Here is a 72,089-nt window from a genome sequence, read left to right as displayed (position 1 = left end):
TTAGATAATTCCTTACGAAGAGTTTCAAAAGCATCAAAAAAATCAACAGAAACAATAGTGTCATTTTTATTCAAAACATCACAGGCATCAATAAAATCAGCAAAAGCATGAGCAGAAACATGATCAGAAAGGCACTTCAAATTATCCATGACAACAGGGGTCAAGGATCAGCTCTTAGATCAAAAGATCTAAAACAGAAGAGTTACCCGCTCTGATACCACTTGTTGGAAATTTAGACCCCTTAAACCAAACAGATTAACCTAGTTAATTAGCCAAGTGATTAACTTAGTCAATTTATGCAAATTTAGGTTATCACAATCACACAATCATATCAAGAACATAAAGTAACAGAAATAAAAATAACACAATGATATGATTATCCAGGAAACCACACGGTAAAAACCTGGGGAGGATTTGACCTAGCTATCCTTAAGGTAAACTTGAATCCACTATCTTGAAAGAATTAAAGTTCATACAAAAGGACTTACAAGCTCCCCGCTTGACTTCCTAATGCTACCCACCAGTAGAACTTACTGACACGACCATGTGCAAGCTCCGAGTCCACGGACTCCTTCATTCTTGGACTCTTTGTTAGGGTACTTTTTTTTACTCATAATTTTATTTGAGTACCATCTATTTATTTTTAAAATACACATATCCTATTCTATTTAAAGCCCAAGAATACTTATGCTTAGCAATATTTGAAAAACTCACGATTCAAATCCATGATAGAACAATTTTATCAATGGAATATTTGAAGCCCAATCTTTATTGTCAACATCAAAGCCCAATTTTCATTGGCAACATCAAAGCCCAATTCTCATTGGCAAATTTAAAAGCCCATTCTTCATTGGCAATATCAAAAGCCTAATCTTTATTGGCATTATTTTATAAAAAAAAAAACCCGAGATTATTAACACTTGGCAAAGAGAAAAGTATCATGGCATAATTATTGCTTAAGTATTACTATGGCAAAAAAAACCATGACAACTGTTTTATAAAAGCTCATAAGGAGTTATCTTGAAGAATTGTTCTCACATTATAACCCATGAAACACATGGTCATCGCTTGCATCACAACATCCATAAAATATATCTTCAATGCTCATGGAAAATACTCGATCCCACAAACTTATCATTTAAATTATGATGCGACTATTAGAAGCCATTAACGTTATTTAATGGAATCCATCATAGTAAAAGTTATTTTCAGAGGATGCACACAACTCGACCCAAAGGAACCAGCCCAAGTGAACAAGCCCAATCTAAGAGATCCCAGCAAGAGGCAGAGGACTGAAAGTAGACAAAATAGCCCTTGTTCATCCTTGACCGAAGTACAACAAGAGAACCAAGTCCTTAAGAATAAACTAGAGGTTGTTCCATCGGCTTTTGGTCACTCTTTACCTGACGTGAACAATACCCGAGGCTTGTAACATCAGCTAAAGTCTAAAGGGTGATGGGACTCCATCATCTTTTTCAAGACTGCACCTCCAGCGGAAGGGGAGCTGAAACCAAATTATTCAAATTCCAACAAATTGATGCTATAAATGTTACAAACGTTCAAGACATGATTCATGTGCCAAGCCCATGAATCCTAAAGGGGAAAAAATTGGGAACATGTGGTTTGGAGGGCATAAAGGAACTTCCAGCAGAACCCCCTGAAGTAGGCTTAGAACTTGACACCGGGCTTAGAGTGTTGAATCTTACTTTTTGGGGGTCTAAATCTCAGTTGCAGCTTTAGGATTTGCTCTTGATACATGCACCAATCACATTGATTAAGTTCAGCCCCAAAAATCCTAACATTTAATGCAAAATCCCATAATTACCCAAAGAAGCAAAGCAACCCATAAAGAAAATCTTCTACTTCTGATCAAAAAATCCCAGAAAGATTAACCATGGTTCTCCACCTCTGATTAACCCTACGTTTTTTTGGACTCATGTTAACCAATGCTCCTCTAAACTCCATTATAAAAGCATGAGCATCTCAGTCCACAAAGACAGCAACTACTCCTCTGAAACTCTTGATTTATTTGCCATTTTACTTGTATTTTAGCTCTCTTTAAGTTCACTACTCATCCCTCTTAGCTCACATTCATCCAACCTCAGACATTTTTTCCTCTCCTTTACACAATCACAGCTCATAAATGCCTCCCACTACTCATAAACAACCCACTACTCATAAAAAGCCTTAACCTCAGAGTTAATCTCATCCCACATACTCAAAACAGCCCATATTGTCTCATTCATGCCTTATGAACACACACTTATCAAAATCTTAGTTTAATACTTGCTGCATTGAGTTGGGGATCTTTCTCTCCCTTCATTCCATCCTTTTTTTCCTCTTTTATTTGTAACTACGAAGCCTTTAATCTTTGTTTAGTATTATTATGATGAAGGCCATAATGTTTTGGAAATTATGGAATCCCCCCCCCCCCACTTTTCTATCACACGTTGAATTCGTTATATGTGAAGGTGAAGTATTTTTCACCTTTTAAGTTTCTTACCTAGATAACTATTTTAATTATGATCCCTATAGTTGTCACCACTAATCTTTTTTTTTTAATACAAATATTACAATAATTACTAAAAATTGATCCATTGAAAGATAAAAATTCATATAAGTTCAAACTTTAAAATATAGAATATACAAAGAAATCCTAAAATTAAACATTGTTTAAAACTTAAACAACTAAAATGATGACAAGATCTATATTAGCCTTCTTCTGAGTCACTTTCTAAGCTATTTTTGACTTTCATGTTATTGTATGATTTGTCCTTTTCATCTCTGTTAGTACCATCTGTGGTAATTGAATCTATGTTAGATTCTATATTAGATTGTCGTGGTATGCCCATCAATTGCAACTTTTGTGCGAGCAGTTGTTACCATTGATATACTACAAACATGAAAATGTCAATTTTTTGGTATTTCTTCATGCAAATTGATATTTTTAATGGCTTCAATTCAAGGCAACCATTTAGCTTTCTAGAACTAATACTTCCACCATTTATTACTTCATGCGATGTGATGTCCAACTAATATGTTTCCTCTTGGGTCTTTTTCAAACCTCATAATTATTTGATGAAAAGAAGGTAGTACTTCTTAACGGAATATTGTACTAGATAACTTTTTTTTTTTTGATGTGTTGTACTAGATAACTAGATATCCATTTTCTCTTTTGTATTGATACATTCTTTTCTATTTGTCGGCCATAATAGATTCTTATCTCATGCATCATGTACAGATCATGAGAATAAGATGGTATTGCAAATTGGAACACAAGTTTGGAACTTAACTAACCCACTAATTCTACTTATTTTATACGAAGATCTGGCTGTGTTCTTTATTTGGCCATGCAAAGTAAAACCAAAGACTGTGTTTTTTGAATATAATAATAAACTTAAGCATGCTAGATTATTTGCTTATTGTGTCATGGGGGGTTTAGCTAAGCACAATATACAATAAAGCTGATGCAAGTTGTTTTTTTTATTGCTCCAATTAGGTAACTGAGTATTACGTTTAGTGGTTTAGTGGGCCTGTTAATTGGGATGAGTTCTTAAATCGCATCAGATTGTTTCTATACAATTTGGTATCTAAAAAGGACAAAATGATTGATTAAAACTTAACATCGTAGTGCTGAATGATAGAATGATCTTCAATATAGTAATGTTGATTTGAGCTTAATTAGTTCAAATAGCCGTCATTTAAAAAAACTTGGATGATGATTTGAATCCATAGGAATTCAATTATGTGTACTGAAGGAAACAATATTACCATCCCAACTGTTTACCCCTTTATTCCTCACTACCAAAAACAAAAAACTAGATTTAGGCGGCAACTGTGGGTCCAAAAAAAAATGCATAAGAGACCTACAATTTGTGAGTGGCCATTCCATAGAGAGGACTTATAAGGTATTCACTACTAAAATAGCGTCATGATCATTATCATATACCTTCTTTTCACATATCTAAGTGTAATATTGTTTTTGTAGGTTCTAGTTAACTCAATTGGTAAAATCTTTAATGGTTGAATAAGAAATTTAGATTTCAATCTCCACCTACACTAAAAACTGATTGATGTCTTGGTATAATAATAAAGAGTTATCATCAAGAGTGAACGCCATAAATTAAAACTCTCTAAAAAAATGATATTATTCTATAACTTGCATGTACAACAATGTCATGATTAACTGTACCAAATAAGTGAATCTAAAACCGCCCCATAAACACCATGCTGTATAAAATGATGGAATTCCCTAACCTATCATTTTTTAAAGCATTATAAAGTGCAAGCTTTAATATTTTCTTAATTAGAACAATTTGGACAGTGTAATTCTATGTGATTAACCTATTCAACATATATAATAAATTTCAATACTGCTAGATCCCTTTTAAAAAGGGCATTGACATATATTATATAAACAAATGTTGTCATGTAATTAGCACGTTATGATAAGTGCTTGTTTTATGAGATTTAAATCATATAATCCTATTTGCTTAATTTGATTACTTAAATTTCTTCCACTTTAGCCAAATCAACATATTTATAATTATGGCATACAACTCCTTTTAAAAAGGGCAGTGGGATGTTAATGTTTCCCTATAAGTAATATGATATGATAAGTGCATGTTTAATGAGATGCACTTTTAGCAACTAACAAAGTTTGCTAAATTTAATTGCCTTTTTTATGTAAGTGTCAATAAATTTATGCATATTATAGGTATTTTCAGCTCCATTCACTCTGTAAATAACTAAAACGCACTAAATCATGCATAATACAAAAAGCTATCGTGAAATTGTTGGGTATAATTCTTCACAAAAAAAATAGTGAAGCACTTTTAATTTAGACCTTAAAACCATTTGAAAAGAGACTAGCTAGCTTTTTAAGGGTGGTCCTATACTCCTATAGACAAGAAATCATGCTGCCTTTATGAAAGTAATCTTTTACTAATTCTTTTGTTTTTTATAATATCTTTTAGTTTTACTAATTATTTTTTATTCTTTTTTTTTTAAGTAATTCATTTTGATTGTTGGCCACGATATTCGTATATTGTAATTGAAGGGACCGAAAGAGAGCCTTTTTGCGCTTAATAAAGAAATGCAAAAAAGATAGAGTTATTTGGGAATATTAAACCCAACTCAACTTTACACTATGCAGGCATTAATGAATCAAAGAATTATATAATTTGAGGTGTTCCTGATTAGAGGTTCAGGTTGGGTATTATTTAAACCAGATTCAACTTTAGCTTGGATTTAAAGGACTTCTTTCACAAAATTTTAATAAAATATAAAGGTAAAATTTGAAAAGTTGAGGGTGACCCCAGGGCCCAAACCTCTATGTATTTTGTCCCTTTTGAGTCTCTCTCTCTCTCTCTCCCTCTCTGAATGGTTTAAAATTAGTAGATTTATCCCCCGTAATGGAGAGGATTATATAAAGTTCTCATTCTAATTTTAAGAGAGTCAAATAAATTTTTTATTTAAAACAGTTCATTTTTTAAGTAGAAAGGAAAAAACAAAGTCTTTGGAAATAATTCCAATGTCATTGTTACATGAAAAAAAGAAAAAGAAAAAAAAAGAAACACTAGTTTAGTATTTGTAATATGAGTTTAGAGAATATGTTATTACTGTAAACTTAATTTTTTGAGAGAAAGTTTCAACTTATAGCGTCCGCTCTTGATAATAGCTCTTTATCATTAGATCAAGACACCAATCAATTTTTGGTGTAGGCGGAGATTAAACTCCAGATCTTTTATTTAACCATCAGAGACTTTACCAATTGAGCTAACTGGAACCTACTATTGTAAACATAATTTATTGTGAAAACTTGATACGGTATCAGTCATTATCAAGTAAATAATCTCATCCCATTAATTTCAATGGTGCCTTGTAAATTTGGGGAGATTAGTTCAATTTCTCATTAGAAAAATCAAACAGTCCAATCATTTTTATCATTGAACCTAGATCTGTTGCAACTACATAAAGTCATAAACAACAACAACCAAGTCTTGGTCTCAAAATTTATATTTATAACCACATGTCAAACATCTTCGCATGCTTGATCATTAAACTTGTGTATTCTAAATATATATTAATAACAAGAATTAAGAAGTAATTGTGCAAGTGCTATATATCATATGCTATATCATATGCTTGGGTTCGATGTTTCTTATCATATGCACTGTTAAGGACTAATAGACATTCAGCTTGATGTTGACATTTAGGCATGATAAGGTTCAAGAAAACTTTGAAATTTGAGTTCAACCTCATGAGAAACATTGGTTGCAATCCCATTTCAGACTCTAGCTTGTCTTGCATGCTTCTTCCAGCACCATACATTGGCTTATTCCTTGTTTCTACATATAATTGGTACAATGTGGAGCCACTCTCAGCATATAGCCTTGGACCCTATACATAACAAACCCATTATCTAAGATTTCAGCCAAAATAATAATAATAACAGCAATAAGAAGTAAGAGGTAATTATAGATGGTCCCTCCAAACCTTTTTTTTTTTTACAGAACATATATATCAACATTACATACACATGAGATTCATATAGAGGAGAACTTCACACTCTAACCCTAGTTCTTTTTTTCAGGCAAATTAAATTTTTGATCCTTCAAATATAGGGTATGTACAATATTGGTTCCTAAATTATAAAAGATCTAATCCAGTTTTTTAAACTAAAAAGAAAATGGTCATTGTCTCTTTTTTTGAAAATTTCTTATTTGAATTTTTAATACCTTAAAATATACAATAATTACGGTATACGTCCGGCATATACATCATTTGTCTCACAACATATGGACATGACATATTATTAGGATACACATATTGTGAAATAGAATATACATATGTCAAATGCATAAGTAACCTTCTCTAAAATATATTATTTGGAATAATAATAATATTAATTGATTTAGAAAATGACATTTTTCTTCATGTTTAGTTGCTTTCACAAAAATTGAAACAAAAGCCATCAAAAATTAAATATTGTGAATTCACTAAAATGAATCTTATCAATTTAAATTTTCTATATATATATATATATATATATGTATGTATGTATGTATGTATGTATTAATTATAAAATACATTTATTTTATTATATTAATTATTTTAAGCAGTGTATTAGTTATTTAAATATAATAAAATTTTAAAGTCATTTTTCTAAGATTTATATAAGAAATGATTAATTCAAAATATTGTATTCTTAAAGTTAATGTCATATTATATAAGAAATGATTAATTTTAAAGTCATATTATTTTTTCAACAACTGAAACAAAGTACAATAAAGAAAAATAATTAAATTTAATGGCATACGTACAATCAAGAATGTTAAAAAAACTAATTAAAGGATATTTACATATTTATTTTATCAAAACAATATTTGCATTCTTAAGTAGGCGTAAGATATGCCTATATATGTCAATCACTATATCATGCAATTTCAAAATTTGTAAACACATATAATATGATCAAATCATTACACTACTTTTTATTATCTTTCTTTAAAATAGAACATTAAATATTACAACTTTTTTTAAGTGAAACTATTGAAATATTAGAGGAAGCTAATAACAAATGCATTACATATTATGCAAAAACTTGACTAGTACTTACAAGCTTGTTGATATGAAAACTGCAGAAGATGGATGAGAGGCTATTGCAAAAGGTGTGGCATCCAAATTCTAAGGTCAAATGAGTTGTAAAATGAGGGATGTGAGCGATCTTGGTTAATCCTCACTGATTTTATTTTTCATTTTTTTTTTCTCTAAAGGGGATAATTTGCAATTTTCAACTTTTGTAAAGACGTGAGATAGTGCATCCTATTAGGTAATGATGTTAGATTTAAACACAAGCGAATTTGAAAATGTTTAAGTGAGGTGAGGTTGCTAATCGATTCTAGGATAGCCATCAAATTAAGAAGGTTTATAATTGTTATTAAGGACCTAAGTCAACTTACCCCATTAGGAAGTGATGAGAAATTAGTGAATCCAACAACTTCAAGCTCTTCAAGTGAGGTGAGGTTGCTAATGGACTTGGGGAAAGTCATTAAATTGGGAATCCCTATAATTTTCGATGATCGTAAAGATCTGAGACAATTGATTCCCCTAGAAAATGATGCCAAATTAGGAATGTTTGAGCATTGAAGTTGTTCTGAGCTTGCTAATATAGAGTAATAACACGTTGAAGACCCATAGGGAGAGACTACAAATAAAGAATCATTTGAAACTCAAAGAATGAAGGCAATTAAGGCATCTCCATTTAATGTCATCATCGTCGTCCATGTCTTTATCATCATCTATTTCATTTAACGAATTGAACTCCTTGCAATGTCCAGTCTTGAGCTCCACAAGGGAGGTGAGATATGGCACAACTCTAAATAGAGGTGTTAGTCTAGGGCAATTCCTAATCTATAAACTTTTAAGAGAATTTAGATTTAATGCCCGCTCATCTAGTAGAGACACTAAATCTTCTATATATTGCAAAGTCATAGAATTTAATTTGGAGAGAGGAGAGAAAGAGGAAGTGGAGGAAGAGGGAAGTGAAGACACCATTGCCATTACTTGCTGCAAAGCTTCAAGCTAACCTCCAGATATAGTTGTCCTTTGGGATACAGAAACAGAGGCATGAACGTTAAATTTATGCAATAATAATGAATATCTAGAGAAGAAAAGCTAGAAAATGAAGGCAGTGAATAGTGATGTTGATTTTGTTGTAGATCTAGATTTGATGTGGATGTTGTTGCATCAATATCCCCTATCCACTTCCCCTATCCTTTCAGATTTTGGCATAATCAAATTTTGAGTGACTTTAGCGTATGGAATAATGGTGTTGACATTGTGGATAATACAGGGACGTCCTCACTTATATCACTATCTAACATGGACTCTAGATCGTCCATGTGATCAAGAGATAAACATTCTAAATGTGATTAAGAGATAAACATTCCAATATAATTAGTACTTGCAATTTGAGTTTAGAGAATATGTTACGACCATGAACACAATTTATTGTGAAAACTTGATAGATATTCATTATTAAGTAAATAATTCCATCCCATTAATTTCTATGGTGCCATCCTCCATTCAAGTAAATAGAACCATATCTTTTAGTCCTTGTAAATTTGGGCAGATTAATTCAATTTTTTATCAGACAAATCAAGCAGTCCACTCATTTTCATCATTTGTATCTTTGAACCTAGCTAGATGTAGGTGTTGCAAGTACATTTATATGTATAATCAACAACAACCTAGTCTTGGTTTCAAAATTTATATTTATAATCACATGCCAAACATCTTCGCTTGCTTGATCATTATCTATACTTGTGTATTCCAAACACATATTACTAGCAAGGATTAAGAAGTAATTGTGCAAGTGCTATTACATGCTTGGGTTCGATGTTTCTTATCATATGCACGGTTAAGGACTAATAGACATTCAGTTTGATGATGAAATTTAGGCCTGATAAGGTTCAAGACAACTCTGAAATTTGAGTTCAGCCTCAGGCACATTAGTGGCAATCCCATTCCAGACTCTAGCTTGTCTTGCATGCTTCTTCCAGCACCATACATTGGCTTATTCCTCGTTTCTGCATATAAGTGGTACAATGTGGAGCCACTCTCAGCATATAGCTTTGGACCCTATACATAACAAACCCATTATCTAGGATAATCACAAAGCCTTCTTTTTTTTTTTTTTTTTTTTTTTTTTTACAGAACACACACAAGTTTTTTTTTTTTTTTTTTTTTTTTTTTTTTTTACAGAACACACACAAGTTCCAATATTACATACGCATAAGATGCATATAGATGAGAACTTTGCACTCCAACCTTGGTGTTTCTTTTTTTTTTTTTTTTTAGGCAAATTAAAATTTTGATCCTTCAAATATATGGTATGTATAATTTTGGTTCCTTAATTTTTAAATGTTCTAATCCAATTTTTAATATTTTTTTTTAAAAATGGCCTTTGCCTATTTTTTTGTCAATTTCTTATTTGCAACTTTAATATCTTTAAATATACAATAATTATCTTATTCATTTAACATATACAATAATTATCATATGTATCACAGTATATGAAACGTATCATTATAATATACATGTGAAATAGAAATTACATATGTCAAATGCATAAGTTACCTTTTTTAAAAATATGGGGTTAGTTTAGTTTTGGTCCTTAGCACTACAAAAAAGACAAAGGAAATAAATCGTTACAGTTTTAAAATATGAGAGACTAAAATGGAACTTTTGGCCAATGCTTCGTAATTCAATACAGAGTTTTTTTTTTCTTGTGATGCACCAAAGCCCATTTAGGCCCATGGATTACCAAAATTTCTGATCCAAGTTCACAATAAGTACCTAACTTTTAGGTCCAAGAAAGGTTAGCTTTCCACAACAATATATTTTTACCGCATACTAACAATTAATATTATCTTTCCACAAAAATTATCATTCCAATAAATATTAGTTTCAAGTTGTATGTACAATATAATATTTATATATATAATGTAACTTTTTGTTAATGTTACACTCTTCCATATCTATTTTTTATTTACAAAATCTCTGATAAAATTGTTCCAAATTCCAAAATAATTATTTTTCATTCAAAAATTAGTTGCCATGTTCAAGAAACAAAGAGTTCAACCCATGTAGATAAGAAAATTCATGATGTATTGGATTACTTACATATGACATTGCAAAAGTGAGGCGACCAAATGACATTTCCATTATTGGAGGATTAATGTAAAGGCCAAAGAGCTTGGACTTGTTATCACTTATCAATCACTATATTGATGGTACAATTGTAGGTGAGTATCTTAGTCGTAACACCTGAGGCATCCACTCCTTCCCCTAGCACAAATTGGCTGATTCCTGCAATCTGCAACACATTTATTACACATAAGAAAGAAGTGAATAGAAATAGTAGCTTCAACATATGTCTCTTTGACTCTAGATTAGCTTTATTATTATTATTATTATTATTATTTAAGTTAAAAAAAAAAAAAAAGGACACGACAGTAAAGAAAATAACAAATGGTATGATTTTGAATAAAATCTAATGAAAGGAAAAGAATGCATATGATTATTCTGACTAATTTGTTAAAGGTCTCTAGTTAACTCCAAAAATTAAAATAAAGACTTTGGTGTTCTTGTTACTGTATTTAACTTATTTACATATGTAAAACTTTTTTATACCGTCAACTCTCTCTCCCTCTCTTTTATTTTTTATTTTACATATTGCCCATTACTAGACAAATAAGTAAATCAAAATGAACACCTAGCCTGTCACTGCTTATGCAAAGTAATGATTTTAACTTTTAGGCACATGGACTGCTTCGTGCTGTGGAACTTGGGCATTTTTATGTTTCTTTTTGGGCTATTGCAACTTTAGTCAGTTCAATCATGGGACTGGGCGTGTCAAAGAGATCGAAGTAAATCATCTTGATTAAACAATGAACAACACACCCCAGGAAACCGAGAACCCAGTGACTACCTATCTGAGGGATAATTCAAGAAAAAATTCTTATGCTGAAGCAACTTTGGATGCTGTCATGCACAAGACGGAGCTTGAAGACGCAGAAACTGATGAAGTTGACAAGGAGGTAGAATCTGAATCAGAGAGGACTGGAAAGACAGGAGAAAATGAGGAGCAGCCCAGGGAAGAGGACCAAATGAATGAAGAGGAGTGGGAAATACATGTGTCAGCAGACCTGAAACGGAAAATGTCAGGACCGTGGCAAACTAGCATTATTCTGAAACTTATGGGTAAACAGCTCGGATATCGCACTTTGCAAACCAGGTTAGCCGGTATATGGCACCCAGCAGGTAACACACATTTAATTGAAATCGGATATGGATACTTTAATTATTATGAAATTTGATGCCCTAAAGGATTATCATCATGCGCTCATGGTTGGCCCATGGTTCGTGGGTGAACAATACCACTATGTTCAAGCATGGGAGGCAGACTTCCATCCCAGTACAGCCAAAGTTACGACTACGGCTGTCTGGATAAGATTGGAACAATTGCCCATTGAGTATGGGTATTGCTACTAATAATATGGCAGAATTGGGAGCGGTGTGTCCGGGTCTCATGTTGACGTGGAATTTGGGTTTCAAATTTATCCAACTAGAGCTTGATCCTGTGATAATATTATCCTGGTTAACTACTTCAATGGACAATTTCCCTCCTGATGTATTTCCTTTAATCTGTGATTGCAAGAGCCTTATGGAGCGAGCATGGGTGATATAAGTGCGCCATGTCTACCATGAGGCCAATGAATGCGCAAATGTGTTAGTGAAAAGGAGAAACCACTAGTGGCAACTTTTGACCATCTATGATTAGGAACAGACCCAGGAAGGGGCCTAAAGGGACCCAGGAAGGCCTAAAGGGACCCAGGAAGGGGCCTAAAGGGGCCCAGGGCCCCCTGGGTCCAAAAAAAAAAAATTAGTAGCTTAAATTTTTCAAAAATATATGTATATATATATATATATATAAGCTGGGGTAAGCTTAGCCCCCCTTACTTTTTAGCTCAGGCCCCTCATGAATTTTAAGCCCAGCCAGCCAGCGCAGGAGACAAGAGCCCATGACCCATGTAAAAAAAAAAAAAAAAACTCAGAGAGCCCATGACCCATGTAAATCAAAAAACAGAAAAAAGAAAACTCAGCAATAAACCTAACGGGGAACTGAGGAAGGAAAAAAAAAAAAAAAAAAGGAAACAGAGAGATAGTGAGGCGCGAGACAGAGAGATAGAGAGGCGAGATAGGGAGATAGTGAGCCACTGAGCCCAGACGCCGACGCAACGTGACACCATCATCATTAGCAGTCATCAAGCCAACGCAACGCGAGACTCTCACCTAGTAAGGCAGTACCCACGCCAACGCGAGCGCGCCATCATCACGCGAGCCCTCAGTTGTCGCCGCCGTCGGTTGCTCGAGCCTTCACACTGTTTGTGAATCAACTATTTTAATAGGTATTTAATCTATGATCCTTTCCTTCAAGAATCAAAACCTAATAAAATGTTTGTGAATCAACTGTTTCAACAATCTGTGCTTGTGGAGTGTTTGTATTTTTACTGATGAGTGATGAGTGATGAACTGATTATCGATGTTGGTGATTGGGAATTGAATCTGTGCTGTGGCCTGTGGTGTTTTTTTTTTTTTTTTTTTTTTTTTTTGTTGTTGGCTTTTTGGCTTTGTGACTAGAGAGAGAGTAGAGTTTGTAGAGATTACTCAGATTAGGATTAGAGAATATTTGTTTGACTGTTTGTTTGTGCTTTGTTGACTGGTAGTTGGACCAAAAAAAAAGAGAAAAGTTAAGAAAAGTTTTTATTAGTTGTGCTATGGAGAATAAATTTAGAGTGTCGGTAGTGCCGTAGTGGGATTGGGTTAGATGATTGTATTAAGGAACAATAGAGTAGATAATTTTGAAAATTTGAAAGAGCGTCGAGTTTCCTTTTCATAGATGATTATATTAAGAAACAATAGTTTTCGTGTCTTTTGTTTTTGTTGGTAGATGATTGTATCTTAATATATTAAGAAACAATGATTTTTTGGGTATTTGTCTTGGTTGATAGTTTATTAATACTATATGAATGTGTATTTGAAAAAAAAAAATTTCACTTATCTTCGCCCCCCACCCCCCCCAACTTGAAATTCTGGGTCCGTTCCTGTCTATGACACTTGTCCCAATTTTTTATACCACTATTTTGTAAGGGATATGACAAGCCTAGGGATTGGTAGGGTATGTCCTGTCAAGCCAAATATAGCTGCATCTATATAAACTTTGTTATGTTTAAATAAGACTTTCCCGTTTCTACCAAAAAAAAATCATGGGACTAGGCCAGCCTTTTTATTTTTTGGTCATGATTTCCAGTCATACATCAATGTTTCAATTTTAACTGTTAGGCCACCTTTTCTCCCCCAGAAAAGAAAAGAAAAGCAGAGGCTACCTTTGGGCCAATCTGCAGTCTAAAGTTTGGGTTCCTAAAATTCCTTTATAACCTTATGTACTTTATTGTCTAAAATACTATGAGACAAGTTGTATAGTATGGGCCTAACAATGTAGAGAATTCTGTACCTATAATTTCGGACCTTGACAGGAGACATTTTGGGTCTTCCTAAGTTTTCTGTCCATTAGATTAGCTCTTTACAGTTTACATTGACTAATGCTTTTTTTTTTTTTTTTTTTGTTTTTTTTTTTTTTTTTTTTTGTCTTTATATGTATAATTATATGTACATTGTTGCCTAATGCTTTCCTGCATGTAACAGACGATATCAACCAATTACAAATCTTTTGTGTAATTTTTTATATTCCACTTTATACTTAATTAATTACAGTTTGTTACATATTTTTTTTTAAAAATAACCAAAGTTAAAAATGAGAAGAAAAAAAGAAAAAGAAAACAGACACATTAAAACGTAAAGCAAACTTGGTATCAACCTAGTAAGATCAAGATAATTCATAACAAGGAAAGAGCTAGTCCTAGTGTGTGACACACTCATTGAATCATGAAGCACATTTATATTATTGTTTGGCTCCAAACATATTTAATTTTTTTTTTCAACTTATTACGTAGTGATTTATAAGTCTATTTATTCTATTATTTAAACAAGTTATATGACTATACATAGACGATCTCTTTAATCGCTACACTATGGGTTGAAACAAAATAACTCCAACATGTTTGGAGCTAAACTTTTTCGACTGCATGGTTTTTTTTTTTTTTTTTTTAACAATCTCTATCTGCTTACATAAGCAATGTGCAATAATGTATTCATCCAAGGAAAAAGAAAGTAGCATGCGGCAGTGAGGGCATTTCCAATAGCCTCTCTAAAACTATGTTTGGAGAGTGTCGGGGACGTTTTTGCGACAAGGACCGAAAATGCGAAAACGGCCCAAATCTCCCCTTGAGTTCCTTTGAAGTGTTTATTTGTGGAGAATCAAGCTCAAAATTCACAATGTATAGAAAAAAAAAGGCTAATGGTGTTTTGACAAGAGAGAATCAAAATGCTAATAACAAAAGTGTAGAAAAAGCATAAAAAATAACAGGTCTGAAACTTTGACCTATAGTCACTGAGAAGAGGAAATTGAGAGAGGTTGTGAGAAAGAGAGGGAAGGTTCCCTTATAACCATATTTCCACCCCTAGGGTTTGTGAGAATGGCTCCTGGCTCAATGAGTTTTGGCTCTTAAGTTTCAGCTCTATGGGGAAAACGTAGTTCAACAGGTTTGAAAATTCGACCCACAGTCACCGAGAAGAGAAAATTGAGAGAGGTTGTGAGGAAGAGAGGGAAGGTTCCCTTGTACCCATATTTCCACCCCTAAGGTTCAGAATTGTGAGATTGTTGACTGGCTGAATGAGTTTTTGTTCTGAAGTTTCAAGTATGTGGGTAGAACGTGATTGGTTGATTTTGAATCTAATTGGGGCCTTTTGTATTGAACTATGGGTGCTCTAAGTGACTAGTTTTTGGTCAATAGAAGAGGCTTTGAACCCCAAGGTCTTAATCAAAGAGGTTATGGTCAAATTTGCTTTAATTGGGTAAGAGAGTTGGCTTGCTTTTTACATGATTTTAGAAATAAAGTGGCTGACTCCATTAGTTATTCTTTCCTTGTCATTATAGGCTTTCGACAGTTACATTTGGCTACAATAGGCTAGCTAATTAGTTTAGGGTCAGCTGTATTTTTTGGGTGGAAAAGAAAAGATGGTAGCAAAATTAGGTTAGGGTAGAAACTTTGGGCCACAGTCACCCAAAGCATAAAAGCTTTTTTGAGGTGGAAATTTTGGATACAAGATCTCCTCCATGAGCCTGAAGTACTAACAGTGTCTCTTGTCCACTTGGTAGCACGCATGGGCTGGGCTCATGCAAAAGGTCCAAAAGGAACCAATCCATACCCTCCAAACCACACTTTCTCAATTTCCCCATAAGTTGCATGGGCTTGGGCCATACTTAAAGAATAAAATATAATATAATATATGAATTGAGCCCACAAGGAAGTCAGGCTTGTTTGAATCGAGTTTATATGAAATGTGTCGCAAAAATAGGTATCAACAGAGAGCAAACCCACAAAAATTAGCTCTAACAACCTTTCCAAATTGTAAAAAATAGAGTAGATAAGCTACATTACTCTCCACACATGAAGAGTTACTATTGCTCTTCAAATGAATTTTTATGACTAAATATTCAACCTCTCTCTCTCTCTCTTTCTGTGAACATTAAGAATAAAGAATGAAAATAATATTAAAGAAATAATGAAAAAATAATATTTAAATGTAATAGAGAATGGCAAAAAAGTCTGTTAGAAAATATATTTGAAAAAGTAGGTAGGTAAAATGAATATCATGATGGGAATTTACAGAAAATTTCTAGATCTGTGAGATGCAATAATAAAGAAAAAATATAGGCTAAAGAAAAAAATCACACACAAGACAATATTTACATGATTTGGCAATTTACCTACGTCCATAGAGTTGCAAAGATTTTATTATTCTCAGGAAAAAATATAAGATGTGGCAGTACAGTTTTCTCTCAGAAAAATAACATGAAACCCTAATTTCCAAAATAACAGTTTTTATATCATGCGCACAAGATTCACAATAGGCTACAAAATAGGCTAAAAAATTTTCCGCACATTTCTAAAGAAGAAAAATCAATAAAATGAAACCAATGAAAAGTGATGTTGATGTTGTAGACTATCTAGTGTTGATGTGGGTATTGTTGCATCAATATCCCCTATCCTCTTCTACCATCCTTTTAGATTTTGGCAAAATCAAATTATGAGTGACTTTAGCGATTGAAAGCATAGCGTTGACATTGTGGATGATACAAGAACGTAATCACTTATATCACTACCTAAATATGTACTCTAGATCCTCCATGTGATTAAGACATAAACATTCCAACACTAATTAGTACTTGTAATTTGAGTTTAGAGAATATGTTACTACCATAAATACAATTTATTATGAAAACTTGATATGGTGACATTCATTATCAAGTAAATAATTCCATCCCATTAATTTCAATGGTACCATCCTCCATTCAAGTAAATAGAACTATATCTTTTAGTCCTTGTAAATTTGAGGAGATTAGTTCAGTTTTTCATTAGACAAATCAAACAATTTAATCATTTTCATCGTTCTTATCATTGAACCTAGATGTAGGTGTTGCAAATACATTTATATGTATACTCAACAATAACCAAGTCTTGGTTTCAAAATTTAGATTTATAATCATATGCCAAACATCTTCGCTTGCTTGATCACTATCTATACTTGTGCATTCCAAACACGTATTAATAACAAGGATTAAGAAGTAATTGTGCAAGTGCTATTATATGCTTGGGTTCGATGTTTCTTATCATATGCACGATTAAGGACTAATAGGCATTCAGCTTGATGATGAAATTTAGGCCTGATAAGGTTCAAAACAACTCGGAAATTTGAGTTCAACCTCATTCGAAATATTAGTGGTAATCCCATTCCAGACTCTAGCTTGTCTTGCATGTTTCTTCCGGCACCATACATTGGCTTATTCTTCGTTTCTACATATAAGTGGTACAATGTGGAGCCACTCTCAGCATATAGCTTTGGACCCTATACATAACAAACCCATTATCAAAGATTTCGGCCAAAATAAATAATAACAGCAATAAAAAGTAAGAGGTAATCACAGCAATATTACATGTATAAAAGTACCAATATTACATACGCATATGATGCATATAGATGAGAGCTTTGCACACTAACCCTGGTTTTTTCATGTAAATTAAAATTTGATCCTTCAAATATAGAGTATGTACAATTTTGGTTCCTTAATTTTAAATGTTCTAATCCAGTTTTTTAAATTTAAAAAAAAAAAAATGTTCTTTTGTTTTTGGCAATTTCTTATTTGCAATTTTAATACCTTAAAATATATAATAATTATCTTATGCATCCGACATGTACATCATCTCTCTCACAACATATAAACCTGACATATTATTGAAATATAAATATTGTGAAATAGAAGACACATTTGTGATATGGCGAATGCATAAGTTAACTTTTCTAAAATATTTGGTTTAGTCTTGGTCCCTTAAATATAGAGTGACTTAGAACTACAAAAAAGAATAAGGAAATAAATCGTTACATTTGTAAAATGTGAGGGACTAAAATCGGACTCTTGGCCAATGCTTCCTAATTCCATGAAGAGATTTTTTTCCTTGTGATGCACCTAAAGCCCATTTTGGCCCATGGATTTCCAAAATTTCTGATCCAAGTTCACAATGAGCACCAAACTTTTAGGTCCAAGAAAGGTTAGCTTTCCACAAAAGTTAATATTCCAATAAATATTAGTTTCAAGTTGTATATACAATATAATGTGTTTATATATATATATATATATATAATGTAACTTTTTGTTAATGTTACACTCTTCCATATCATTTTTTAATTTACAAATATCTGATAAAATTGTTCCAAATTCCAAAATAAATATTGTTCATTCAAAACTTAGTTGCCATGTTCAAGAAACAAAGAGTTCAACTCACGTAGATAAGAAAATTCATGATGTCTTGGATTTACTTACATATGACATTGCGAAAGTGAGGCGACCAAATGACATTTCCATTATTGGAGGATTAATGTGAAGGCCAAAGAGCTTGGACTTGTTATCAATCATTAAATTGATGGTACAATTGTAGGTGAGTATCTTAGTTGTAACACCTGAGGCATCCACTCCTTCGCCTAGCACAAATTGGCTAATTCCTGCAATCTGCAACATGTATTTATTACACATAAGAAAGAAGTGAATATAAATTGGACCTTAACATATGCATGTCTCATTAAGTTAAGATTAGCTCTTTTTATTATTTTATTTCTTTTAAGTTAAAAAATAAATAAATAAAGACAGACATGTCAATAAAGAAAATTAAAAAAAGTATGATTTTGAATAAAATAAAATGAAGAAAAAGAATGCATATGACCAATTCTAACTAATTTGTTGAGAATCTCTAATTAACTCCAAATTTTGGAATAAAGACTTTGATGTTTTTATTACTATGTGTTGAATATTAGCTCTGATACCATGTTGAATATTAGCTTTGATACCATGTTAAATGGAGAATATTATCAAACGCAATGTGTTATACCATGTTGTGTATGTTAGAGTGGATGCGGAAGAGGAAGCATAGAATAGGAACATCAAGAACACGAGGGTTACATGGTTCAGCCTTGACGGCCTACATCCACGGAGGAATCCCTTAAGGGCTGCATCTTTATTGTGTAGGAGTGTAGTACAATAACCTGTGTTATAATGAACCTTAACATGAGTATATATAGGCGACTAAACCCTAGACTACTAGTACAAGTAGGACTAGGCTTGGGCCTATTACATTGGGCTAATATCTGTCTAATATATATCTCTAACACCCTCCCTCAAACTCAAGGCGGAAGCTCGATGAAAGTTTAAGGTTGGATAAGCATGAGAAGATCACTTGGAGATGCCTTGAAGAATGCCTTTGAAGAAACCACAATGAAGAATGTGCCAATTGACCAATTTTGGAGTTTCAAATGAAGAAACGGAGTCCAAAATCGGAATCTACGCAAAAAACTGAGCAAGATAGGCCCTTTCGAAAATTTTGACTTTTGGTCAAAGGTCAACGCAAAAAGTCAAAGTCAAAGAAAGTCAAAGTCAACGGTCAGAGCTCATTGGTCAGATCCGGGTGGTCCGGGTCGGGTCGGTCCGGGTCAACAGTCAGCAAGGTGACGTGGGCTGACGAGGCAACACTGCTGACGTGGCGAGTTGCGTGGCTGATGACATAATTAGGGCTGACGTGGATCTAGCTGACGTGGCATTTGCTGACGTCATACCGTGACGTCAGATGACATCAGCAGGACTGCTTCGGCGCGTGGAAGGCGCGTGTCAGCGTATACCGGCGCGTGGTGGCGAGACAGAAACCCTGGCGGCGCGTGTAAGCGCGTGTGACTTCAGATGAGGACCGGAATTTCAGGTTTCGTAGATCGGCGGACGAGGAGGCCGTAGGGGCGGCGCGTGTACTAAGAAGACGATCTGAAATTCAGGAATCTGAGGTGGCGCGTGGGAGAGTTTTGGAGCTGTTGGCGGCGCGTGGCGGCGCGTGTAGCTTCTTTTGGTGGCCGAATTCCTGGTTTTGGTCGCGGGAGGTCGTGGATCACGTCTGTGGTGTTGGTTTCATCAGGCGAGGCTTGGATTAGCATAGATCTGAGAAGTTGAGTCACGGCTTTGCTTGAGTTTGTAGACCTTGAACACAGCACTGAGCCACTGTGGCTGCAAGATGCCATGGAGTCTAGATTCAGCAGAGAAGCATGTGTGACTTTTGATGGTGATGTGCACATTAAAATCTTCTTTGCTTGTTAGAGATTTTGTTTGATGCCAAGAATGGAGTTTGGCTCTGATACCATGTTGAATATTAGCTCTGATACCATGTTAAATGGAGAATATTATCAAACGCAATGTGTTATACCATGTTGTGTATGTTAGAGTGGATGCGGAAGAGGAAGCATAGAATAAGAACATCAAGAACACGAGGGTTACGTGGTTCAGCCTTGACGGCCTACATCCACGGAGGAATCCCTTAAGGGCTACATCTTTATTGTGTAGGAGTGTAGTACAATAACCTGTGTTATAATGTACCCTAACATGAGTATATATAGGCGACTAAACCCTAGACTACTAGTACAAGTAGGACTAGGCTTGGGCCTATTACATTGGGCTAATATCTGTCTAATATATATCTCTAACACTATGTTTGACTTGTCTATTTATGTAAAACTTTTTAAATCGTCAACTTTCTCTCTCTTTTTTATTTTTATTATTATTTTATTTTACATAATGCTCAACTAGACAAATAAAGTAAATGGAAATGAACACCTTAGGCAAAGTAATGATCTTAGGCACATGGACTGCTTTGTGCTGTGGAACTTGAACATTTTTATGTTTCTCTTGGGGCTATTGCAACTTTAGTCAATTCAATCATTGGACTAGGCCAAACCTTTTTTTATTTTTTGGTCATGATTCTGGTCATACATCAATGTTTCAATTTCAACTGTACAGTCCACCTTTTCTCCACAAAAAGAAAAATGAAAAATGAAAAAGGCAGAGGCTAACTTTGGGCCAATCTGCAGCCTCAACCCTCAGAACAAGCTACCCATCCAGTCTAAAGTTTGGGTTCCTAAAAATTCCTTTATGAGCCTATACTTTTTTGTCTAACAATAATGAGACAAGTAATGTAGTATGGGCCTAACAATGTAGAGAATTCTGTACCTATAATTTCGGCCCTTGATAGGAGACATTTTGGGTCTTCCCAAGTCTTCTGTCCATTAGGTTAGCTCTTTACATTGACTAATGCTTTTTTTTTTTTTTTTGGTCTTCATATGGATGATTATATGTACACTGTTGCCTAAAGCTTTCTTGCATGTAACAAACGATATCAACCCATTACAAATCTTCTATCCCAGTTTTTACACTCCATTTTATATATACTTCATTAGTTACAATTTGTCCATATATTCCAACCAAAGTTTAAAATGAAAAAAATAAAAATAAAAAACAAATAAACAAACCAGACACATAATATACCACACTTTTTTATTTATTTTTGGTTTAGAAACAATATATCACAATTGATATAGCATAAAATGAAGGGAAAACATAAAGCAACTCAGTATCAACCAACCTAGTAAAATCAAGAAAATTCATAATAAAGAAAGAGCTAGAGCTAGTGTGTGACACACTCTTTGAATCGTGAAGCACAATTATTTTATATAGAAACAAAGTTTGTCTCCAAACTTATTCAGAGTTATTTTTTCCAACTCATTATATAGTGATTTATAAGTCTATTTATTATATTATTTAACCAAATCACATAACTACAAATAACGATCTCTTTAATCACTATAATCCTGGGTTCGAACAAAATAGGCCCAACATGTTTGGAGCTAAACTTTTTTAATTGCATTGCTTTTTTTTTTTTTTTTTTTTTTTTCATCAATCTCTATCTGCTTACATAAGCAATGTACCTTAATGTATTCATCCAAGGAAAAAAAAAAAAGAAAAAGTAGCATGTGGCAGTTATGCATATGCTCAAGGTCCCTTAAGTTGAAACTGTAAGAGGAGATCCGACAACCCATCCTTTAGTCAAATCGTTTCAATAATCTCAATAAAGTTTCATTCCCTTTGTCTATATAATATATATTTACTAAAAGTTTATTCCGACAATATACCTTTTTTTTTTAAAAAAGAAAATTAATAACCTAGGCATGCGTTTATCCAGCCAATAAACAAATAAATTAACTTAGGCATGCATGATGCATCTACTAGATTTTAAATTTAAAGCCTCATCATCTATTTTTTTTTTTCTTAAAAGAGAGGTTTTATTTTGAACTAGGTTGACTAAATTGTCTATTACAATCTATTTACCAAATCATAAAAATACAATAAATAATATAATCTCCTAAATATAGGGTTTGTGTTCATTCAGAAGAGCTCATTTTCATTAATAATAAATTTGGTTTAAAAAATAAACTACACAAAACTATGATAGAATAAGTTTAAAAAAAAAAGAATAAACTGTTTTTTTTTTTTTTAATAAAAAGCTTGACATTAATGATCCGTAAGAGAGAAAGATGTAGTACCTTGATGGATAACTTGGGTGGTGGTGGCTCTGTAGCAATGTAAAACACAAGCAATGCAATTCCCAAGCTCAGTATTGCCCTCCAACATATTTGCAAGCAAATCCACAGACATGAATCAGAATTACGATAAGTACAATACCTTCTCCAAAACCCTCTTCCTCTCCCATAATATAATTCTTTCTCATCATTCTCTTCCTCCTCCTCATCGTCATCAACCCTTCCATGATGATCAACAATGATCAAACGGTTCTCACAATTCTCATGAGTCCCGGCTGTCCCATTGCTTTGAACATCATAAGCAATAATACTATTATTCTTCTTTTCATGCAAGATTAGTGAGTTGTTTGATCCACGAGAGGAAGAGTAGCGTGAGAGAGTGAAACGTGAGGCTTCGATGCTGTGGTTTGGGTTTGTGGGGTTTGTGAGGAAGGTTTCTGAGCGAACTGGGGAGTGGAATGTGGATTCATCAATATTGTTGGTTCTAATGTCAGTGCTATTGGCATGGGAAATAGTGGAAGGGCTTTGGACATAGTAGGCACAAGGGTAGGAGTGAAACAGAGCTTCTTGGTCTTCAACACCATCCATTCTATTGTTAGACATTGAGAGAGAGAGAGACAGAGGGGATGATTTCTCTGACATGGGGAAGGGTCTTAATTAGTAGGGTTTATAAAGCTGATAAAGAGAGGTTGCTTTTTTGAGATAAAAAAATTAATATTTTTTTTTCATAAAAAATTTCTAAAAAATATTTAAACTAATGCTCTTAATACATTCGTTTACTTTTTCTCTTATATTAAAAATGGTATCGGTCGTGTGTAAATAATGTTGCGCCAATTACAATTTATTATATCAATAAGTTGTGAATGAAACTATGAAATTTGTTGTTCTTAGCATTTTACTTTGCGCTAAAATCTCTAAGGAATTCTCTTTGTAAACTTTTAGTACTAGCTAGTACTAATTAATAAAGAGTTTTTATTACAAAGAACAAATAATTCTCATTTCTCATTAAAAGAATATCATTAGTATGTGCCACTATTGTAGGAGAAAAATAGACTATAAACTACAAACTGTAAAGTATATATGTTCCAAAAGTGATGATATGAGAGCATGGTTATTGACTTATTGTGTGGGGGGAAAAACATGGGGATGATGATAACTAAATAGGGTAGGTGTATCCTTTACTAGTAAATGACGAAAATAGTTTTCTCCTTTCATTTTAGGAAAAAATGTTTTCAATTAATCACTGAAATTCATTAGAATTACCAATTTATGGGTTTAGGACATATATGTTTAGTTTAAGTCATTTGGGTTGGTTCAATAAGGTTTAACCAGCTAGGTGAAATTGATGGACCAATTAAATATTATAAAGATGTTCGAATCGTTTTTTATTGTTTATAACAAATAAATATTTAATAATAAATAATAATAATAATAATAATAATAAGAATTGAGGATAAGAACCTAAGTCTAGGTTCTTACAAATCCTTTTTATCAAAAAAAGAAAAAAAGAAAAGAAAAAAGAGGTTCTTACAAATCCAAGTACTCCTAATTTATAATTCAACTTAATGATGCAATCTTTATTATATGGTAAACCTTGTTTGACATTGTTATCATTATTAATAATAATGACCAAAAAATTATGATATTTTCCCTATTCTTTTGGAAAACAAAAATCGCACCTCCAAAGTCACTTTAGTTTAGAGTGTGGCCAAGCCATACAAAAATTATATCCGATAATTAAGGGAGAGCCACTTCCCTAGAAACTAGCATATGCTTTTACACCGAATTGTCTCTCTTTTTGGACATCTTAGGAATCATAGCAAAGTCCTCATTAAAAAAAATATATATTAAAAAAATAAAATAAAATCCTCACAAAAAAAGAAAAAGAAAAAAAGAAGGAATCATAGCAAAATAAGCACGCTTTAGCAATTCTTTTCCCTAATTTAGTCTCTTCTCAATTTTAAAGTCATCTTGCCCAAAAAGGTTCATTGATATATAATGAGTGTACTAATTAAAATATTACCAAAATAAGAGTACTAATTAATTCTTAAAATGCCCCCAAATATGGATCATATCAACTTATCTTACAAGAATGGTTTGTTATAGCTAATTTGTATAATTAGGTTTCCATGGTATTTGATGCGCTTGAGATCAAATTGCACATGCACGATTGAGTTCCTTTATTATTATAACTTTTAAATCCTCATTTATTTAAGAAAATAAATAAAGTAAAAAAATTTAAATGTGAACAAATCAATGACATGCTTACATTGTTTGTTAATTAGATTGGGCAAGACTTGGATATCCAGTGTTCTTGTATATTAGATCCATTCAAATGTGAACATGTGACAAGTATAACTGTATGTATCCTAACGAGCTCAATGCATAGAAACTCTCGATTCAAGCTATTTCTAATGAGATTTCTATGTAGTTTCAATGTACACTCACATGGATCTTTACATGTGGGCCTTAGTTTAGCTGTATCAAATAAAAATGTGCCATTTAATACTTGATGATCATCAAGAGAAAGAGACAGAGAGAATTAATGAGCAGTATAAATGCAATTTGGGTTTGAATATTGCTTGCTTTTGAAGAGTGGTGATGGATTGAAATACAAGGGTGAGTGACCATACGTGGTCATGATTAAAGGCAATAATGTGAACATGAGGAAATAATCTAATCTAATGGGAATGTATTGCTTTAGCTTTTATGCCAAGAGACATCATGAATTGCACTTCTCACTTCCATCATCACCGAATACTTTCTTAGGGAGACCCGGATCTTGCATTAGCATAGCTAGGGACCTGTTGTAATTTATTTTCCACTCCTTAGCATGGGGTCCTTAGACTGATCACTGAAAAGTTAACTTGCTACACATGCATTACAGTGCAAAGACTTTTCACTGGAATTCCAAATTTCAGCCTGAGAAATTTAAGGTTGCATACTTTTTTCTTTAATAAATATAACTTTATTATGACAAAGAAACTATAGAGGGTCCGAGCACATCCTAACTTTAGGGACAAAAACTTGAGAAGGAAGAAAAGAGATAAAAATGAAAATGGATTCATCTCAAATACAAAAGGCGGCCCAATGGGCTAGATTGTGTGTAAAAGAGTGAAAAGTGGGAGATGCGAGATGGGAGATGGGCTTCACAAATATTATATATTGTGTTTCAAATAACTGTGCAAATCTCACTACTTATATAGGCAAATTATAAACCAATTTTAGATACGCGTATTAAAGTTGATGCAGAACGGACAATACAAATTTTCCTTGAACATAGAGATTGCTAAAGTTAACACATAAAAAGTTTAATACATAAAAAAAAAATACTAGTAAAAATCATCAGAGTCATCAACAGAATTGCGTGGTATTTGGTGACATGAAGGGAATCATTGTGAACATCAAAACTCATTACCTTGTGAACATTACCTATATAGTTTTTCAAGAAAATATCTTCAGGTAGGCCTTTGATTTGTAATTTTTTGATCAATTTTGCCAATTTTGGCAATTTTTCCTCTTTCTAACTTAATTTCATGCTTTACGCAAATTATGACATTTTAGAGTCTTCTAGCTGTCCTAAGAATAGTTTAGGATTTCCTAAGGGTCTCCTAGTAGCCTTGTGGTTTCTTTTCCTAATTCGAATGTATTTTAACTTTCAAGGCAATTCAATTTCATCAATAAAAATCCCAAAGAGTTTTTTTCCTTTCTTTTCTAGTAGATTTCGGAATACTCCTAATAGATTCAAGTAACCCTTGTGGATTTAAGGGTTATCATCTTGAAGCACACTTGTTCTTTTTCATGTGGCTTTCTGCTTGCATAAAAAAAAAATAATAATAATAATAAAATAAAATCTTAGTGCTTGTTTGGAAGAGTTTATGTCTATTGATTTATTAAGCTTAAAATTAATTGGACAAAAATACAATTTCACTTTAAAATAAGGTTTTTAAAATTTGTGCGTAAACCAAATAAATTTTTTTTTTTAGAAGGATCCAAAGAACCTGAATAATTTGAAAATATGTTATGAGAAGCAGATACTTAATACAATGAAGACTATTCCCTCCAATTATATTTTCCAACTCCCTAGCATTTTTAACTGAATGTGTGACACATGACATTTATTTTGATTTTTAAATATTACATGTCTTATATCTAAATAAAAATTAAAAAGAATTTGAAAATTCAATGTGGATGGATCCAATCCAAATACAAAGGGCTTGGAACCGACATCTCTAATATAAATCACAAAAGACTACCATTAATTTTATATTTTAATTGATTTAACCAAAAAAATAAACATAGTTTAATGGTATTCTCCCTCTTTTAAAATGGTAACATGAGGTTACTTTATTCTTCATCCAAAAAAATAAGAAAAGGCCACATACTAAAGAACAAAAACATCAATCTTTTGCATATTTTATAATATTGGATTCTATAATTTACATGACAAAAGAGAAAGGACAAAAAAAATTTGTTAATTAACGGAATAACAAAGGTAGCATACTTTAACAGCTAAAGCACAACCAAAAAGTGAAATGAAAAATTAAAGTAATAGATTCACGAGATAATTGCTGAGACTTCTTTCACAGTTTTTTTTTTTTTTTAAATACTATAAATTTCTATTGTAACTTTTTCTTTTTTGGTAAACAAAAAATATGAGCTAGCTAAGCTATGTCAACTCCCGAGTAGGGCACTCAGATTAAAGCTCATCATTTTTTGATGCAACCAATCCTTATGGATGCCCACCAACGAAGGACTGTTGACAATGGAATTGATATCTAGGTGGGGTAAATGAAGTGTCCGAGCCTTACCAATTGAACCATCCCCCATTGACAACTTCTATCATAACTTACTACTTTAATATTAGCAAAAGAAATGTTATAAAATAAATAAATAAATGCATTTTATGAAAATTTTATATCTCTAAACTATACAGAAAAATATATACAAAAATTGGTACTGACTAAACTTGAAAATTTTGTTAAACTATAGTTTGGTAAAAAAGAAAAGCCTGTACAGCTAAAAATTAAACTCATACTATACTAAATAATTAATGTGGATATGATATATATATACATATGTGTCAAAAGTTTTAACTATTATTGCATAAGATATTAAATTTGTATCCTTTCCTTTTTATTTCCAATTATTATTTATGTAACTTTGAGGAAGAACCCTAAGAATGTTGACTTAAAAAATATAGATAAATATATTTATGATGAACGTTCATCACACAGCGTCGCTTTGGCCGAGTGGTTAAGGCGTGTGCCTGCTAAGTACATGGGGTTTCCCCGCGAGAGTTCGAATCTCTCAGGCGACGCTTTCCAATCTTTTTTTTCTTTTTTTTCCTTTTTATGGTGTATTTATTAAAACTGTTGCTTTATGTAAGTCAATTTACTCTACCTTTTACAACAACGAAAATTTAAATTTTCCTTGCACATTATTCAAACCCATATTATTTCTACAAACTAACATTTAAAATATATATATATAAAACTCTAATAAAAATATTCCAATTTTTTTGTTTTTTTCTTTTTTATAGTCTATTTATTAAAACTGTTGCTTTATAAGTCAATTTACTCCACCATTTACAATAAAGAAAATTAAAAATTTCCATGAACATTATTCAAACCCAAATGATTTCTACCAAACTAGCATTTAAAAAGTATATATATAACTCTAACAGAAATGGATTAGAAAACATTTAACTTCAAGTTTAAGGTACATCCAAAGTCAAAAGACCTTAGCTTGATGTTCTACCAGTCACCAAGGACATTTATGGACTCCCCAGTCCTCACATATTTATCGTGTGTTTATTAAAACTGTAGGTGAAATCAACCAATTTACTCTATTTTTACATATGACAAAGAAAATTAAAATTTCCATGCACATTTAAACCATGCATATAATTTCCAAAAACTTTACAACTAAGCCTGAAAAAAATTGGGTTGGCAAAATTTCTAACTTCAAATTTAAGGTAAATCCAATAAAGTCATAGACCTTAATTAGCTTGATGTTCAATCACTAAGGACATTCATGGGGTCCTCAATACCCTTACACTGATACTGATATGGACAAACATGAATATTGTAGTAGCTATGATGCTTGAAAGATCATTTGTCAAAAGATGCTGTTATCTTTTTCCTCTAGTTGGTACCTAATGACTTAGTGGAACCATATATTTTGTCCAGAAGTTGCACGCGTGATTCACATTAAAAGAAAAGTCATGAACATAAGAAGTAAAAGAAAGAAATGATACAAGCAAATCCTAATTTTTGTTGGAATCTTAGTTATTAGATGAAAATGATAGGTAAACAGTGGTCTACTAACTAAGTCAATGTTGAATCATGAATGATGCAGTTTTTAGGAGATTATTAGTCTCAGTGCATGCAGGACTTAGAGTGACTGGATGTCCGCAGGTTTAAGTCATGTTTCTCTCAGCTTCTACTCTGAAGTTTGTCGGCATATATGTTTAAATGTCCAGATGCAAGTCTTCGAACTTGATTAGTTTGTTGAGAGTCTATAACTAATGGTGTCTTTTTTTAACTATGTTTGAATGTATTCAGTGTTGGGTGATGAGTACTGGTGACCATTTTGAAGAGGTTGGTGCAGAAGAAAATTCTCTCAGATTGATCCTCTTTTGTTGATGTATCCACGCAAGATGGTCAATCAACATGTCACTTCAGAAGTTGAATTGGATGCATGCATGAAGACCTTAGATATTAACCAGTTGCTTACTGAACAGCTGAGGGCTGCGAAATCTTTGTTAGTTATGGACTTTTGCTGCAGAGTGTTCACGTTTCTTGTTTCGCTACTAAGCATTTCATCTGGAAGTGATAAGCATTAGTGTGGACGGGTGAAAAGGCCTCACATAAGCCAATTATTGTCCTAATGTCACATTCAATATATATATGTATATATATATATATTTTAAGGAAGATGTCATATTCAATGTTAAATAATCAAATTATGCATAGGCGTCGGCGGCAGCTCTAAAATTTATTTTCTTCGTGGTTAGTAAAAAGTCGAATTTTAGGTAAGAGATAAATCTTACCATCAGGATGAGATTCTGATGCCTGAAGAGGTCTAGTCTTCTTATTATAAATTTGTCTATAGTACTAGTAAGAGAATAAATGATAAATAGTAATTTCATTTGACATATTCTTTCTTAATACAATGAACATACTAATTATTGTTACTAAAATTAAATCTTGGAAATTATCTCTTGTTTCTAAATACATTACACATATTAATTATTGTTGTTAAGTGAACTTTAATTATTACTGCTAAGAATACATTTATCTATTAGTTTATGTCTACACTGTTTTACAATTTTTTATTTTACAATTCAACTCAACTTTGACAACTATTTTTCTTTATAATTGTATTAAGAAAAATGTTTGTTGTGTTAACATTTGTTTTTGTTTTTACTCAATCACTCTTCTGTCCCACGCGCCTTATCTAATATTTTTATTTTTAGAATCATATATTGTTTAATTATATTTTATTGTTAACATTTGCTTCTTACTGATTAACTAGCCCACGCACCCAGTTCCCCCTCAACAAATAACAAATTAAAAGCACATTCAGATTCAACCAATCCACTCACAAATTTAGTCAAAAGTTTAAATTAATTGAGATGTGCCACATGGGGATGACAATTTTGTCCCGTCGCGCTTGACCCGCCCCTCCCCACATCATCTCGCGCTAGTTTTTCCCACCCCGCAAAGGTGGGAGGGGCGAAGATGGAGCGAGATTTTAGTCCTGCACCACGGAGCAGGACGGGGATGGGTTAAATTTTTTAGACCATCCCCGCATTACCCCGTGTTGATAAGGGTTAAATTGTAAAATTTTCATGCTCTAAAGCTCTACTATTTAAACAAACATATTATTAGCTTATTTTATTCTATCTAATGTGGTTATCTGCCTCTCTTTTTTCTCTAGCAATATTGGAAATAAGGTACCAATTTTAACGTTTTCTTTTATCTTTATTAGAAACAAATTTATATACTATTGAATCATTGATTTTGTACCATGAGATTTTTGTTTTTATTATGATATTGTCTTGTTAAACACTTGGATGACATGTCTAGTTTTTGCTAAAAATTAGTTTGATTTGATGGAATAGATTCATTTGTAATTTCAAGTATAATTTTATTAATGAAACAAGTTTTATTTTTAAAAAAAAAAAAATTGTAATAGTCATGGGCAAATCAACAAGATGTAGAGTTCTATGGGGTGTAGGGATGGCAATGGGGCAAGGCGGGGCTAAAGGATGGGATCTTCGTCTCTGTTCCACATGATTTTGTTTTGCTCCAGCCCCGCCCCGCCCAGCCCTGCCCCGCATGACTGGGAAAACTTTCTCACCCCATCCTTGGCCCTTGGGGCTCCGCGAAGCCCTGTCACACCCTGTAAAACTCTACTTTTTGTTAATTTGCCCTACAACTAGTACAATTTTTTTAATGAAACTTATTTAATTAAAAAAAATATACTTGAAATTACAACTAAATTTATCTCATCAAATCAAATAAATTTTTAGAAAAAATTGAATAATATATCCAAGCGTTTAACAAGACAATCATAAAAAATAATAATAATAATAATAATAATAATAATAAAATTTCATAGTAAAACATATAACAAAATAAAGGCAGAGAACCATATTGGGTAGAATAAAATAAGCTAACATTGATATGTTTGTTTAAATAGTGGGCTTTTAGGGTATAAAAAATTTACAATTATAATCCTTAGCAATGTGAGGTGAGGCGAGGCAAGGCAGAGACAGGGAGGGGCGAGGCTAAAATGTCTAAACCCATCATCATCCCGCCCCATGGTGTGGAGCTAAAATCTTACCCCATCTCCGCCCTACCACCTTTGTGGGGCAGGGGAAACCCGCGCAGGGCGAAGTAAGGAGAGGCGGGTTAAGCGAGGCAGGACAAAATTGTCATCCCTAATAGGGTGGGGCATAGATAGAACAAAACAAAACCATACGGGGTGGGAGCGAAGACCCCATCCTTTGGCCCTGCCCTGCCTCATTGTCATCCCTAGTTTCACATCCACAATATACTTTTACAACATATCCTAGGTGGTAAGTTATTACTGATTCTAATTTGAAAATTTTAAACCACCTTTGCAGGGTGAGGAAAACCCACGCGGGGTGAAACAAGGAAGGGCATGTTAAGCGGGGAGAGGCAAAATTGTTATCCCTAATGGGGTGGGGTGGAGATAGGACAAAACAAAACCACACGAGGTGGGAGTGAAGATCCCATCCTTTGGCCCTGCTCCGCCCCATTGCCATCCGTAGTTCCACATCTACAATACTTTCACAACATATCATAAGTGGTAAGTTGTTATTGATTCTAATTTAAAAATTTTAAACAACAACCAAACTTACTCTTTTGCCCAATAATAACAGTTAGTAATAATCTATCACTTAAGATTTATTGTGAAATGTTATGTACATAATATTTCTCAATTGATTAAAACTTTATTTGCAAGAATAGGTTGTTAAGAAGAGCATATTCATGTTTTTGTGTTATTGTGTTAGGGGTAAAATAAAAATAAAAAATAAAATAAAATAAAATAAAAACAACAATATTGTATATAAAAATAAATAAATAAAAAATTGTCAGCTCAGAGAGTTCATTGAACCCCTTAGACTAGAGATGCCGCCACCCCTGATAGCTGTCTTTGATAATTCGAACATAAAACGATCTGCGTAGATATCGTGGAATACTTAAACAAATAAGAGACGACAATTTAATCATTTAAATATTAGTAAAATAGCATGTATATATATAAAACAATAGAAGTTCCCGTTATGCTTCTTATTGACATGATCGTTTACATTATTGAGGTTACATTTTTTCTTTCACTTTCTGCCACTAATAACGACTTCTAGGCCCAAATTATTTCCTTTTGTACACCAAGACAACTTAACAACTAATCTTTATTCCCTGTCTACTTCTATATGTCTATTCACATTTCTCTTCATTGGAACTATGATTATAGCACCAACTGTTAGTGCAGATCAACCAAAGTGCCTCACAAGGAAATTGAGATACATAAAAGAAACATCTCAGATCACCATCCTATAATCTTAATACATTGCAAATTTATTGCAGACACCTATCTAAGACCACGGGAGCATTGGTGTATACATTGTTTTTTCTAAGGGCTAAGAGAAACAACAGGTACTTATGAAACAAAAAGAACAAAGCAAGCCAAATGGGTTTATGTATGATTTGATGACTTTGGAAGAAATAATATTTGGCCAAAAATTTCCTATGGTATGGCTTTGGATAGTTTATGAGAGTGAGAGGAAGGATCCAAAGGTGGGATTTTATTCAACAGGGAAATCAAGGAATGGAAAGGAGGATAAGTCTTGCATTAATCCTTCAAAATCCCACTCCCCCATCTTTAAGTTTTCTCCTTGTCCATGATTTCCAAACCCAAACATATTTTCCACTTTAAAGCTCTCACTAGTATTGTTGAAGCAACCATTATTATTGAAGTGGTTGTTAGTGCTTTTCATATCCACCATTGCATTATTCTCTTCAATGCTTCTACTCTCTAGTGGAGGAAGTGAGAGGTCCCTTTCTAACCCCATAATATTAGGCCCTAAGATCCCATAATCACCATAAAATCCATCACCCTTACCAACTTGTGGTGTTAAGCTTGTCGGCACGTTGAACAACCCGGCTGCACCCGTCATGTCATAGCAGTTATCGAGCATGGAAAATGGATCTAAATGGCCGCCTGCTGTGACCAAAGTTTGCATGGAGTTTGATGATGAGGAAAATGTGTCCATGCACATATTCATAATGTCGTGTTCATTCAAGGGTGTGACACCTATGACATCTCTAGGCTCTGAAGAATCACTGTCATTTGTTGAGGTTGAGAAAGTGTTATTTTTGAACCTTTTCTTCAATGTGGAATTCCAAAAATTCTTAATTTCATTGTCGGTCCTTCCAGGAAGACGTGCTGCAATCTGAGACCACCTGAAAATATTTGTAAAAAGAAAGAGAAATTAATTAATGGTTGAGAAAATTAATCAACACTATTTCAGCCAGATGCACCTAGAATTTAAAACTGCATGACTTATATATGGATGGTCAACTGCATAAGGTACAACTGAAAGGGACATTCCAAGCCAAAAAAACAAAAAACTATATACGAAGTATGATATGATTAGAATATTAATGTCAAGGTCTAAACTCACATCGACTTTATTGTAAGTTAAATAAGATTATTGTGTTTACCAAATCAAATTATTAAGGTGGAACTTCTGGGCAAGTATTGGTCATGCCTCAAAAGCATGCATGCTGCTAGCTGGAGACTTAATTAGGCTCAAAACTCAGCCCTATAATAACAATAATTTTTAAGAGAGAGAGAGAGAGAGTCCCAGATTTAATAGTACATGCAAACAAGTATTTGTTAAATCTGACTCAGAATTTAGAAAGGAAAAAGAGGATCAATTTTCGCTATATATATATATATATATATATATCACTTGGAATTAATAACTAGACTTTTCAAAGTATGTTTCTTGTGTTTTTTATTATAAGTGGCTCGTTTGTGTGTGTGTGTGAATATCTGAACCTAAAATCTACCATATACAGCCACCACTCTTTATCACAAACCAAAATTCAAGAGTAAGCGAGTAGTTTCTCAAGGGCAAAGTGCAAGTGCTTTGAACAGTATGCTTTTAAAGTGGATAATATAAGTTCATTTGAACACTGTGTGTGTATGGAACTGTCAGAGATGAACTGCATGAGATTTATGAACAATATTGCATTCAACTATTTGCCATAGTCAACGTTTTTTCTTTAGTTATTGTTTTGCTAAACACTATAGTAAGGTTGATCAGAACCAGGAAGATTTGCAATGTCAAAAAATGATTTTTTTTTTTTTTTCTTTAGCTCTTGATTGGCCTCATGTCTCTCAGTCATACTCTACTAACATATATGAATTGATAAACATTCACCATCTGTGATAGCTGATAATTAAACATTCATATACATTGTTGGGAAACTGTTAAACATTCCGTACAAATAACCAAGCTCTTAAAAATGCACAGTGTAAATTGGGTATAGTTTAGGGTTGTAAAGTATAATTTTATCCTCTAAAAGTGGTTGTCCACTGGTCGGGTTTGTGCCCGACCCGGACTCAATCTGAAATTTTCAGTGGATAAAAACAAAACCTGAAACTGACCTAGAATTCTTGTCGGGTCGACCAATTCAAGTCTTATCAAGTTTCGAGTTTTGTCGCTGGAGCGATACCTGGCCAGATCTGGTCTGATCAATCGATATTTGGCCGATATCCGGTTGGATTTGTCGAGATCTCGTCGGATCTAGTTCGGATCTTGACGGGATCTTGACAGATCTAAGGATAAGAGAGATATACCATCGGTCGATTTAGTTTCCGTCGGGTTTCAAAATCCAAAACCGCCACTCAACTTGCATCTTTCAAGTTCTAACGTCATAGACCCAGTTCGGACGATGCCGAGTTGGTCGGTTCCAGTGGGTTTTCGCGTGCTATGGACAGCCATGCTAAAGTATTACTCTTTAGTCATTTCCTAGCAAGACTATAAATGAAAAGAGTGCATTTTAATATCTATTTTTATTCTTATGGTTTTGTTCAACACTCATTCTCTAATTATCCACCTTGCTACTATTTCAAAGTCAATTTCCTAACAAGACTATAAATGAAAAGAATGCATTTTAATATTATTCTTATGGTTTTGTTCAACCTTCATTGTATAATTATCTACTTTGTCGCCATTTCAAATTTCTATTAAACTCGTAGATTCCAGTTAGTTCAATTGGTTAAACTTTTTGTTATTGAATAAGAGACCTAAAATTAAATTTTGTCAACACCAAAAAGAAACTCGTTGAAGCCTTGGCTTGATGGTAAATTACAATTATTATGTAGTGGATGTTATATGTCCAAATCCAACAAAGTTATCAGATTGATAGAATTGAACATTTAAAGACTTGGATTCAAATTACAAATTTGTATGGCTCATATTTAATTATTAATAATTTTACGTGCAATTTTTTCTAAAACTAGAACAAAAGTAGAAATCATTTGTAAATCAATTTGAAGTGCCAAAGAAACAGGAAAAACTAATAAAAAGGTTAAAATGTGGAATCCATTCATCATGGAACAAATGTAGAAATTGTATATAAATTAATAGGACGTGCCAAAGAAACAGATACAATTAGTAAAAAGGTTAAAATGTGGAACCCATTCATCAGTAAAAATGATTTCGCAACCATGCGGCTGAATATATATATATATATATATATAGAGAGAGAGAGAGAGAGAGAGAGAGAGAGAGAGAGAGAGAGAGAGAGAGATGCCATGATGAATAACTCATGGCATAGCAAGAGAAACCTTGTTTCCTTATTTTGATTGATCATGCCACTTCTTTTCATTTTGAGTCTGTCTGACGATCAAATACCTGCAGATAAAAGCTGAAAAAGGGTTGTACTTTGTACTTTAATGTTTGCTTTTCGTTGGAAACTGATAAACATTCACTTTTCATTCAATAAGATTTTTTTTTTTTGAGCCAAACTTTTATATTTCATAATTTGTTTAAGCACTCCTAAAACTTTGCTCTCTTGATGTTATGCATTTGATGATACATCTATTACAAATTTTACTAAATAACTTTTATAATTTAATGTGTTAGTTTGTAAATACAAAGCACAAAAAATAGTTTATTTTATTAGTGATATATCATTAATCATATGAACATTAATTGTTTCACATATAATAGTATCTACACTCTTTTAAATTATGTACACATTCTTTCATATCATTTGTAAATATGGATATCCAGTTTGGAAGTGACATTGTGTGAAACATTTCACATTAAAGAGTAAAACAATATTTTTCCTAATCAAGCTCAATCATCAGATTAAGACACAAATTAATTTTTGGTATAGGTAGGGATTAGATCCCTGATCTTTTATTCAACGATAAAATACTATACCAATTGAGTTAACTAAAACCCATAAATACTACAATAGTTTATAAGTCTTTTATAATAACATTGATAATAACTTCAGCATTTTTCAATTGTACATTCACATTGTACTACAAGGTATTAACTGAATCAGGGTGAGTTGGTTTTTCTTGTCTTTGTAACCAAGTAGCTTGTTGCTTCAAACAGCCTCTTTANACATATAATAGTATCTACACTCTTTTAAATTATGTACACATTCTTTCATATCATTTGTAAATATGGATATCCAGTTTGGAAGTGACATTGTGTGAAACATTTCACATTAAAGAGTAAAACAATATTTTTCCTAATCAAGCTCAATCATCAGATTAAGACACAAATTAATTTTTGGTATAGGTAGGGATTAGATCCCTGATCTTTTATTCAACGATAAAATACTATACCAATTGAGTTAACTAAAACCCATAAATACTACAATAGTTTATAAGTCTTTTATAATAACATTGATAATAACTTCAGCATTTTTCAATTGTACATTCACATTGTACTACAAGGTATTAACTGAATCAGGGTGAGTTGGTTTTTCTTGTCTTTGTAACCAAGTAGCTTGTTGCTTCAAACAGCCTCTTTAGCATGTTATAGGTATTTACTATGGACAGCTGTGGATATACAGAACAATGCTTTTGACACACTTGAGTAACTTGAGAGTTTTCCACTCTCACTTTTTTCCCAGAAAACTGTAGCAGTCCCTATTGGGTGCACAGCAGCAAATAGATTTAAATAACTTATCTGCCCTTAAAATTTTCGCGTATTAAATAAGAATATCCTCATGAAAATCTTGGAAAATGACTTTGAGGATTGGTGATGGGTGTTTTTGCATGATACATGTGAGGATTCACACAGAAAATTCTTTAACATGTAGGATTTCAAGGAGAGGATTAGGTAAAGAAATTTAAGAAATTCCACAAGAAAATTAGCATGATAGCCCATAGGATAGGGAAACTTGTGGGGTATAGTGTAACTGTAATGGCACTATAATCTTGTGGAAAAAGTCTTGTAAATTAGTCTTATTTTCAAGTATAACTTATTAGTTGAAAAGATAAACAATATTTAAATTAACTGATATTTATTCATGGCATAATGAATAATATTGAGTAATTTGCAGGAATGTTACTTTGGAATTAAAAAAAAATATGAAAATCATTTGCCCCAGGTACATGAACAAATTTGACATTATTGAAGTGGTTGAGAATAATGAATATCCAAGAAGAATGGAAGATATAATTTCGTTGTGGGAGAATTTATTGAAATCAAATCAAGCTATTTTCTTAGAAAATAATCAGAAGAAATTTATGAAATATTAAGATATACTAAAGTTTTGTATGTTTTGATGCAATGTTTAACAAATTTCAAATCTACTCCATGTTGAAGCAATTAATAACATTAACAGATGGTCCTACAAGTATATGGATAGGATCACACGTAAAATTCTTTAGTAACAAGTATAAATTAAGTAGAAATCCTTGTCATGGGATGAAAGAAAAACTACTACCTATTCATTTCATGTTGTACAATTATCTGAAGATATTATTATGTTGTACTCTTTTGATTGGTTTAAAATTTTAAATATTAATATCCCTTGCACATTTAGCAACAAAGGAGCTGAAAAAATTACTCCCATATGATTGAGGTGATCCTTGAAAACAATCTAATTTACACAGAAAAAAATGATTGGGGTAACTGAAACTTTTAACCACTTCTATTTCTTTTCTTGGTCAATTTTATTAGGCAAGGAATTTTTGGAAAAACATAAAGAAAAACATAGTTCTAGAATCTTAGCGCTAAAAGTAAAATTTAAATGATTAAATTCAACTTTTTTCTAACGAATTATGCTTTGAATTGATTTATAATTTATTATGTACTAATTGGGTGTGGAGAAATTCTTACACATATTGACAATTGCACGTAATTGACTTGTGAAGCATGTTTGGTTGTTTTTTTTCTATTTTGATTGCATATTAATATTTGGTTGTTAGCACGAGGGTCATGCAAGAATTAGACAAATAAAAATCAAACGAAAACGCCGCACCAAGTCAAATGAGAAACATTTTATTATTGAAAAACAAAACTGCAAATAATCTTATTTACACACATAATTGATTCTTGGTGTTAGAATAATTATTAGATGATTAAATTCAATTATTTCTTAGAAACTTATTAAGATTTTGAATTAATCATCTAAATTTATCACTTGGGTGGAGGAATTCTTACATTATAAATTCATGTAATTGGCTTGTGAACCATGTTTGATTGTTTTCTTTCTTTCTTTCTTTCTATCTTTTTGTTTTTGATAGCATGTTTGGTTGTTAGCACAAGGGTCATGCAAGAATTAGACATACCAAAAACAAATGAAAAACGACACACATGCCAAATGTGCCACATTTATATTACCGAAAAACAAAAGTGCAAAACCTTTGCCATAGCAAGAATTGTACCTAAAACTAAAGTACTTTTAGTACTTTTTTTTTATGGTCTAGGTTTATACTTCAAATTCACGTGTAGTTTGAGAGAGAAATATTATGTGAAGTGGAAGCAAAAGTGCGGCATTCTCACATACAAAGATGATGATTACCTTGTGAGTGAAGGAAAATGTATCGAAAAAGACAAGAATAGAGTCAAAGACAAGAAGACCAGCCATCCTCTCTTTTCTCTCTCTCTCTCTCTCTCTCTCTCTCTCATACACACACACACACACAAAGGAGGTCCCCTCCAATCCGTTTTCCACTCCACCTATCAACCAACAAACATAATCCTTCTCTCTCTCTCTCTCTCTCTCTCTCTCTCTCTCTCTCTCTCTCTCTCATACTTCATATTCATATTCTAAGCAAACCCCACAAACCATCACAATCATCATCACCATTACCACCCTATAAAGCCTTCTCTCTATTCGTCATACATATAAACATAATATACATAGACACAACTTTCTTTGTGGATCCCATCTTATAAGGAGAAAAGTCTTACAAGGCCTTCCTCACCATTTTTTTCCCATTGGAAATTGAGCAATGAGGAAGCCTGATCAGATGGGAAAAGAGAGAATGAACAGTGCCAATAATAAGAGTAAGCTTAGGAAGGGTTTGTGGTCACCTGAGGAAGATGAGAAGCTGATGAGGTACATGCTAACCAATGGACAAGGATGTTGGAGTGATATTGCTAGAAATGCTGGCCTTCAAAGGTGTGGGAAAAGTTGTAGGCTTCGATGGATCAATTATCTCAGACCTGACCTCAAGCGTGGTGCATTCTCTCCCCAAGAGGAAGAGCTTATCATCCATTTGCATGCAATTCTTGGCAACAGGTTCTCTCTCTCTCTCTCTCTCTCTCTCTCACACACACACACACACACACACAAACAAATATAGTGTACAAATATTGCAGGTGATTTCTTAGAATGAAACACTTTTTGAACTTATTCTCTATCTCTTCTTTCACTTAAGGAATTAGTACCATATGTAAGTAGGCTGAAATATACTTATTTGAATTTTTCCTCCTAATTAAGAAAGTTGTCTAAGTTTAATTTTGTCTTCCAAAGTCTAAAAATATCAGTTTTTCTTAAAATTTTAAAATATATTAATTTCGTCATTCTATTTGTTTGTTGTGAAATTTATCTAAGCCATCTAAACTTTTTTTACGTGTCACATTAGTATCTGTTTATCTTGTCTGTTATTCTTTTATAGACAAACGGATAGAAAGACAAAGTTAACAATTCAAAAAATTTGTTAAGAACAAAATTTTAACCTTTTAAATTTGGAGATGAAAAACAAACCTGGATTAAATTTAAGGGTCCAAATGTATATTTCAAGTTTTCAACCTTCGTAAATAATATTTATCCATTTTTGTATGACCAATATAACAAGGAAAATTAACTCCAAATGCAGTAGTGATTAGTTAGAGACTAAATCATATGGTTTTTTTTATTATTATTATCGAAAAAAAAAAAAAAAAAAACAGAAAGTACTTGGTTATTTGTATATCATATACAAGAGAAGTTTAAAATTTTAATATTCCATTCAATTGTATTTCTAATATTTGTCAAAAAAATAAAATCAAACAGTGCGCAACTGTTCAACTATGAAACTGTACATACAAACCAATAAATTAACAAATATGTTTTTCTTTTTGAAAAGTGTACCTTACACTTCATAATTGAATATTTATATTTCTTAGCATGCACTCTTACTCTTAGAGTACTCATTATCATCAAGATCCAATTTATTTTATGGTTTTTATGTATCACCTACACAAACTCCCAACAAGATTAGACCACTCCCAAATTTTGTAAAACTTACAATTCCATTAACTTTTTTAGTAGCCTTGTAATTTTCATCAACTTATAATAATTGCAAGCCACACAACATATGTAGCCATGAGAGCTGCATCACATCGCCAAATTTATTTTTTCATCTTGAGTGCTATGAAGCTTATATCTAACTATAACAAGATCCTCGTGTGAAATTTAAGAGTATTGCAGTGGTCAATTAGTTTTACTTTTACTAAAGAATACTAGCTCAAGTCCTATAAAATAAAATGCAGTGGAAATTTAGTAAAATAGATCTTGATTTGGGGTTCTCTGACTGGTACCAACCAATATGCTGAGAAACGGGCTTTGAAGCTACTCAAAAATCATGCAATGCATATCATGATTATGAGGCAGTACAGAGAATCCGGGGGTTCTTTAGAAGAATCTACAACTTGCAATAAAAGTGTGCCTCTTATCATTAAATATTTGAACAATATCCGAACAGAGATATTGAGTAGGTATGACCTTAAAGTTTCCGAGTAAAAATGCTCACAAACCCATTCAAAGAGAGTTGTACAATCAATTGCTGTGAACAGATGTGAAGAAGTAGCTTCTTATTTGCAAAGGATGGCATTCAACCATAGGTGAGTGAGTTTACAAGCACCAAAATCAAATAGGAAAAAAACTCGTCCTTTAAACATCAGAGGAAATTCATGTTAAACACCTTTTACAGGTTGCCAAGGTTTGCTGGCTCCCTCAAGAACCTTTCCATCTGGCGTGCTCTGGTCTTGATGGACATATCAAAGACCTTTTGCCCAAATTCAACCACAAGCCCACCAAGTATGCTGGGATCGATCTGACAGACGTAAAAAAGAATAGTTATTGCTTCAATTCTAAAAGAATTAGTGCATGAAAATAACAAAACATCATGGAGGATATGCTACGTACCTTTTGTTCGACCTTAACCTTCTTCCCCCGTCCAATAATATCTTGAAGTGTTTCTTTAAGTTCTTTCTCCTCTTCTGGTGGAAGGGCCTGGACGGAAGAAAAATAACAACAATTAGAACAGAATGCACAATTCTTAAAACTAAAAAAAGTATATGACTATCAAATAGACCCATAAGTGGGAGCGGCTCCTCTCCTGTTTCAAAGTCTCCAGTTCTCTCCTGTTTTTTTTTTTACAGATTAAAGACACGTGGAAACTAAATAATCTAAGGGTCATAACCATGGTTTTAAAAACCGGTACAGTGAAAAAACCGGTTGAGGAGCTAATTACCAGTTTTCTGGTCGAACCGGTGACGTCATAAATAATTTAATTATTATTTATTTAAATTATATAAATAATTAATAATTTTTTAATTATATATATAAAAAAATATATATTAACAAGTGTGTGTGTAAAAGTAAACCAAGTGTAAAATAAAAAAGTCACTCAGTCATCTCTCCCTACTCTCTCGACACTGTGCTTTCTCAATATCAAAGTTTCCCTTCCACAAACCAAACCTCCAGCCTCCAATCCACTCCCAGATGCCACTCATCACCGGCCACCGATCCGCTCATCGGCGCCACTCATCACTGATTGCATCTACACCGCCATCAGCACCACCCACTGATTCACCCCCCTGAGTTTTTTTCTTTTTTCTTTTTTCTTTTGTCCTTTTTCTTTCTGTTATCCTCCATCGTCGTCGGCCCCACTGTTTCTTGGCCACCTCCACCGTCGTTGATTCGCAATATCAAAGTCTGGATTTTTTTTTTTTTTTTCCTTTATTGTTGCGTGGCTTTATCGATTTGGGTTTTTGGATGGTTTATGGGTCATGGGTGGCTGGGTTTGTGGGTTGTGGTGGATGGTTGGGATGTTTTGTGGGTCTTGGTGGTGGCTAAGTTGTGGGTTTTGGGTGGGTAGTTGAAATGGTTTGTGGGTAGAGCAGACTAGGAGTGAGCTCAAAGGGCGAGGGCGTGCCGTTGTGTGTGAGGCGGAGACAGGGGCGTCATGTGTGCCGCTGTGCGTGAGGCAGAGAGAACAGAGTGAGGTAGAGAGAAAAGAGTGAGGTAGAGAGTAGAGACTGGAGAGAGCCTGAGTTGAGTTGAGCGGCCTTGAGAGCTTGAGGTGAGTGAGAGAGTGAGGCAAATGAGAAGAGGAGGTGTGAATCGTAAGGTGAGAGTGAGATGGTTGATGAGAAGAGCGAGTCGAAGAGGACTTTAGGTTAGTTTTGAGGAGCAGAAAAAACGATGTAGTTTTGAGGAGCAAAAAACTCTAAAACAACGTAGTTTAGTTTGAGGAGCAAAACCGGTTTGACCGCATCGGTTTCCGGTTCTTAGGTTGAACTGGCCGATTTTTACTATTCACCAATTTTTAGGCCATTTTCGATTTTATACCATAACCGGAACGAATTGAAGGCCGGTTCTTGGTTGAACCGGTCAGACCAGCCGGTCCAGTCCGGTTTTTAAAACTATGGTCATAACATAGACACTTCAAATACAATTTTCATCTAATTTTTTTTTTCCTCTGTCTTTCTCCGCCCCTTTCTCCTTTTCCTTTGTCTCTCTTACATGAATCACCAAACTACTGTACAAACGAAGGCAAAAGAAGAAGACGAAGGAGAGGAAGAAGAACTGAGATCAATCTGGTGGCTTTTTGAGTGAAAAGAATCGGCCAGGATTTAGGCATAGAAGAAGAAGGCGGAGAAGGAGAGGAAGAAGAACTGAGATCAATTGGGCCTCTCTTCTGTGTTGTTTTGATCTTCTCCACCATGATTGGGACTCTAGCTAGCTAGCTAAAGTTTTGATTTAGGCTTTTTTTTTTTTTTTTTTTTTAAGGAAAAACAAAATCTAATTCTAGGGTTAATGGGGATTTAGAGCAAAATTTGCAGAAATTCCAAAGATTCTGTCCACACTTGCTAGAGCCAAGGAATTTACCTTGTAACCTCCTTCTTCGTTTGCACAGTGACTTGGTGACTTAGTGAGAGAGACAGAGGAAGAGAGAGGGGCAAAGAAGAGAGAAAGAAAAATAATGCTATGAAATTGTTTAGACCCTCAAATTGTTTAGTTTCCACGTGTTTTTAATCTTAAAAAAAAAAAAGGGGGGAGAGAACTGGAGACTTTTGAAACAGGACAGGAGCCGCTCCCCATATAAGTCAAGGGTAACCCACATATTTGATTATTGGTAAACTAGATGAGCATGAAAACTAGCTGAACCATCTAATCTTGCTTTAAAACCTACAAAGTGGTACTTTAAATGTTGATTTACATTTAACTTTTTCCTGGGCTTCAAATGAACAAACTTTTTTGTTGGCTTTTTAGGGTGTGTTTGTTTTGACAGAAAAAGGTTTCAGGAAATCATTTTACACCCCTCTATGTGTTTGGTAAGCACAGAAAATTAGGTCAAACGGAAATCAATTTCCACGTTGACAGTAAAATATCCCTCTTGGCCCGTAAAACCAATTCAGGTTGTATTTTACCTTCAAAGGATTTCCACCCCAGGAAATTAGAAAAGAGAGAGAGAGAAACAGCAAGCTACCCATCGCGCCAGAAGCACCGACGAGTCGCACCAGAAGCACTGGCAAGTCGCACCCCAGCGCCGTCGAGATCGCGCCACCAGAAGCACCACCGAGATCGCACCCTAGCACCGGCGAGTCGCACCCTAGCACCGACGAGATCAAACCCACTCAACCTCACCGCCATGCTCCACCATTGCATGTCTCCGATCCACCACCGCCATCACCACCCCCGCCATCATCCAAGCTACCCTCCTCCATGAGCTCTGATCCACATCCAAGCTACCCATCTACCCACATAACCCAATCCCCATTTCGGCGAACCCACACCCACCTTGCTCGATCCATACCCACCCGATCTAGCTGCCGCCATCCTCCGTTGGTAGGGGTGTCCAGGCAAACCGGCAACCCGCCGAACCCGTCCGACCCGCCGCCGTCCGACCCGCCACCACCTGATCCGACGACTCCGGCGGTTGGAATCAGTTTCTGACTATGCTAACCCGACACCCAGCGGGTTGGTTATCAGTTTTTCAGTTCAAAAACCATGAAACCCGACCCAAATCGAAGTCCATTCAATATCCGACCATTTTTTCCAGATTTTGGTCATTTTTTCCCAGATTCTGGCTATTTTTTCCAGATTCAGGCCCCTTTTTTCTAGATTCCGGCCCTTTTTTCACTTAAATTCATCGATTTCTGGCACAATAAACACCGGATTTGGCCAAACCAGTGATTTATCATCACGATTTGGCAAAAATCTCGCCAAATCTGACGGGATCTCACCGGATCTTGGATGGATCTGGCAAGATCTCGTCGGATCTGGCAAGATCTCGTCGCGTTTCAAAGGATTCCGATGAGATCGGTTTCACCCGAAATCGACCACTACCCGCCAGCGACCCGAACCGACGAATCCATTACTGTTACAGGTTGAGAAACCACCCACCCGAACTGTTACGGGTCGGTTGCGGGTTGGGCAAAAACCCGACCCGCCCGACCCATGGACAGCCCTATCCATTGGTACCGATCTCTCTCTTTCCCAATTTGGCCGCCGCTGTCCTCCATTGATACCGATCTCTCTCTTTCCCAATCTATCCCTCACTCTTTCTTCCTCCTCTCATTGAGTATATTATGTATATATTGTGAATAAAATTTGTTTGGTTGTGTTAAGGGTATATTTTGAAATTTTCTAGTATAAAATTTGTTTGGAAGCTGAGAAAATGGCTAAGAAAATGTGAAGCATTTGTAGGAAAGTAGCATTTTCAGAATATTACCAAACACCGAAAATCGTTTTTCGGACTATTTTTCATTGCAGAACCAAACACCTAGGTTTCATATTTCATTTTCTTTACGGGAATTCATTTTCCCCTGCATTTATTTTACACTCGAAATTCAATTTACATCGAACTAAACGCAGCCTTAGACTATGTTTGTGCTTAGTGGCATATATTTTGTTCACAGCTGGTCCCAAACCTAAAAAATGGAATAAGGGTGAGCAAGTTGACAGCCAATGTAAAATTTAGTCACTTTAATATAAATGGATCGCTTAAAGATGACGACGATCCTTATTGATGAGAAGATGGGGGATGGTCACCTAAGATTGTTTGGTTATGTGCAAAGGAGGAATTAAAGTACTAGTGAGGAAGAGTGAGTAGATTTAAGTCGAAGGAATGAAAAAAGGAGTAAGACTTACAATAATATTAGTAGTAGTAGAAAATGACATGTCAATTAAGGAAGTATCACAAACTGAAAGTATGACTTCAAATATAATAGAATGGCAGAAAAAGAATACATGCAGCCAATTCTAATTAGTCTATTGAGAATCCATAACCGATCCAAAATTTTGGAACCAAGGCTTGGTTGTTGTTGTTATAGTTGTTTTTGGGTTGAAATTCTTTTTAAGGAATATGGATTTTTACCTTCTCACCCCTTTATTTTTTGTTCATTTCATATATTTTTACATACTTCTTTGCTTTAATTGGCCCTCTACCTAATGCACTAAAATCTTGTGCATTTATCTATAAAACTTGGCTTTCAAAGGAACGATGCTCATTGGGGATAAAACAAAGACCAAACAGCACCACCACCCCAGCAACAAACAGCACAAGCATATAACACCATCACCACCCCAGATACCATACATTACAAGGGCATTACAAGATTCTGAGATTCATATGTACTTCCCTCTTCTTTTCTTTCTTTTTTTTTTTTTTTTTTTTTTTTTTTGCCAATAAGTTCATATGGACTTCCCTTTTCTTTTTTGTGCAGAAAACAAAGAAGCTAAAAAGGCTAAGTACCCGATGGTAATTATGTTAGTTTTCTTGTGGTAATTATGCAAGGTATAAAACAGTGTTTTATATACTCCTGGTAATAGAAATGTTGCCATCGAAGGGAGGAACTTACAATGACGGTAGTCACAATAGCTTTGACTTCTCCCTTATATGCCATGGTCAAATCCCCAAATCTCTTGGCAATGCTGTCTATGTTCCTTAGCCTCCCATTCTCAGCCAACACAACTATAAGAAAGTAAAAAGAATTAGACTAAATACAAGCATTAAAAGACTTTTATCCAAAAAGAATGCAATTAAGCAACAGGAAAAGGAAATTAAATAAAAATAAACCTGAGTAGCAATGAATCAAGAAAATTGATAATATATTGAATATGATAAACCTCTCCATGGTCAGTGACACAGCAAACATCATAGTATTTCAGTGTCAGAATCTTGCAAAATATGCACTAAAATTATGCATCAACATAATCCACAAAATCAATAAAAGTTATTAAGCTCAACCACATAAAGAGAACACCAACAACACCCTTTCCCCATGACAACAATGGTAACTAAAGACGAGATATATGCAGCAGAGAAGTCACAAGCCCATTGCATTAAACATTTCACTTGAAGTATCAAGTAAAAGACTTTCTTTTATTGGCTGTACAAGTAAATGACTTTTTAGATGTACCAATCAATGACACTGGAATAATGATGATGTATAAGGTGGCATTCCCAGACAAAAGCGAGTAAATATGGGGTTCGAACCCTCTATATAGGATGATTAAGATAACAATAGATACGCATCAGTACTCCAGAATATAGGAAGTATACAAGAAGGAACTCCAGGTGAGGGGTTGAGGCTGGGGCAGAAGACAGCAAAATAGAAAAAAAACCTAAAGCTCAGACCATCCTCTTTTTTTTTTTTTTTTTTTGATAAGAGAAATCTAGATTGCAAAAGCTACTTTATGCAAAACAAGACAAATAGTAGAAGGGCAAAAGAAAAAAGAAAAAAGAGATAAATGAGCTTGATGAGTTTGACCAAAAATATCCTCAAATGTGTGACTATNTTTTTTTTTTTTTTTGATAGGTAAGAAAGTAATATTATTAATAGAAAAGAATAAAAGATACAGAGAGTTCACGGTAGTGAACAAAGAACAAAACTTTCCTAAAATTAACAATTTTCCTAATGGCACCCAATAACATAACTCTTTCTTTTTTCCTAACAAAATTAATAAATAAAATTTTTTTAAAAAAATGAGAACTTTAGAATGTAACCATACATAATAAAGGTCAACAAAATGGGCCATCAATGAATGATGTAATGTCTCGTATGGAGATTTCAGAGTAGAAATTGCAGTAATAAAAGAAAACAAGTTCTTACACTGCCCAATTCTGAAAAATTAAAAATGATTAAATACATTCCTGATTCTCAGATATTTCATGCAGTGAGTAAAGCAAGTGAATATGCTTTCATATTGATATTTGACATATTCAGAAACCGAGAAGTCAACATAGCAATTCAGAGGGTTATGGTGTTGGGTCAGAGGTAGATCTCCTAGATTTTCTGGGCAGATTATTAATGGCTTAATTTTTGTGCTGCTTGTTTGTCTATTTTTAGTTTGAGTGTCCTCAGTATACTCCCTGTCTCGGGCTAACTTTACTTACTGATCCAAAGAAACATAACAATTCAGATAATGTCAGAAAAGAGAAGAATTCAACTTCTTCAATCATAAATTCCTTTGCTAAGGACCTTAGAATGTAATTTTAATTTAAAAAAAAAAAAAAACCCACTTAGCCCCTATTCTAATACCATTATCTTACCAGTCAAACTAAATTTCCCCCATCTTTCAGAACCTTAAACTTCAAAAGCAATAGATACAAATTTCATTTCTCTTATCTTTTCCTTCACTTTCTCTATAACGAAACACAGTAAACTGCAGTTTCTCCATTACAAATACTTCAAAGAATTAAACCACTAATCTAATTCTGAAACCACAAACACACAATATAACAATCGCCTAATTTATCAATTCTCATCAATAACAAATTCATTAAAACTTAGCTCCATTTCACCCATTTCAACCAACCCCCCAAAAAATAAAATTTTACCATTTCTCTGATTACATCAAAAGGCAGAACATCCAAATTTTATTCATTAAACTAAAAGTAGCCAATCAAAAAAAAAAAAAAAAAAAAGTCAATCAATATAACATTCGCCTAGTTTTTTTATTCTCATCAATAACAAATTCAATCAATATTAGCTTCATTTCATTATTCAAATACCCCAAACAATAAAAAATGCCATTTCGCTAATTACATCAAAAGGCAAAACACCCAACTTTCATTTCTCTTATCTTCGCCTTCACTTTCTCCATAACCAAACACAGTAAACTGCAGTTTCTCCATTACAAATCCTTCAAAGAATTCAACCAATAATCTAACTCTAAAACTACAACACACAATACAACAATCCCCTAATTTATCAATCCTCATCAATACAAATTCACTGAAACTTAGCTCCATTTCACCCATTTCAAACAACCCCCCAAAAAATAAAATTTTACCATTTTTCTAATTACATCAAAACACAGAACATCCAAAATTTTTATGCATTAAACTTAAAATAGCCAATCAAATCAAAAACTAAAAATAGTCAATCAATATAACAATCGCCTAATTTTTCTATTCTCATCAATAACAAAATCATTAAATCTTAGCTTCATTTCACTATTCAAATACCCCAAAAAATCATTAAAAAAAAAAAACCATTTCTCTAATTACATCAAAAGGCAAAACACCCAACTTTCATTTCTCTCATGTTCCCCTAAAATTTCTCAACATCCAAACAGGGACCAAACCAAAACCACATTACAAATTCTCGAAATAATAACAATATAATCAGCTCAGCTCAAAGTCAAATCCTATCTTTGAAAAATCAAAACTTTTTTCATTTCCCCAATTAAATTTCAAAACTTTCCTCCGATTTTCTCGGAAACCAAACAAGCGCGTAACCAAATCAAAACCAGAGCAAATTAGCAAAACGAGACCGTTTTAGTTTAGAGACGAAGAAAGCACCTGAGAGTCGGTGAGAGCGAGCGCGGATCGGTGAGCTGAGAGGGAATCGGAGCGCAGAGCCTTTGTGAAGAGAGAGAGACTCGATCTGATTCGTCCAGCCATTGCCATTTCTGCGATTAAACCCTAATTTCTCTGATTCCTTTTGGCTTTGTGAGAGAGAGAGAGAGAGAGAGAGAGAGAGTGTGTGTTAAAATCACTGAAGGATGACTAGTGTGTCTGTGCTACGTCACTGTTTAAATCTTCACACGTGTATGTGAGTAAAACTGTGCGTAAATAAATTACTTTACTAAACTAGATAGGAATAAATATAATGTAATACATTCGGATGGCTTAGTTGGTAATATACTGAGCTAACTAGCAAATTTAGGACTTGGGTTCGAGCCTCAACACTAGTTGTGTTTTGGTACTCTTTATATCTCATTTTCATCCTAAACGGTACAAAGAATAATAAGTGAGTTTCTCACAGACTGAAAGTATAAGGTCTCGCAGAGGTATGGGTGTCCACGGGTTGGGTCGGTTCAAGGGCTTGACCTAAAACCGACTCGATCCTATCGAGTTGTAGGACAACGAACTTGTCGCTGGCTGTGAAAACCACGAGTCAAGTCGGATTGGGCTCTGGTAAACGGTGGTCGAATCTAACTTCAACCAAAAAACACAAATCAAGAACCAAACTTGGTACAAATTTCACAAATCTGAAAGAACAAATCTATACTGACGAAAAAATTTACAAAACCAAACACCAATAGCCCACAAATCCAAAGAACACAAACAGCTAAACCCCAGTAGCTCACAAATCCAAAGAACATAAACAAAAATAGAAAGAGATGATGGCAGATTTGAAGTATCAAGTGATTGAAATGAAGAAAGAAAATGACTAAAAGTCAAACCTAAGGGAGGTATTTACAGATCAATGATGGGCGATAGAGGAGATTTGCAGATCGGCAATGGGTGATAGAGATTTGCAGATTGGCGATGGGCTGGAGGTGTTAGCTATTAAGTGTTAAGAGATCGAGAGATCTTAGAGATTGAGAGAGAACAAGAGGACTAAGAAACAAATGGTGATGACTGAGGAGTGTAAGGCTCACAATTGGGTCAGGTGGATCGGGTTTTGGAAGGGAAGACACACCACTCAACCTGCCGAAATCAGGTTGTGAAGGCAAGGACCCACCATCGATTGCCAAGTAGTCAGGTCTGATGACGGACAGTTCAAGTCTGGTTGGATTGGCCAGGCAGGTTGGGTATACAGTTTTGTTGGACAGTCCTATGCACGGGAGTAGGTAGGGTGCCACTATGGTCACACCTAGGTAGGTAAGCCACAACAATCGCCCCCCTTTACTCCTAAAAATCCTAATAGGAACTTAAAATGAACAAGAATACTCTACTCTCTTTTTTTCTTTAGTCATTTATTCATTTTTTTTTTACATTGAATTTTTTTTTTCTTAACAAATTTTTAAGTAAGGTATATTCTTAGCAAGTGGTCATCTGAGTCCTATACTAACATAGAGAATTAAGTAAACAAGAAAAAATTCATTAAACTTTGTTGAATTTACTTTTACCTCTTCCTCTTTCCACTTGTTTTTGTCTTAGATCAATGATCCATCACATTATCACCCCTGTGAATGCTATGTCAATGAGTCTTAAGATGAACACTCAACTAACTATGTCTAAATTCTATTAGAACTGCCGTCTTAGACTAGTTTTTATTTAGGAACAACTTATTTAGTTTTTTGTCAAAAATATGCTAAAGTGTGTTTATTATATATATATATATATATATTTGTTGATACAATGATAAAGTATACTTGTACTTTGAAAAAGTGAGAATTTTTTTTTTTTTAAATGTGATTTTAGAAAGCTACACATAAAAACTAAAAACGGAGTTTGATAGTTTTAGCCAAACATACAAGAATTCGTAAAATTAAAAACGACTCATTATTATTATTATTTTTAATTGACTCATGTATTGGGTCAATTCCACAACAAATTAATGATTATAAGCCGAATGGATCTATTGAATTGCTAGTTTCATTTTTATTTACAAGTTACAACAATGCAATAGGCTCGACAAAATTGGGGGTAAATTGCAATTATTTTGGGATAGTTGCACTTACAGTCTTACACCCATTTACTTTTTATTTTAACCAACTAGATATCTATATTATCACATAGCTGGCACCTCTTATACCTCTACTGGTACTAATATTTTTATGGGTTGTGGCACTTTTTTTTTTTTTTGAGGAAAGGGTTGTGGCACTTCTTTAGACTTCTACTATTGCTAAAACTTTTACAAGGGTTGATTGTGACGAATTTGCAGGCTTAGAGTGTGAGTTAGGTAACGCCTCAAAGTTAATTAAGTACATTTGAATTTGTGCTGATACAAATCATCCTTTGGTGGACATGGAATGCAACAATAAAGAAAAGGAGGAGTTTGATCCTTTTCTTTGTTGTAAAAAAAAAAATAATAATAATATTAGAAATCGGGTATGATATAATGTTAAAGGTTATTTATATACAAAAATATTAATTTCAAATTTCACTACACATGTTAGAAATTTCCACTAATTAAAGAGACCATGAAATATGAATAGAAGCATTTAGGTGAGTGATTCTTTAAGATAATAGCATGAAATTCTAACCTAATGAACAAAAAACAATAAAATAATACCATATATACCTGCAGAGGTGTCAATCTGCAAAAAGAAAAAAAGAACACATTAATAAAAATCCTAAAATAATATACCAGTGGGCAGCTTCGGGAACAATTGAACCTCAAATTATGTAGAATTGTTGTGGTTGAAAGTTCCACATAAGGTGCAAAGTCAGTCAATCTCGAAAGTCTAGTGTGTCAGGCCTCCATGTGTTCAAGACACTCTAGCTAGCTCTTGTAAGCAGCTCCACACACCTGATTGTCGAAAATGAACATACTATGTATGTCATTGTTGTGGTCACTGAGGGCAGATGAGATATCTTTGTTACTGTGACAATGGTGGCAATAGCTTATCTTTTGATTATGAGCAATCAGAGGAAAGCTCTTAGTTCACTGAATTGGCATGACTGAAACACAAAAAATGAGAAAATCTCTCTTTTCGACCACTACAAGAAAAAAAGTTTACAATGAAATTATTATTAAAATAACATCAAAATCATTGCAATAGTTGATGAGAGGTGTTGCAATAAAATTGAGGTAATAGGTTTATATAACAAAAAATTTTGTTGCAATAAAATGACAACTTTAATGCAATAATATATATGTTATGCAATAAAAAATTTATTGCTTCATATATATTCATGAATCTTATTGCAATTGATGGCAAATAATTGAAAAAAAAAAATAATTCAGTTGCAATGATATCTTCATTAAAATATATAACTATTTCATATTTGTCATTGCAATAGATTGTAATTTTTTTTAGAAAAATTTGTAAAATAATTTAGATCAGGTTATTGCAATGATAAATTCATTGCAATAAGTTATCATTTTGTAAGCTTGCAAATAATTGAAAAAATAACTCAGATTAAATTATTTCAATGATATATTTGTTAAAAGAGATTAAATTCTATAAAGACGGGGTGTAAACCAAGGTTTACATCAGCCAATAAAGACATACTACTTCAGACTTTTACTTAAACTCATTGTAAAATCAACACATCCTAATACACCTAATAACATCTCAACAAACAAATAAACAAAACCTATTTCACGTTTCCCTAAAATCTCAATCCCTCTTCACCTCTTGCATCTCTAGCCAATCCTCGCCGGACCAATCTTTGCCGCTGCACTACCTCATCAGACTTCCGTCCGCTGCCGCACTACCTCACCGGACCTAGGTGATTTGTTCTTGTTCTCAAAATTTTTTGGGTTTTGCTAAAATCTCAATCTCTCTTCAGGGACGATTATTTTTTAATACTTAATTTTAAAAAAAAATTAATTTTTTGGGTTTTGCTAAAACCTCACCGCAATACATCAGATTTTTTTTTAAAGCTTGAATGCAGTCCCCAAAGTTGTTGACAGCTAATGTGAAAAATGAAAAGAAAAAAGTTCCATCATTATACTACTTGTCACATACCTTCAAGAATTTAATACTTAATTTTCCACATTAAGGAGGAATGTGAGGCATCAACTGCATACTTTAGTTGAGAAGGCAGTGGCTCACTCTTATGTATTTTATGTGCCAACTCACACCTTAATAAGGATAGCAACTGTTTATGCTGTGATTCTTTTCTCTTCAGTACTTGGATATATGCATATAATCCAAGCCAACCAATTTCTTCTTCCCCCAACTGAAGTATAGGCCGAATATCAGAATAGCGGTATGCAGAACGCATCCGTTTCTTTATGAGCTTGTACATATACCTAACAAGACAATCAACAAAGACAATGAACTGAAAAAATAGTATAAGAGAAGTAACATTAAATTTTATAGTTGTTAAACTAAAATATTATGTATCAAAGCATAGACAGCCATTCAATTACTTTACATGGCCATTGCACATGGGGCTTCACAAATGCTAAAATATCAACTAAAATCAGCACAGGAAAACTGCATCTCAATAAACCAAGTTTAATAACCACATACACTGTAAGATAAACAAGGATTACATCCATACCTCACAGATTTTTGAATAATTTTAGATAGAATCCCATGCGAAGTTTTCATATGTATGGTAAGTCACGAACATAGCAATGAAACATTGAAACTTCATTGCACATACCAAAAAAGCACTATATATATTTAATCTGACAACATCTGCAGAATTAATATTTGAACAGAAGAATATAGGATGGCATTTAGGTCTCATAAAGCCACATAGCTTTGTCTTCAGATGGTGACCTGGTTTGCCTTGCCAGCTGACAGTAAGAGTCGAACTATGGTTATTCATACCTGTTTAGTATAGGGAACAAGTTAATGGGGGAAGAAATTGGACTTTCATAAAACTGAGATTCAAAGTTTACATTAGATAAACCAAAAGGCAAATCTAACTGCAACATGTAGAGCTTCAATAACAAGACAATGAAATATCCTTTTTTTTTTTTTTTTTTTTAAATGAGCCCAAAACTGTGTCAAACAATTAGACCTGGCTTCATTCTAAGAGCCCAGCCAGACTTATCTTAAACGAATCCTATTTAACAAAAATCTCAAAAGTACTTCAAAGAGGACTGGACACTGCTTGACTACTGCTTGCAATTTAAACATTTTAACTCACAACATATTGAAGAAGTCGCTAAGGATGTGATATTGATAATTTGTGGCTGGAAATTCGATAAGAATTAGGTCCAATAATGATAAACAAAATGAAAACAAGCAAAAGGAAACTCTCAAGCATAATTGTGTGGAAGAAAGAGATATAAAACCAAATAAGAATGCTTCGAGAGTATAAAATGTACGCTTAATGAGTAGCATGACAACGATATGGAATGATTTCAAAGGTTCAAATGATTGTCCTAATCTTGACATCTGAAGCTAAAATCCAAAACAGAAGATTATAAGATACATCTAGCTATAAGTAAAATTATATACGAAAATTAACTTTGAGTAGTCTGCCTGAACTTCTAAAGTGGAACAATTGATAAGCAATCCACTCCTACTTGATGGAATCCTTGATAAGTCTTCAATATCAAAATTGAGAGAGAAAATTTGTTATCATTCATGTAGCAGTTGTACGCGCGAAATCCTCTTCGCAACCTGGAAAAGAAGCTAGCAGCCAGCTTCTTTGAGGTTGAAATAAGAAGGAAGTCACACATAAATCTAAGTAGTGTATATCCATCCCCACTACTTTCCTATGCAGAAGCATCACTAGAAATATGTCTACTAGATATATCTTTAGCAGCAGCTTCACTAGCTTTCTCAAGATATAATGATCACATTTCTTTCCAGATGTCCGTAAAATGAGCAAAGCAGGGATGACACAATACTTCCTTGAGGAATACCTACACCTAGAACGAAAAACTTCTTCAGATGGTGAACCAACCATCAGTCCATCACTGCCTTGACTCACCCTTCAGCCACCAACTGTCACCTCCCAAAATCTCATAAAAATTCTATCAGAATTTCATATTGACACATAGTGCTGATCAATCAAATCTCAAGTCAATATGCACATACATAAAGACCCTTTTGAAAACCTTAAACGATCCCAAATTCTTTCATATAAGCTTAAATTATAGAGAGAAATGATCATGAACAAAAAATTCTAGAGAGACAAATATATAAATAATTTCCTTTGCTTAAAGAAAGACATTTAACCAAGTTAGTGCAGTAAATTGGAGGGTTTTTTTTTTTTTTTTTTTTTTTTTAAAGTGTCGTGAGAAAATTTGGAAGATAACAAATACATTTTTATTTTATTTTTTCCTTTTCAGTTGAAATGATTAGAAATACTTACATATTGCAATTTCCACAGCTTGAACCCACTCTCCCGTACTCCCCAACCAGCCCAATTGGGCAATGGTGGTAATAGTTGCTTTATAAATTAGAATTTTAATTAAATTGTTAGTTAGGTGGTGATATAATCTTCCAAAAAAGGTGGTAACATAGAGTCTTTGACTAAGTGACTAACATTTTATTACTCCTGTCCTAAATTGTTGGCCCTTTAAGTCCAATTTAAAAATTGGACATATATCATTTAAAAATTTATGTGGCTAAAAGTATACATGAATGATCTCTTCAATCGTCATGGAATAAGTTGGGGGAAGTTTTCTCCAAACTGTGTTGGAGGTAAATTTTTTTCATAAATAAATGAGAAACGTTATGTTCACAACATTTACACAACAAATTTTAAGTGACAAGTTGTTACTAGTAGACAAATTTTTTTTTTCAATGGTAAGTTCAAATTAGAACTAGTAGCTAGGAGCGAAACTAGAATTTTATGAATGGGGGGCCAAAATAATAATAAATATAAAATTGAACCAATTTAATAGTGTCAACAAGAAATATGAAGGGTTTGGGAGGCTAATCATATTTCTTTTGAACATTTTAGGTAAATTTAGGGGTAAAAATCTAATATTTAAGAAGTTTGGGGGCCCAATTTTATATTTTTTTGAAATATATAAAAAAATTTAGGGTTAATTTTATAAAATTAGAAAAGTTTGGGGGGTCATAACCCCGTCCTTCTAAGTGGGTCCACCCCTGCCAATAACAACCTACCATTAGCTTGCCATCAAGAATTTGAATGGTGTAAAAGCAAGAATAAATGCCCTAGCAATCACGCATGTTATGTATGCCAATGATATTGTCTTGTTTTCTAAAGCCACCAGGAGGGATGCTACAACCATTGCAGAGTGTATAGACAAATATTGCAAGTGGTTTGGGCAAAGCTTGAATAAGGAAAAATCTGGAGTTTTTTTTTTCTTCTTCAAAGATCCAAAGATCCATAAGGCCCCTACAGTCCCAAAGATCCATTAAGCACATCCTTGAGATGAAAAAGCTTAAGCATGATGCTATCTACCTAGGTGCATCCCTCTTCCTTTCCAAATCCCCATCCAAGGTTTTCAAATACTTGGTAGACAGGCTTGAATCCAAGCTCACAGGTTGGAGAAGCGGAACGCTATTGAGGATGAGGAGAACCACCCTTATAAAGTCTGTTGCACAAGCCATTCCAAACTATGCCATGTCCTCCTTCAAAATCCCTTTAGGTGTTTGTGATAAGCTAGATGCCCTATCTCGCAGATTTTGGTGGAAACCTAAATCCCAAAATGGCCCTTACCTAGCTCTAACAGCCTGGGATAACATATGCAAGCCAACTTGCAAAGGTGGCTTGGGACTTAGAAAGGCCAAGGAGTTCAATGATGCTCTCCTAGCTAAATTAGCATGGATGATAGCTTCAAAGAGGGATAGTTTATGTATGTCCATTCTAAGAGCTAAGTACAAAGTTCGGCATAGTTGGGTACATGATGACCCCCCTTCAAAAGCTTCACCGGTTTGGAGGGCCATTGAGGGTACAAAAAATCTGATCATTAAGGGGGCATGCTACCTAATTGGAGATGGAGCTACCATTGATGTTTAGCGAGACCCTTGGGTTCCGTGGCTTTAGAACTTTATTCCCAAACCTTAACAGGCTGTGTATGCAGATTGTCCTATGATGGTTTCCATGCTCATTGACAACAGCACCAATCACTGGAAAGTTAGGTTAATCAATGAAATCTTTGAGCCAGCCTCGACACAAGCAATTCTATCTCTTCCTATTCCATAAAGGCGCAGACCAGATAAACTGATATGGATTCCAGATGCTAAGGGAGCCTTCTCCGTGAGGTCAGTTTACAGAGCTGACCACAATTTTAGTATTACCACCCCTCTGAACGAGGCTTAATGGAAAGGTTTATGGAAAATCAAAACCACGCAAAGAATCAAAATTTTACTGTGGAGAATGGCGACAAACTCTCTATCAACCAAAGACATCTTGAACCAAAGGTTTGAAACCTTTATCTCCTCCTGTGCTTTGTGCGGCAATGAGGTTGAGTCCATCTGCCACTTGTTTTTCACTTGCCTAATTGCCAGAGCTGTTTGGTTCGAGTCTTGCTGGGGTTTTAGAACTCATTCTCAGAATGTACAGAGCAGTGGTGACATAATCAAGCTCATCCTTGCACTCCTTCCTTCCACCATCACCTCGGATGTAGAAAGTTGGTATGTTTCTTCAGCTATGACCTTCGTGGTTGATGGAATATGGAATTTAAGAAACAGAGCTGTTTTCCAAGGTGAGAAAGTTAACATCCGTGAAGCCTACTTGTGGATTCAAAGTAGAATCATAGAGTTCCGTACTGTAATCCAGGCAGCCAACAAAATTCATTGTGCACTTTCATCCCAGGTTTGGAAGCCACCATTGACTGGGTTCATCAAGCTAAATGTGGATGCTGCAACTGGACCATTAAGAACTGCACTAGCAGCAGTAGCAAGGAACTCCCTCGACGAGGTGATCAAAGTGTGGGCTAAACCTCACCATAGCTGCACCCCCATCCAAGTAGAAGGAAGTGCAATCCAATGGGCAGTCAACCTAGCCTCTAATGAAGGATGGAGATAAGTACTCATCAAGAGTGATTCCAAGATGTGTATGTATTCACTGTCAGACAATCCTTCTGTGCCTAACTGGGCCATCAACAATGATATTGTTAATATCCTAAACTCTGTATCAGTTTTTCTTAGTTGCTCTTTTGTTTGGGTCCGTAGGTCTTGTAATTTTGCAGCACATAATGCTGCAAAGCTAGCTTTGAATTCTGCATCACCTTTGTGTTTTAACAAGGAGAATCTACCTAAGATTATCCTCTCTGTTTGTGTGGTAGACTCCCATGATGTAGTATCTTCTTTTTTGTTTGAATGACATTGAAGTTTAGCAAAAAAAAAAAAAAAAAAAAAAAAAAAAACAACAACAACACAACAATTTTTCACAAAATTTTCACAATAGTTAAGGTATCAAATCTTTCATATGTCAAAATAAAATAAAATTAAAATAATAAAATATTAGACTACGATTACCACAACTAAAAACAAAAAATATTGTGAAAATATTGTCACATTTTATTGTATTTCCAACTTTTTAAATTAGTGCTATTTTTCTTTAGAAAAAAAAATATAGTTCTATTTATACAATATTTTCATAACAATTTTATAATAAAGTTTATGCAATAACTTGTTATTAGTTCTCATCTAAATCTACTAGCGACATTAATATTTTTTGATCTACCATTAACGAAAAAGAAAAACTAATGAAAAAAAGATAGGAAGATCCAATAAGAAATTAAAAGATGAAGAAAGAAGATGAAAATTTGTAGCTAAACAAATAATCTTCCAAAAAAGGTGGTAACATAGATTCTTTGACTAAGTGACTAACGTTTTATTACTCCTGTCCTAAATTGTTGGCCCTTTAAGTCCATTTTGAAAAATCAATAAATAAAATACAAGGTTTGAATAAGTGTTGATATAAAACTATCTACATATATCATTTAAAAATTTATATGACTAAAAGTATACGTGAATGGTCTTCTCAACCGCCACGTAATACTTTGGGAGAAGTTTTTTCCAAACTACGTTAGAGGTAAAAAAATTTCATAAATAAATGAGACATGTTATGTTCATAACATTTAAACAATAAATTTTAAGTGACAAGTTGTTATTAGTAGTCAATTTTTTTTTTTTTTTTTTAGTGGTAGGTTCAAATTAGAACCAGTAACCAGGAGCAGAACTAGAATTTTATGAATGGGAGACCAAAATAATAATAAATATAAAATTGAACCAATTTAATAGTGTCATACAAGAAATATGAAGGGTTTGGAAGGATAATCATATTTCTTTTGAAAATTTTAGGTAAATTTAGAGGTAAAAATCTAATATTTAAGAAGTTTGGGGGCCCAATTTTATATTTTTTGAAAAATATAGAAAATTTTAGGGGCAATCTTATAAAATTAGAAAAGTTTGGGGGTCATAGCCCCATCCTTCTAAGTGGGTCCACCCCTACCAATAACAAGCTACCACATAAAATTTATTGTAACAATATTATAAAAATATTCTGGACATAATACTTATTTTATTCAAAACATAAATACCGTTCTTCACTTCTTCCGCTACTTTAAATTAATGATAGTAGTTTTAAAAATTTGTTCCTTTTTTACTAATAAACAATGGGTTGTGTTACGGTGCACATTAATACCCAGTTTCTATGACAGTCTTACGCACTTTATACAATCTTTTTATCAAATGTTGGGTCAGCTTTATAGGAAGAAATAAAAATGAATAAAGATACCAAAATGCATTTTTTTTTTCACATCTCTCAATAACTCAAGCCTTTAGTCATATTTTTACGTATATCCTTTTTTTTTTTTTTTTTTTTTCTTTTTTAGAGCAAAATTTTTGAAAACTCAAGCATCTCTAACAAAAAAAAAAAAAAAAAAAAAAACTAAAATCACAATCCTCTCATAGGAAACAACCAACATCAATGCATCCAAAAAAAAACCCATCTCACAAGAAACAATTAACTTCAATACATCCAAAAAAAACCCATCTCACAGGAAAACAACCAACATTAGTACATCCTAAAAAAAACCATAAGAACATATGAGAAATGCTTGAGATGCCGCCAAAATCAGTGGCGGCGCCACGTTGAAGGGAGGGGCTTCAAATCAAGGTTTTAAATACCAGAATTTAAATACCAGAATTGAGGGAGACGAACTGGGTTGATGATAAGAAAATCAAGGAGGAGACGAACTGAGTTAGAAAAGAATGCTATGAAAATAAAAATAAAAGACAGAGAAGTTGAGCCAAGAGTTTCATATGGGAGAACATAAAAATTTTAAAAGATGAGAAAGAAGAAGCAGAAAAGAGATAAAGGTGGATGGGAGAAGATAAAGGTGAAAGTTGACAAGGGTAAGGGTGAAAGAAACGTGTGATTGAGAGAAAAAAAAAGAGGTAAAAAAAATTAAATAAAAGTAAAAGATGGATACGTGTCCATCATGCAAGGAATTTTACAAAACAAAAATTACAAATTGTGTTACAACACAACAAATTATCACAAAATTTTCACAACAATTGAGGTATCAAATTTTTCATATGTCAAAATAAAATAAAATAAAATAATAAAATATTAGACTAGGATTACCACAACTAAAAACAAAAAATATTGTGAAAATATTGTCACATTTTATTGTATCTCCAAACTTTTTAAATTAGTGCTATTTTTCTTTAGAAAAAAAGAATAGTGCTATTTATACAATATTTTCATAACAATTTTATAATAAAGTTTACATAATAACTTCTTATTAGTTCTCATCTAGATCTACTAGTGACATTAATATTTTTTGATCTACCATTAACGAAAAAGAAAAACTAATGAAAAAAAGATAGGAAGATCCAATAAGAAATTAAAAGATGAAGAAAGAAGATGAAAATTTGCAGCTAAACAAATAAGGATGAATAAGAGAACATAAATTCACAAGCGCATTAGAGGAAGCTCAAGTCTTAAATTTTCTTCTTCAACTCTTTATCTTTTATTTATTCTAATATATGAGGCCAGGGGTGTGCAACCAACTCGTGGATCTACCAAAATCGATCCAATTCAACCTAACCTATCAGGTCAGGTTGGTTTTTAAAGGTTGGTGTAAGCAAATTCGCCTAACCTGATCCACCTATATTTAATATATATTTAAAAAATATATTATATAATTATATAATTTTATTATTTATTATTTTGTTTATCAATTGAGTTAGGATAGAGCTATATGATATACTACAACTTTGAAGCACTAATAAATTAGTTTGTGTTAGTTTGGTGGTATGCTCAAGTTTATTAGGTTATAAATTTTCTCTTATTTGTATTGGTGTTGTTTGAATGCTCAATTAAATATATATATATATATATATATTTAATTCCAACCCAATCTAGGTGGGCTAAGTTGGGCTAGATCCTTTTTCAACTTGACTATGGTGGGTCAAATTGAAAATACACCTCTATACGAGGCAATGGTAGTGAGGCATGAGATAGTAGGGACTAAAGAAAAATATTAATTTTGAATGAATTGTTTATGCTAGGGCTACACCCCAAAAAAAAAAGTTAAAGCAATAAAAAATACTAATAAGTTGTCAAAGTTGATACTTTAAAGACCAATAAGATACTTTAGAAACTAAAGCATTGGTAGATAAATATTAGAGACTAACAATGTAAAACCAACGTGGATCAGAGTTTAGGTCTGAATCCCTTATAAATGGGAAATTTAAGTATGATTTAAATTTCTTCAAGAATATTTAATTTAGTATTTATTGAATCCTTAATAAAAATTTAGGTAAATTCTTTAAAAAAAAAAAAAAAAAGTAGGAAGAAGCGTTTTAGTACAATGACATAATATTGAAAATGATAAATTTTCACTAGAATAATATTGTCAAAATGAAAATGTAAAAACCAAAGAAAAAAAAGACAAGAGAAGCGTCAAAATTAACAAAGGCATTATATTGTCATGGAGAAGCATCTTAGTCCAATGACATAATATTGTCAAAATTAACAAACACAATATTTTTATAGTTTTTTTTTTCTTTTACAAGCTCAAAATTTATGCCTAACATTTCAAAGAAAATATTGAATTCAATCCCATTTCACTTGAAGTAAATTCGCACCATTTGAGGAAGTACAATTATCTTTCTCTGGACATGTTGAAATGTTATGGTCAACATGCTTGCAAAGGCAACAGGACTTCCTTTTCTTTCCTAATTCTCTTCCACCTTTCATTCGTTTTTGCTTTGGGCGACCTTTTGTCTTTGAGAGTAGAGGACAAACAATGAAGCAATCTCAATCAATTATATCATTAACATTAGCATCAACCATATTTTCCTTGCCCGCTAAATTTTTATTATCCTCCACTTGCAATTCTTTTTTACTTAATGACGCTTAACGACACCAACGTGGTGGTAAATACAAGGATGGAATTTGGTAACAATCTTTATGAAGGAATACACTAAGTACGTTATGACGTTATGACAAAAAGAATACACTAAGTACGTGATGACAAAGTATAGCCCAAAATTCTTTGCAACTACAATTTGTCATCTTACCATTCCATAATACTTTGTGCCTTTGACTAGTTTCATCTTTATAATATTGTAGCACAAATTCAATACCATTTTCTTGAAGCATCGAATATTGTGTTGCTCTCCCAAACTCCTCTTGAAAAATCTTGAAAGCATAGGGCATCAAAACACTATGTGTTTGGTTTTCTAACAGTGACATTGATATTAAAGAAGAACCTCTATATGTTTCCAACTGTCCAACATCATATCATGTGATTGTATTTGCTCAATATCTTCAATGGCAAGATCAACCTAAATTTCCAAATAGTAAAATAAATTAAAAACTTTTGTATGACACATGAAGACTACAAATATTAAAAAAAAAAAAATATATATATATATATATACAACAATAGAAATCAATGGTAAAGAGTGACATAATTGTTTGATGAGTTGGATCAAGTTTGTGTGAAAACTAACAAATTGTTTAATAAATGCATTTATACCTACCAATCTTCCAGTTGTTGTCATTCCCAAAAAAATGCTAACAAAGATAACAGGGTACCTAAAAATGCTTGATTTGATATAAACCAATTGCATGTTTGTTAGAGAGCATGTCATATTTTGTCATAACTTGAAACCATTGATTGTCAAACTCTTCACATAACTTTAACTTATATAACTTATAGAAGTCCATGCACTAATTTGAATATTGATTACGAAAAATCGATGTAAACCAACCGCTAAATTTAGCAGTAATATGCCATAAACAAATAGCCAAATTTTTTTTTTTGATATTGCCTCTGTAATCCATGGATTTTGGTCCGTCAAAATTGCCTTAGGTTGATTCTTCATTAAGCATGCAAAAGTCTGCTAATCAAATACAGATTTACTAAAGCATGAAAATATTTTAAAGGATATACATTATTATTCTACTAATTAATCAAATAAAATTTAAAAAATAATTATACAAATTTATAAGACAAAGAATGTACCTTCATTAACTATTGACAGACACTTGTTGTTTCATTTCGAAGAAGTGCACAATCAAAGAGAATTGTCTTTCCACAATTATTGATACCAACAAAAATATCAAAAAACATATTATAAGCATTCACCTTATAAGTAGTAAATAGAACAACATCCCCATATTTTTGGTACCAATCAAAACAATGAGTAGGTGACCCAAAAATATGCTCTAATCTATTTTCTTCATTGGTTGTAAATGCTTATTGGAATCTAGAGTTCTCTTCTTTAGCAACTTTGCAAAATTGTAAGAGATCCATGGCATCATTCTTTGCATTCTTCCTCCTCATTTTCACATAAAGATTATGAATATCCCTTTGAAAAAATGGAAGTTGTCCATGTTTCAAATGCCTCTCAAGTTTCATATCACGTATTACCTCTCTAATTGAAAGTCCAGCTTCTTTCAATAAGAAAATGCATTTTTCATCATCTATAGTGATAACTTGATTGGCTGGAAGAAATCGCATCTCTGAAGGAGAGATCAAATCATGACTGTGGTCTACAACAAATTTAGTGACATGCCATTCTCGAGGAAAAATATCAAATGATTTTCGCAAAATGATACTTAGATGAGCTTTACATTGACATTTTAAAGGCTTCCTATTTTGTTGCTTCTTACACGGATCAACTATTTTTAGTGGTTGTTTACCTTGTCAATGAAAAAAAAAAAAATCACATCTTACTATTTCTCCTTTTTTTTTTCCTCATTACGACCTTTTCAAATGGTAAAACCATATCGATTTGCATAATTTTTATAGAAAATGAAAGCTTCTTCTTTGTTAGGAAAACATTGAACAACAAAAGGCTTTAACTCATTTTCTATTGAATTTATATCTTCATGTTCTTCAATAACTCCCATTTCATCTATTGGACATTCATTCCAATCAATTATTTCATCTCCATAATTATTATTATTTTTTCCATCATTTGGAAGCTCATTTAATTCAACACAATTCTTTGAAAACATTCCATGAACCTCACTTGCAATCAAATCATCATCAAGTTGTGCTATATTAAAACAAAAATTAAAAAAACAATCAACATCATATTATATGATATATAAATTATATATTAAAAATAAAATGAAAATAATAATACCTTCTTGAGACAATTCATTTAAGTCAAAATAACTCATTGGAAAAAATTGATGAGTCTCGCTTGCATCTACATTGTCATCCATTAGTGCTATATTAAAATAAGAGTTTAAAATATAAACATCATATTCTATGATAAATGAAATGTAAATTTACAAATAAAAGGAAATTATAATACCTTCTTGAAGGGATTTATTTAAGTCAAAATAATTTTTTGGAGTAAAGTAGTGAGTCTCACTTGCAACTACATTCTCATCCATTGGTGCTATAATACATGTATTAGAAGTAAAAATTAACATTATATTAATTTTGGTGCTATATTAAAATAAGAGTTTAAAAATATTCTATGATAAATGAAATGTAAATCACAAATAAAATAAAATACTAATACCTTCCTGAAGTTGTTCATTTAAATCAAAGCAATCTTTTGGAGCAAACTATTGACTGTCACTTGCAATTACATTCCCATCCATTAATGCTACAATATACATGTATCAAAAATAAAAATTAACATCATATTAAGTTTAACCTATTTTTTAAAAATAACTATGAATCAAATAAAATACAATAGTGGCACCTTGTTTAATTATTTTTCAATCCTTCATTGGCATTTCTTCATCCCTTCTTCTCTTTGATATTGGTAAAGGAGAAGAAATTGAGTTTGATATTGGTAAAGTGAAAGAAAGTGGATAGCAAAATATTGGTAAAATAAAATTTGGTAAAAAATAAAAAGTAAAATAGAGGGAAATGTGTTAAGAGGACAATTTTGTCCAAAGAAGAAAAATGCCCCTAAGTCGTGTCTTCTTTAAGAGGGCAATTTTATCCAAATTTTTATTGCGAGTCGTGAGGTGTTTTTTCTCATATTTACTCAATTTTTTATTAATGTAGGACTCACGTTGGCAAACCTTAACAAGCACCATGAGTGCTTGTTAACTTTTGCCATAAACAATACATTGAATGATATATTATTCCCTTAAAAAATTGAATTTCTTAAACAACATCAATAATATATAGTTGACTAAGTGACTAACAATTTTTTTTTCTTCTGATAAAATTATTATTAAAAAAAAAGTTGTAGTTTTTGTGACAATGGTTTTCTGGATTTTTCTAAACTACACACCCTTATCAGTTAGGTGTGAGAAGAAAAAAAATTAAAGAAACACCCTTATCCTTTACATAGATGGGACTTATCAAACAAAACCTTGGAATGTGATACACTCGCAGTGACCCCATAGGTGGGAGCGAGACTTGAGAGGACGTGTTAATGAGGGTATTATTCTCGTGGTCCATAATGGTCATAAATGACATCGACACTTTCAGCCTTCTTTTGGAACTCTCATTAAGAATCACAAACAATGGGCTCCATCTGCCATGCTTTCCGTGTGAACACCATTACAAACCATTCATCATCAATGCTTTGCTTTCCTTGTAAAAAAAACATACTTTATTACAAAAAGCCAAATGAATATAATAAACTTAAATTAATAAGAAAACAAAAAGTCTTTTCATCCTTCTTTTTTTGGCCTAATCTTTGAGACAAACAAAGAGGCAATTTTGGAATTGAGATATAGATAAATTTCTAGATCTTAGTATTTCTTTCAGAAATGTTAAAAGATGCTTTAAGGCATTAGTTTAAAAATTATTTTTAAAAATATTTTATGAAAAAATAATATGGAAAATTGATAAAGTAATTAATTTTTTTTGACAATTTTTTATATTATACACTATATAATAAAAGTTGGACTTAAAAGTCGTGGTTGGGCTAAGTGGCGGTACCGAATTGCAATTTTTTTTTTTAGATTTTTAGAATTTAAAAAGAAAACATTTACGTAAAAAAATCTAATGCATCTTAAATGGCAGCAATGTAGACATAGTGTAATCCAATTCTTTTTTTTTTTTTTTTAATTACTCCACTAAAAAAAAAGTTTAATGCATTTTAAATAGCAGCAACCGTATACTATGCTAAAAAAAAGAAGTCTAATGCATTTTAAATTGCAGCAATGTACTACACTAAATCAAAAGGTCTAATGTATCTTAAAATGTTTAATACATCTTAAATTGTAGTAACTATATACTACACAAAAAAAAGATGTTCAATGCATCTTAAATTGCTTCAATGTACACTACACTAAATCAAAAGATCTTTTTATTTTTTATTTTTTTTATTTTTTATTTATAGAAGATAAAAATTCTACTCTAACCTAATCTAAGTGTATATGTGTGTGAAATCTCTTTTTTGGAGACTTGAACTCTGACCCCTATCCCCCACACCCCACAAGTACTTATACTTGTGGAGTGACCATCGCACCAAGGGTGTGCGGTGGTCACTAAATCAAAAGATCTAATGCATCTTACATTCTAGCAACTGTATACCACACTAACAAAATAAGGGTCTAATGCATCTTAAATTGTAGCAATATTTATAGAATATTTTAAATATATATATATATATAATTAACTTACAAATTTTACTAATAAGAGCTCTTAGAAAATTAAAACTTGCCATAATTTTTTAAAATATTTTATAACATATTTTTTTGCAAAAAAAAAAAAATTACATAATATACATTTTTCATGTAACTTAATTTTTAAAAATATTTTTACCATTTAATTTGTTATTAGATTTGATTGTATTATCAATTTTTTTTTTAATTTATATATAATTTTTTTTATCAAGCTGTGCATTGCACAAGCATAATACTAGTTTCTAATAAAAGTGGAGTCAAATTTATTTTTAATATGGTTTATTAACAATTGTCTTAAAGACACTCATTAGTATGATCATTTTTCTTTTACCAAAAAAGAATGATTTTATCTTTCATATAATATGCCAAGCCTCGTGACTATATTCACGGGGAGGGTCTAAAAGCCTTATAATTCATTTGATACTTCTTGTTGCTTTTAAAGGAAACATTTAGAGTTCAAGTTTGGCCACTGTCAATTATATGAATGTGTGTATATATATTTTCACAAAAGGGTGGAGGGGGTTTTGTGAAATATTTACAGTTGAAACTACAGTACTTGACGGAAGGTTGATAGACAAAACAAAGGCATACACAAAATTAACAAAGCACCATTGTGTTCCTTTTCAAAAACAAAAAACAAAAACAAAGCACCATTTTGTAATATTGTTGGAATTTTCTCTATTTCCTCCTTGCTTTCCTCCCCTTTTTGTGGAAGAAGAAGGAAGGATTGCAAGTTCCTAAGTCAATACATTTCTTTCTCTACCAACCCAAACACAATTACTAACAAACCTCTATCTACCTCCAAGAGGGAGTTGAACCCTATTCCAAACAAAGTCATTTTCAATTAAAATAAATAAATAAACGATTAGAAGAAATGTTTACACTAATGCTTTTTATGCATATACCCAAGTTGGGTCAAAGAGAGTCTACAAATGGCTTTCCTTTATTTTTCTAGTTGGTATATATGTTAAAGTTTTCTTTGGAATCAATATGGATGTGTAAGTTTCTCGCAGATAATTGATTTTATTTACTCCTTCTATCAAATTTTGTTTTATTTAGGACTGAAAAATACATCTCATTTTGCTTAATTTGCCTAAATCAATGTAGGTTTTTCTAATCTTTAACAGGTGATAGAGCAAATTAAGACCCGCAAGCTGCAACCCCAAATACATATATGTAGATATGTATGTATGTTACATAATGTATAAAATTTATACATATTGTAGGGACACATTTTGCGGCTCAAGATGGATGAGATCTTGGCCTGGTGAACCCAGTACAATAAATTTGTGGAGAGTGGGTTAAAGAACTAGGCACTAATGAATTAGACAACGGCTAGTATGGATGTAGGAGATGATTAAATAAGAACTAGGGACATAGAGCTGAATGAATTCATTGTCTAAGGAGATGAACTCACTGTTCAAGGAGGTAAGCCTTCATATAAATTGATTAATACAGAGTACAAGTGCAATTTAGATTACTATAGTGCCTCTTCTCTATTTTTTTGGTCCTTTTCTCATGGAGGGTCTCATACATTATATAGCTCCCTTTGGACCATCTTGATCTTACACTTGTTGATCATCCGAACCTTTATTTGAGTACCTGTCCCATTGGACACCCTCTCTGGTGTTTTGTGAGTTCCGGTAACTGAGGTAGCACTGTTCAGGGGTCTTGTTCACATAAATGCGGTGTTAGTAGCTTTCCCTTAAATATTTTTGAGTTCCCATCCTTTAGAACTTTCTAGAAAGTCACTCTAACTATTTATGAATTATATTTGACCATGCCTTAGTTGTTCTGAGGAGATGGCCAAAGCCCCGCGCTCTCGGCCAAAACCCAAAACCTAATTATTGTATGATTTAGGGCCCATGACCCCACACACATTTTTTATTGTCTCTTGCAAAATTTTTTTTGGATCTTTCTTAGCATTCTCATGGTTACTCGTCGACTTTCTCTTTCATCCCTATCTCATAAATGACAGAATAACCTTATTTGAGATGACATAATACCTTTAACTTGTCTCGTTTTCAACTAATCCGTTCCCATCCTCCTTTTCCCAAATAAGAGAGAAATGGAGCACTCATGATCTTACCATGCCTTTTCTTGTTGCCATTCTAGCTAGTTTCATTTACTTTCTAACCAACTTTTTCAAGGGAATATTATATAGTAATTTATTGTCTTTGAAAGACAGAAGGAAAAAAAAAATGTCAATTTTCAAAATTAATATTAATTAGTCTGGTTGCCATTCTAGTTTCATTTACCTTCTAACCAACTTTTTCCAGGGAATATTATATAGTAATTATTGTCTATGAAAAAACGAAAAAAAATGTCAATTTTCAAAATTACAATTTTTTTATGTAATTGAAAACAAAGTAAATAGGGAAAAAAAAAGAAAAAAGAAAAAAGAAAAAAGAAAAAAGAGTATTGACTATTGACTATTGACTTTGATAAGTTAAAGGAAGTGGTGGTAGGCATGTAGATACACATGTAGATAATATAAATTCAGACCATACAAAATACAAATAGTTGAGAAGATAGCCTCACGTTTTCAAGTTCCAACTACCAGTAAAACTTCTTCATTTTTCAACAAATCTGACTTCTTCATATTTCTAGAAATTCATCTGCACTTTCTAGAGACCCTTCTTCTTTCTTTTCCTTGTGCTCTCAAAATTTCTACCAATCTCTCAAAGAAGTCCTTCTTTGTTGTGTCTTTCCTATCTCTTTGTAACGCATATAAAGAATCTTTGTCCAAGAACCTTTGAGATATCAAGTTCATTTCTTTGTGTCAATCTCCAAATATCCCAGATGGTGTTGCAACTGTTCTTCACATTGGCCTTCTCTGCTGTGCCTCTGACTCTCTATGTTCCTCCTGTTAGAAGCTTGAACCTCTTTTTAGAGGCTGTGGAAGGTTTTCTAAGGGAATCAAGAATATATACCAATAGAGTGTATCCAAGAGTTCGTGTGGTTTGGTCTAGGCTTGTGGATTGTATGCTTTGCAGCAACATGAGGTAGATTTAGAAAGATCAGATCCTTGTTTTAATAGTTTTTTTTTTTCCTTCAAATTTAGTTTTAGACTTGTTCTTTTCATTTTGATATGACTTAGAATCTTTATGTTTTCCAGAAAAGTTGTTTTTGCTTCTGGGATTGTGGCTTTAATTGTGGAATTATGATTTTCATTTTTCCTTTTTTTTTTCTTTGGATAATTAGTGGAAGTATGGAGAATTGATCCCTGGTTCAAGGCAGTACAAATGAATTGGGTATTATTAATTTCAAGGCAATATAAAGAAGAACATTTTCTTTTCTTTTAACATTCTTATGGTAATTGGTATATATTTTTGCTTCTGGGATTGTGACTTTCATTGTGGAATTATGTTTTTTGTTTTCTTTTTCCTGTCTTTTTTGGGATAATTAGTGGAAGTGTGGAGAATTGATCCCTGGTTCAAGGCAATACAAATGTGTTAAGAGTATTATTTCAAGACAATATAAAGACAGAACATTTTATTTTCTTTTAACATTCTTATGGTAATTGGTGTATGCATGATGCATCTATACATATTTTTCCTGGTATGTGTGGCCAACAGCCCAATGGTGTGGCAACACGCTGCTAATGGAGGAACTTAAACCCATTACTTGAGGCATGTTGGTCCTAGCCTCTTGCCAATAGGCCAACCAATGTGTTGGTCCATGTTATAAGTTATCATAGAGAATTAAGAAGTCTTGCTGTCTAGATCTGCTGGGCTATAAATTAACATATAAATGAAAATGGGACAAAGATTAATTACAAAATTAGTTGGAACTTAAAGTTACAATTTTAATATATATATATATATATATATATATATATTATATTGGAGGTGAATTTTAACAAATTTAGTTGGAACTTAAAGTTACAATTTTAATATATATATATATATATATATATATATATTATATTGGAGGTGAATTTTAACAAATTTACTATTAAATTATATTTTCTTCTTATATCCTTCATGTTTGTAAATTTTTAGAAAATTAAATATTAATAACTATGTCATTAATAAATTGTTTAAATTGTAAATTTTTGTAGTTTAAAATTATGCATAAAATTGTGTTAAAAAAAATTATACATAAAATATAAGCTTATACATTGTATAGTAAATAATATCTGATTGATACAAAATTTGACATATGTATTGAAATCGTAAAGAATATGTACTCAATGGTTAGATTTTCAAAATATATAGTAATGTTTATTTTATTGAGTAAGGTTTCAATTTTGTAGTTAAATT

At 33.0% G+C, this 72,089-nt stretch overlaps 3 protein-coding genes and 1 non-coding gene across 4 annotated transcripts; 1 reads left to right on the top strand and 3 right to left on the bottom strand.

Moving 5' to 3' along the window:
* Positions 1-17,119: 17,119 nt before the first annotated feature.
* On the bottom strand, positions 17,120-23,317 carry LOC112038750 (uncharacterized). Its single transcript, XM_024071593.2, has 3 exons — positions 22,657-23,317; positions 18,572-18,757; positions 17,120-17,598 (listed from the first exon to the last, which is right to left on the bottom strand). Exons 1-3 carry the CDS (start codon positions 23,293-23,295, stop codon positions 17,311-17,313), a joined length of 1,113 nt encoding a protein of 370 aa, XP_023927361.2. The 5' UTR covers positions 23,296-23,317; the 3' UTR covers positions 17,120-17,310.
* A 4,574-nt stretch (positions 23,318-27,891) lies between these two features.
* TRNAS-GCU (transfer RNA serine (anticodon GCU)) lies at positions 27,892-27,973 on the top strand. The gene has a single exon. It is a non-coding gene; the product is annotated as a tRNA-Ser (tRNA).
* A 4,476-nt stretch (positions 27,974-32,449) lies between these two features.
* On the bottom strand, positions 32,450-33,670 carry LOC112038777 (transcription factor MYB83; the record flags this gene model as incomplete). The annotated part of the gene is made up of 1 exon (XM_024071627.2): positions 32,450-33,670. A coding segment is annotated over one exon (675 nt), but the record flags the coding sequence as incomplete, so codon positions are not given.
* A 7,835-nt stretch (positions 33,671-41,505) lies between these two features.
* On the bottom strand, positions 41,506-49,949 carry LOC112038778 (ATP synthase subunit O, mitochondrial). The gene is made up of 5 exons (XM_065766734.1): positions 49,744-49,949; positions 47,082-47,147; positions 46,814-46,951; positions 41,871-41,957; positions 41,506-41,778 (listed from the first exon to the last, which is right to left on the bottom strand). Exons 1-5 carry the CDS (start codon positions 49,867-49,869, stop codon positions 41,650-41,652), a joined length of 546 nt encoding a protein of 181 aa, XP_065622806.1. The 5' UTR covers positions 49,870-49,949; the 3' UTR covers positions 41,506-41,649.
* Positions 49,950-72,089: the final 22,140 nt, after the last annotated feature.

Source organism: Quercus suber, unplaced genomic scaffold, assembly GCF_002906115.3.
Source record: "Quercus suber isolate HL8 unplaced genomic scaffold, Cork oak 2.0 scaffold_737, whole genome shotgun sequence".
Lineage (NCBI taxonomy): Eukaryota > Viridiplantae > Streptophyta > Magnoliopsida > Fagales > Fagaceae > Quercus > Quercus suber.
The sequence above is the reverse complement of the archived record's forward strand: the minus strand, read 5'-3'. Positions and strand labels throughout refer to the sequence as shown.

What these genes read in the sequence shown, in the direction of transcription:
- LOC112038750 (XM_024071593.2), bottom strand. Translation starts at nt 23,295, where the DNA reads ATGTCAGAGAAATCATCCCCTCTGTCTCTCTCTCTCTCAATGTCTAAC. An exon ending in CACCCAAGTTATCCATCAAG is followed by an intron (nt 18,758 to 22,656) that starts GTACTACATCTT and finishes TACATGTTGCAG; the next exon opens with ATTGCAGGAATTAGCCAATT. An exon ending in TCACTTTCGCAATGTCATAT is followed by an intron (nt 17,599 to 18,571) that starts GTAAGTAAATCC and finishes TGTTATGTATAG; the next exon opens with GGTCCAAAGCTATATGCTGA.
- LOC112038778 (XM_065766734.1), bottom strand. Translation starts at nt 49,869, where the DNA reads ATGGCAATGGCTGGACGAATCAGATCGAGTCTCTCTCTCTTCACAAAG. An exon ending in CTATTGTGACTACCGTCATT is followed by an intron (nt 41,958 to 46,813) that starts GTAAGTTCCTCC and finishes TCTTCCGTCCAG; the next exon opens with GCCCTTCCACCAGAAGAGGA. An exon ending in AGGTTAAGGTCGAACAAAAG is followed by an intron (nt 41,779 to 41,870) that starts GTACGTAGCATA and finishes TACGTCTGTCAG; the next exon opens with ATCGATCCCAGCATACTTGG.